The sequence below is a fragment of the Phragmites australis genome, chromosome 1 (genome assembly GCF_958298935.1).
Source record: "Phragmites australis chromosome 1, lpPhrAust1.1, whole genome shotgun sequence".
Taxonomy (NCBI): Eukaryota; Viridiplantae; Streptophyta; class Magnoliopsida; order Poales; family Poaceae; genus Phragmites; species Phragmites australis.
In genome coordinates, this window is record NC_084921.1 from 40280269 (window position 1) to 40349286 (window position 69018).

Genomic DNA, 69018 nt, shown 5'->3' on the forward strand with positions numbered 1-69018 from the left:
GGCACTGCTTGGCCCAAGCGGTGCTCCGAACTGTCAGCTGTCGGAGGATTAACTCCTGTCGCAGGGATCCTAAGAGACCCATTTTTAGATATTCGACCGGGGGATGATCCTGAATAAGTTTGTCGGAGAAATAAATGGGAATGAATGCAACGGCCGGTGGTAGGGGTGATCGACCTAGTGCAAGGAGAAGTAAATGCACCAGAATTTAGACAGGTTCGGGCCGCACGGGGGCGTAATACCCTACTCCTGTATGGATGCTATAACTATCCTGAGGAAGTCTCTCAAGGATGTTGCTGGTTACAAGAATGTTGGCCTAACTAAGAGCTTGAAGCTCCTTGTTTTTCGGATGGAACTATGCTGTACCTTGCTCACAGTGTCTACTATCGCATGTGTTCTTCGTTCTTGGTGCTGTGTTTGGTCTTCTCCGAGAGAGCTCGAGTTCGTGTTCGAGTCCAAAGAGAGCCTCAGGAGGTCCTCTTGCTTTTGTGTTGCCGGCTATTTTAAGTACCTGCCGGCCGAGACATGCCCCGAACGGGAAGGAGGGGGCACAAGTTCCAAGACGCCATGACTGGAAAAGGCGTCATCATTTCTTCTGGGTGAAGTGACCGGGGGTGGAAAATGCGTCGCACGCCCGGTCATCTGTCACCATAAACGCCCTAGCAACGGGCGCCGCGGAGAGGGCCCACCGGGAAGCCGCAGAACAACCCGGCGTGCCCGCCCTGTCTTATTCCTCTGCCACAGCAGTGCGGCGGACGGAACACCTTGGTCTTGATGATGTTATCCCAAGACAAACCGGATGACATGGGACGGGACCCGTGCAATTAATAACCCACGCCTCTCTGCCAAAACATGGCAGGAACTGACGCTGTGGCTGGAGCAGTTGGAGGTGTCAGGCCACACACGCTCATTAAATGCGGCCTCGGACCTCTGATTGATTGACACCTCATCGAGAGGCCCCTCGGGGGCATCTCTGGGTCGTCGGGGCACCGAGTGCACGGGGTTACTGTTCACATCCCCGAGCACTCTCTCCCGAGCACGCCTATCCTTGCCTTCGGGGTACCGGGTGCTCGGGGGTACTTGTTCACCTCCCCGAGCACTCTCTCCCGAGCACTCTTGCACGAACCTTCGGGGAACCGAGTGCTCGGCGGCTGCCACGTGCAGCCTCGAGCACTCTCTCCCGAGCACTCTTGCACGAACCTTCGGGGAACCGAGTGCTCGGGGGCTGCCACGTGCAGCCCCGAGCACTCTTGTGCAGATCTTCGGGGAACCGAGCGCTCGGGAGCTGCTGCACGTAGCCCCGAGCACTCTCTCCCGGAACTTGGCTCTTTTGATCGTCGGGGGACTAGGGTGCTCGGGGGTGAGCGGACACGTCCCCGAGCACTTTATTCCCAGTACTTAGACTCCGTGGATCATCGGGGAACTGGGGTGCTCAAGAACCACTGACTATGGCCCCGAGCACTTTCTCCCAGGACTTGATCTTTTCTCATCCTACAGGAGGGACCTCACGGGATGGCGCCATGTGGCGGATGGCTGGTCTGGCCTCGGGATTTAGGGACCCCCGGTTCCTGATACACTGACACGTGCCCAAGCCTGCCTGGACCGCATGGCCACGCAACTTTTCCAAGCCGCAGCCCCGCCTGGCCGTCCTTCTTCGCGTCGTTGCTGAGCATCACGCCCTTGGCCGCTGTCTGTTCCTCGACCTCCACGCCGTCTGCGCCAAGCTGGACGCCGAACAGGTGCTTGACGGGAGCCGTCACATCTTCTCCTGGTTCAGCGTGACCCAGTAGCCTCCCCTGGAATCGCGCCTGACATTGTCGGGGTACCCCGGTAGGTTGGCCAGGAGCTCGTACTGCTCGGCCTGGGGCCCCTTGAGCCAGTACCTGAACGCCTGGCACGGCACAGTGTGCGCCACCACCACGTGCGTCCTGCTCCGCTGACCGTGACGCCGTCAGCACGCGCAACCCGAACGCCTTCACAACCTCCGAAATCCATCATGGCTTTCGCCACCGCTGTCGCTGCTCCACCTTGAGCAAATAACAGCCACTCCGATCTAGATTGACCTCGTTAATCAGACCGTGAGTCGAAGTCACCGCCTCGTCCACGACGTCTTCCAGTCGCACCGTCGCACCTGGCCGTCACGTCTGACCGACCCCTATCGAACAACAGCCACCAGCCACCATCAACTCGATCTCCACGTCTGGACGGATCCCCGTTGATGCAGCCCATCAGACGGTTCAAGCCGCCGCACTCGAAGTGTCCGAATCCGCCGACTAAATCGTCGATCGCCGCCATGTTCCTCCTTGAGTTGTCCTTCCCTAGACCCGTGCAAGCCTTGTGCAGTGTGGAACATATCCTCGTGCATTCCCTTGATCTTTCTTTATGGCTCTGGTACCACTTGTTAGGATTTTAGCAGAAGTATCATCAGGATCATCAAGCCAAGCACAAGATCAACACACAAGACACGATATTTTTTAACAAGATTCGGTCAAGTTGCCTACATCCTCGAGGCATGACTACAGGCGCTCCTCCCCAACTGTTTCAGTCTTTACCATTGGTTACAACGGTGGTGCCTTCTATTTAAAGATCCAGAATTAAAAGTTTGACTACAACTCTAATCATAATCCCACCCAATTACAACTTAAATCTATCTATAACCTACCATGTACACATAATCGACACATATTCCAACAATTTTCCCAACGATTTTTGCTGAATTGATTGGTTTGGCTAACCGCGCAGGCCGCATGAGCCCCGACAAGGTGTCGCTCCGTCGCCGGCACGGCCTGGCGCGACTGTGGGTCGCCGTGGAGGCGTTGGTGGCGGGAACCATCTGGCTCTGCTCCTCCTCCCTTGGCTTCACCCGCGCCTCCTACAGAGTCCAGGTGCGTTTACGTGCGCCTGCTACGTAGTGTGCAGCTTTCTGTTTTGGCATGTTGTTCGTTAAGCAATTAGGAAGCCCTTCACACAAATCTCAACTTAGAGCTTCATTGTAGAGTTTGGACGCTAGATCCTTGCTATGTTGTGTTCACATGGCTGCTGAAAGCTTTCACTAGTCGATCAATCGTAGCGTAGCGCAACCTGGGGCTATGGTGCAGATACATTGTGGGTTTGTTGAATGGCAGATGCCGTTTGCTTAGCACTATCATAATTTGTTGGGTGAAATCGGTGAGTTTGGTGAATGTAGTGTAATTGATGCATAGTTCTCTCTCACATGGGTTATATGTTAGGTGGATTAGAGATTTGATGCATATCTGATCTCGAAGAGCTAGTTCAAGGAAGTTTGCGTGTCCCTCGTGTTTCTGGTAGATAAGTCGCTTGTGCAATCAAGCAGGGCATGCAGACCTTTTAATTGATATTCAGAGCATGCAGACCTTTTAATTGATATTCAGAGCATGCGTACGGAAGGAGGGTAGGTGGTGAGCAGTGGTGGATCCAGCAATTTTGATGCATGAAATATAAGGTGTTGATTGGCTTATTTTTTCTAGAGGGTGATAGTACCATTGACTTGTAAAAAAATTTAGGGTTCAATTGAATCTCAATAAAGAATGAAGAATGTAGATCCACCACTTCTGATGAGCATATGGGAATGCAAGACATCTGCATCCTTAATCAAGTTTAAGTTAGCAAAAAGTGTGATTTTACCTGTCATGTTTGTTGCATATCTACATAGCTTCGGAATTTTATAGCATGTAGATTATACCGAATTAACTAATTTGCATTATCTTTTATCAAATTTTATACTCTTTTATCAAATTTGTGAAGTTAAAAATTTGAATGTCTACTTAAAAAAAAATTGTGGTCCGCCACTGGATACATGTTAGCCTCAATGTGATAGAGACCTACAGCACATACAACACGAAAGGGAAGGTCTGTAGAGCTCCCTCCTGCCGTTGTATAAGATAGTCCACTACTTCTTCCTGTCCTTTTTTGCTGTGAACTTCGCCAGATTCAAGGCAGAACACACGTTGATTTCTCCCAGACTCCTACATCCCATGATTTCACGTGACTGTACAACCCATGTGTTGACAGGGAACAATATCGAACTAATCTATTCAATTAAGGTTTAAGATAACCTACGCAATGGCAATCTATATACATCACAACCAGTTTTCTTCACTGACTCAGTTTATGATTCTTCGGTGTCTAACCGAGAAACCGACTGGTTACGAAGAGCCAATTTTGGAGTTTACATGATCATAAGAGTGAAAAAAAACCCTAGTTCGAAAGTTCAATTCAACCTTTCCATTGTCAATTTGCTACCACACATTCCCAACTCTTTACCCAACACGGCAACACATAACAAGCAAAACTTCAAGCCACTAAAGTGGTGGATAACTTGTTAGCAAATATTCCCAACTGTCGACCCTACACATGGCACTAAGCAGCTTGACTAAGTGAATCCTTTTACAAAAGTTCATAGGAACTCTAGTAGCTCCACGGCACTTGCAAGTCACGTATGGCCCTTGTAAAGGGTTACAAGGGCCAGAATGGGCCTTCAAATTTGATACAGGCAAAACAAGGTTGTAAAATATGGTTCAGTCTGATGCTTCTCCAACCTTTTTGATGGCATCCTCTATTGCAGGTACAGCATTGCGAAATGCTTCCCATTGCTCAACTGTCATACTTATTCCTGCTTTTAGGCGGAATGTTAGTAAAAAAATGAAGAATGTGCAATCAAAGATGACAGTGACACACTAATACATGGAATGAAACAAAAACAAAACACTACATAAAGCAAACCAATCACAAATCCAAAACATTGGGATAACTATCTACGTAATTCCAGTAAACCAGATAGAGATGATATAATAGACACCTGGCAAGCTCTGAGTTTCTTTCAAACATATTATGCATGCAGTGTCCAATGGAAATATATAAAAACTGAAACAGTACAAGATGTCTGAACTTCCGAAAGTTTGAGCACAGCATATCATAGCATGGTTGTTAATCCTGATATATCAACATGTTAGGAACATGAGGAATAACTCATGTGAAACAATGACAAGGACTAGCAACTGATTGATAATTGGTCGCTCTTGAATAGAAAATAGCATACGTGTTTGGATGGATACAACAACAACAAAGCCTTTTAGTCCCAAACAAGTTGGAGTAGGCTAGAGATGAAATCCAACAAGGTCCAACAAAGAAGGATGAAAAAAAAGTTACAGTAAATATAGTAATAGTAATAAAGGTAAAAGGAGACCGATAGCCTAAGTCATGGTTCTGGCACGTGAATTGCTAACTTTCACATACTCTTATCCATAGATAGTTCTTTGGGAATATTCCTTTCCTTTTAAGTCTCTCTTTATAGACTCCTCCATTTGGTCTACCCCTTCCTCTCTTTATATTATCGGCGCGCCCTAGTATTCCACTATGCATCGATACCTCTAGAAGCCTCCAACAGATATGTCCAAACCATCTCCCGTTATTGGACAAGCTTTTCTTCAATTGGTGCCACCCCTACCCTATCATGTATATCATCATTTCGATCCTGATCCTTGTATGACCACAAATCCAATAATCCATCCAACATACACATCTCTACTATATCTAACTATCGGAAAACTCGCTTTTTAGTAGGCCAGCTTTTTGTACCATACGACATCACAAGTCAAATCGTCGTCCTCTAGAGCTTACCTTTTAGCTTTTGTGGCACCCTCCTGCCACAGAGGATGCCAGAAGCTTGGCACCATTTCATTCACTCGGCTTTGATTCTATCACTAACATCTTCATTGATATCATCATTCCTCAGTAGCATCAATTTTGGGTTTCATCTCCATAAGAGTGGCTAGGTTTTTACGTTGGCTCGCTAAGCCTATCACAACCCTCCTCCTTTACACGTTTGAATGGATACTAATCAAAATTCAAAAATCAAGTTGCAACATGAGAATGTGAACGAGGAGAGAACTGCCCACTGGTTCGTGAACCAAAGATTATTTTTCCGAGGATGTGTGAACCAAATATTATAGTACAGCTGAATAAGGTGGATAGATACTTTCAGAGACCAGTTAGCATGCTGGAAGACTAGAATTTTCACTTCATCAACACCCTAACAATGCTTTAAGATAATCACACTGCACTCATTCAACTAGTCCTTAGTTAAAACCTGAGACCAGCATTTTCTTGCAGATCAACTACTTTCAGCTAGATGCCAGAGGAAGGGAAATAACAAAGAACTACTGTAACAATGTAATAATTTGGCTAAAAACTTAAAAAATGCATGAAATCGACCTTAAGATAGATAAGAATTCTCTTAGAAATAAGAAAGTGGGGTACTGGCAGAGCCTAGCAAGCACTCCATATCAATAATGCATAAAAAAGATCATACAACAAAATCTAGACATTGCAGACACAGCAGAAGAGAAGGCACCGTAATCATAATCAAGCCGTGACAAATGGGAGAATCGAACAGTGGCATTGACATAGTTTCTATAACATAAATCAAGATTATGTAAGAACTTATGGCCACAGGTAAATGACAAATAGGGATGGTGGCTTTGACCAAGAATGCTACTAGCAAATATCAATACACACCATCTGAGAAACTTGTACAAAAATTAGAGACTACATAAATTGGAAGAGCACTCTTCATGTAAAGATGTTGTATACCACAATTCATGTATTATTATTTTTTTTGAAATGACACACACTCCCAATTATCATCCCTTTGTTTTTGCAGAAATTATCCCAAGTTGGTACTGCAATACGGACTGTAGCTCAGAGATTGCAAGTCACACGTGCAAGATTCAACCTAGGCAGGAATACAAACACACGCAGATATATGATCAAAAGAAAAACAGATAAGAAGGAAAAGTTACCTCACATAATTTTCAGTTCTGACAAAATTTAGTGGTGCGGATTTCAGGCTACTGAGACATTATTTAGTATAAAAGGCTAAACAAGATCTAAACGATATTCCAGACTGTAGGAAGCTTGCCATGCCTGGTAAGTTTGTTAGGAACGTGAACACATTCAGGTTCATTTGAGCTGAGTGCATCAAATTTAGCATTCGAGCAGTAAATCAAGGTTGCAGCTCAAGGAAGAAGGAAGACATGGTGACCTTTGGAGGTGGGCATCTCTTTGCCGTCCTTTAAGTAGAACTCGCGGATCGACACCAGCGTCCGGCCCTTGAACTCCGACAGCGTCACCCTCCTCTTGGTCGACAGCTACATGCGGAAACCACATCACGCCACAAAACCCTAGCACCCGGATCGATCGAACGAAGTGCGAAAGAGGGAAAAATCCGAGCGTTTGAGGCACGGATGGAAGAACTCACGCGGCATAGGATAAGGTCGCCGAGGTCGTCGTACTCCCTCTTCCGGTCACCCTTCTCCTCCTCCTCCTCCTCTTCATCCTCCTCTTCCTCCTCCTCCTGTTTGTCCTTCCCCTCCTCGCCGGCGCCGTCCTGCTGCTGCTCCTCCTCCTCGTAGGGGAGGGAGCGGAGGTAGCTCTCTACGACGCCGCGGACGAAGAGCTTGCGGTCGGGGACGGAGAGATCGATGCCGAGGCGGTCCGCGGCCGCGGCGCGGACCTTGTACTCCGTGACAGACTCCATGTCGGAGCCCCGGAGGATCTCCAGAACCGTCTCCTCCACCTTCTTCTTCGTCTTCACGTCCATGCCGACGCCGCGCTGCCGCCACCGCTAAACTGACGCCGAAGCTTCGGCTTCCTTCGCCGGAGTTCGCTTAGTTTCTCTCCCAGTCCAGCTCGGGATTCCCCATAAAACGCCTAACCAAATCGTGGATGTAATTGTTGAAACACTGCTGCCACCGAGCGTAATCAGTAATTTCATAAGTAATGGTAAAAGAAATATATAATATAGAAAAAGACTATCTATTCTCTGTTAATATCTCTTTACAATAAAAAAAAACTATTATGTATATATAATGTCAATTTTTTAAAAAAATATAATTAAATTTTTGAACAGATTGAGATGGATCTATATTTGATTACGATACTTAGGTTTTCTAATACTCCCCTTACGCATTTCTCGCGAAATACATATATCTCATCAAAACTCACAAAAATCTAGTGAAAAAATTAGAAGAAATAGTACATAGCTTATGATATGGTCACACGAATTGTCTTATTAAAAACTTTAACATAAGAAATTTAAGAAAAACTCATATAAGAGAAAAGAAGTACAAATCACCTAAAAATAATTTATATAATATTCATGATTAACTTTGGATACTTATCTTCATGATTAACTTTGGATACTTAATTTTTTTGACTAAGATTTAATGTTTTATATCGGTATTATTTGAAAATTCTTCATCTGAAATGTGAAACTTTTTAAGTCTCATCATCCTAATACCACGAACACATCTGTCAAAACTAGATGTGAGGAGAGACTTAGTGAATAAATCTGCAAGATTTTCACATAACTTGGTATGTATTACCTTTATTTCATTCATCTTATGTAATTCATGAGCATAAAAGAATTTGAGGTTGATATGCTACGTTAAGTTACTTTTCACATATCCCGATTGCACTTGTGTCACATATGCAGTATTATCTTCTAGGTAATGGTAGGGTGTTAATAGTGTTCAAACTACATGACTGCCGGATATAATTGATCACTCTTCTAAGCCATGCACATTCCCATACGGCTTCATATAAAGCTATTATTTTCGAGTGGTTCATTAAAGTAGATACAAGACTTTGCTTTGACGATTTCTAGAAAATTGCAGTTTCACCACATAGAAAAACATACCCAATCTGTGGTTTTGCTGAATACGGGTTTAACAGGTACCCAACATCTGTGTATCAACAAGACTTAGGTCCTGATTCTTTCTGTAGAACAGTCCCAGATCTTTGCTACCTTGCAAGTAGCGCAGAATATTCTTCAAGCCCTTCCAATGCCTTTTACTGGGCTATGCACTGTATCGTGCAAGTAGGTTTACTACAAACGCTATGTCTGGCCTAATGCAATTAGCCAGATACATCAACGCACCTATTGCACTTAAGTATAGGATTTTCAGTCCCAATACTTCATCCCCCTCTTCTCTAGGTCTAGGATCTTGATCTGCTTACAATGATCTTCCAACCATAAGGGTTTTAGTGGGAAATGATTTTTCAAAATCAAACCGCTCTAACACCTTCTGAGTGTAGTTTGATTAATGTACAAAGATTTAATCCGCCACATGCTCTAGCTTTAAACCCAAGCAAAACTTGGTTTTACCCAAATCTTTTATTTTGAATTCAGATTTCAAGTATGAACTTGCTTCTTCTATTTTTTTTCTTCTATACCGATGGTATTCGGATCATCTACATATACAGATATTATACAAAATCCATTATGAGACCTTATAAATATACAGGGATAATCTGTGCTATTTATGTAGCCTCGTTTTCTAAGAAATTTACTCAAATGATTGTACCACATTCTACCTAGCTATTTCAACCCATACAGCGACTTCTTCAACTGTACGCTATAAATGTATCTATCTCCTCTATCCTGATTCGGAAATGATATTCCTCCAGGTACCTTCATATAAATATCCAAATCTAGGCTTCCATAAAGATATGCAGTCACAATATTCATCAATTTTATTTGCAACTCTAGGTTGACGCCATTAGGATTAAATATCTAAAGGCCACATATCACCGGGAAATAGGTTTCTTCATAATTAACACCTGGTCGTTGAGTGAAACCTTGTGACACTAATCGTGCTTTGTACCACACAATTTCATTCCTTTCATTTCTCTTACGAACAAAAACTCATTTGTATCCTACTAGCTTGATGTGGGGAGGTGTACGGCATACTGGTCCAAAAATCTCTCTTTTGTTCAGGGACAATAGTAAGCTGCTATTGCCTTCTGTCAGTGTTCTCAATCTAACCTCATTCTACATTCTGTGGGCGATGCAGGCTCAGGGTCATGATCTATAACTATAGCAATTTTGTTTGTGAAGTATGTGTCAACTATTGTGGTTGTTCTATTCCAGGATTCTCCTGAATTCACATAGTTTGTTGATATTTCATTATTAGCTACACTTTCAAGTGCTTCTTCATCTTGCTCTTCATAATTTCTTATTGTTGGAGTAAGGACCTTTAGTTTACCAGCGTCAACTAGTTTCTTCCTACGTGAGAAGATTCAAATCTGGTATGCCTACTTCCTGAGGTTCCATACCGTCGCTAGATCTCAACTGGCTCCCCTTCTTCATCCTTTGGAGCACTCTTGTGATCGGTTGTGGTAAGCTCTCATTTTCCACTTTCGCCATATGTCTTCGGCTATTTGGGACTTGAGAAACCGAATTTCTTATCCTTTCATTGTTTTTCAAAACTCCTAGGACAAGATAAGGGATACCTTCCTTTAGTACTTCCACCCTCTCCAGTGCATTGCGTGCAGGCACATGTAACTTAGTTACGCTCTTTAAATCAAAAAATGATCGGACAGATTGTTTGCTAATTTCTGCAAATCGATGCCTTTTGTACTTCATCATTTCCTTCATTAGTGTGAGGATCATGTCCTGCAATTCCTTCAGCCAGCCATATAATTTCCCAATATTTTTCATCCAAGGGTATATTTCCTCCTCCTAATGACGGAAAATTATTTTCATCAAAAATACAGTCAACAAAGCGGACCGTATACAGATTTCTAATTGTTGGTTCTAAATATCGGATTATAGATGTCTTCTCATAACCGACATATATTCTAACTTTCCGCAAAGGTCCCATAACGGTTTGTTATGGCAGCGGTATTGGCACATGAACCATACATCCAAATTTGCGTAAATGAAAAATCTTCGGAATTACCTCTGCACTAGTTGCATAGGTGAATAAATATTGTAAGATGATGGTCTATAATTAATGAGGGTTGCCACATGTAAGACTGCATATCGCTAATATGAAGCAGGCAAATTACAGTGCTGCAACAATGGTCTAGCAATGAATTTTATTCTCTTTATCAGTGCTTCGGCTACTCTATTTTGAGTGTGGACATCCGGTACAGAATGTTCAACTTTAATTCCCATACCAATGCAATAATCATCGAACGCTTTAGAAGTAAATTCTCCAGCATTGTCCATTCTAATGGACTTCACTCAATGATCCGAAAAATTATTCCTGATTTGTATAATCCGCGAGATCAACTTTGCAGAGACGTGGTTGTAGGTAGATAATAGACATACATGCGATCACTTCGAGGATACGTCTATTAATACCATAAAGTATCAAAATAAGCAAAAAGTGGCTAAATAGGACCACAAATATCCCCTTAGATTCGGTCCAGGAATATAGGGATTTTTTCTTGTACCTTCAAGGTAAATGGTCTTATTATTTATTTCCCGGCAGCACATGCAAAGCATGCAAAATCTTCATAATTCAGAAAATTCTTCACATTTATGTCATGACCTTGTGAGTTAGTAATTATATTCCTCATCATTCTAAGACTAAGGTGATCTAATCTATCATGTCATAGGGAGAATAATTCTGCACTACGAAACACAATCTTCAATGTAGTGAACACTTCAGGTGCTCTAATGCAAGTGTAAGACAAGCCACTGCTTATGGAGGGAAGTTTTTCCAATATTCTCACTTCACTATCACGCTTAGTGATGTATACGTACTCCCTATCATCTTCTTCACTAGTTTTTACATGTAAATCGTTAGGCGAATATCTTTAAAACTTAAGAGATTTTTTATAGATTCAGGGTACAACAATGCTTCTTTAATGTGCAAAGTAGTTCCTATAGGTAGTATGAATGTGGCTCTTCCAGAATTTACTATGCATTTATCACTACCAGTGATAGTCATTACTTTTTCAAAGTTATTTCTAATAGACTAAAAATACATCTTTTCTCTTAAGATGGTATTTGTGGTTCCACTATCCATAATACACACGTCCTCCATGCAGGTGCCACACATATTCTATAAGTAAAGCATTCAATCATTTACATGCGAGAAAGTAGCAACAAGACTAAATGCTTTATTAGCTATCAAAAAATTGTTTGCAACTAAGATTACTCTTCTAGAGCTTACATTTATTCACTCAAACCTTCTAAATTCAGTAACTAAGTAAATGGCTAATTACTCTAATTCTAGATAGAGTTTGTGAAATATCTGTCCACTTCATCTTCAATGGCTTTCTTTTCCGCTTCATCCATTATGGCATTATCTATGACAGTAGAGGAGGGCAAAGTAGAGGCATCCGCATCTTTCATTGGGATGTCTTTCACTGCTAGTGTGGGAGCGTTATCAACTTCCATGTGAGATGCTTCCCTTTCAATTATTGTTGCTTTATCCACTTCCATCCCCACTGCAATAGTGAGGTGTGCTTCTGGCTGCTCCTTCTTCTTCTTCCTGTATGCTTCCACAATATGCTTTGGTGCTTTGCAGATTCGGGACCAATGACCCCAAACAACACACTTATAGCATGTCTGATTCTACTCACCATACGGCTTGACTTCTTTCTTTGTCTTGCCATTATCATTGTCAGGTTTGACTTTGTCTGTTACCACTTTCTTTCCTCCCTTCCCCCACTTCTTATTGCGGTTCTTGAGCGCTTTGAAAGAGCTGCGATTGACTTCTAGGCTACTGCTCTTCCCTTGCGGCTAGGATAAGAAGTTCTTATTTATGACTTCGTCATGAACTTCATGGAGTTGCAACACATCAATCAATTCAGAATACTTCTTATAATTCGATTGACGGTGATTGCATGCGAATTCTGCCGCATTCGGGTGGAAAGTGGAGAGAGTCTTCTTAATTTTCTCAACTTCTGTGATCTATTTCCCACAGAGACACAGTAGTGTGCAAATGCGGTGCAGCACAGAGTTATACTATCTGACATGCTTGAAGTCACAAAAATAGAACCGGGCCCATTCTTGCTCTGCAAGAGGCTTGATGGTGCACTTAAGGCGCTCAAAACACTATTGCGGTGTGTCCCATAGTGCCTTAACTCTGGTCATTGCCATGTACTTATCCTTCAAAGTTAGAGAGAGATGGTGGCGGAGAAAATAAAGTGCCTGATCATTTTCATCCTCCGTGGGAACCATTGCACTACTTGTTCCCAGGCCAATTGCAGCATGGAGTCTTTTCGCTAACAATACAACTTGGGCATCTGATGCCCAAGTGAGATAGTTGCGACCATCAGCACTTAGCTCAGTGAACTCATTATTCGTGATGCCAGCCATCTACATATTTAATAACACAAGCATTACTACTAGTAAAGTTGCATCATGTTGCTAAATTGGATTGCTGCAAACTTTTTGATATTTTCTATACTATTATATAAATATTACTGTCATTTAAACGCATAACAGACAATTTAAACAGTAACAATAATATATAAATAAAATATTGCATAATTACTAAAAACATATGCAAAATTTAAATTCTAGAGGTACTTTTCTGCAAGAAAAGGTATTCTCAGGGTTTTCTGCAAAGTCTATGGGTTTATACGCAAAATTCTAGGATTTGCGTAATTTCCAGAAACCATAGGGTCTAATTTGCAAAAACAGAGCCTTTGGATAATTTTCAGAACAACCAGGAGCCTAAATGTAAAAGATAGAGATTGCGCTCAATTAAAAGAGAGTCTAGGGGGCTAAACATAAAATTTCTAATTTCCCTTTTTTCTTTTGGTTTTCACCTTATTGGGCTGACCACTTATCCTTTGGGCCGGCCCGACCCAACTGGCCCGCCCACCTGCTATAGATTTGGGGGTGGCTAGAGTTTCCAAACCCTAGCCGCCACTCAGTCTAGCGGCCGGCGGCACTCAATGCCCATGCGGAGCGGCACCTGCATGGCTACGGGGGCCTATGGTGTCCGGTGCCGGTCGGACTCCAGGTGGAGGCACGGTGCTCCGACGAGGCAATAGCGGCACGCGACGCGGTGGCGCACGCTTTGGGTAGCAGGGCGATGGTCGGAGTGAAGGCGAGCGACAGTGCTGGCGGCGGCAGCTTCCAGCCAGGGGAATGCAGGTGTAGTGCGGCGTCGCTTCGGGCGCCGGGTGGGAGTGTGGCTAGTGTAACGCTGTGCCGGTGAGGCGTGCTTCGGGCGACGCGGTGGCGTGGTCGGGCGCACGACAACGCGTGCTCAGTGCGGCGCCTGCAGTCATCTTGGGTGCAACGGCACCGCTTCGGGCGGCGTGAGCATGACGGTGACCGGGACGAGCGCGCGACCGGTAGTGGCCCGATGACGGCTCGACTTCGGGTGGATGCGCGGCCCTATAGGGGCTGCAGCGGGAGGCGGCCCGACAGTTTTGCATTAGGTGCACATTGAGCTGCATGCGGCCGGAGTGGCACATGCGGCGGCGTCCTTATGTTCTTATCTCTTCTTTTGATTTCTTCTTGATCTCCTAGCGACGGCCTTCGAGCCACCGCATAACGTGCAGGGGGACGTCCGCCGGATTCCAGCTGGCGGTGAGATGGTAGCTGCGGGCCCCACCAGTCGTGTTCACGCCGACGATGCAATGTCGTATATGCTACTGTTCTAGTATTGTTCATGTTATGATGCTACTATTCATGCGTACAGGCTATACGATTCATAGATCTATGTAGTCGCAAATATAGTAGCATCGCAAAAACAATACCGGATGATCTCGTACCATTCAATCCTTGCGAGCGAGATGATATGATTCCCAAGCTTGTCTCCAGCCAGAGTCTCATGCTGATAACGTGTTGAAAAACTGCTGCTACCAAGCTTAGTCTAGTGATTCCACGAGAGAACGATTATAAAAGATAGACACAATTTAGGGGAAAGATTGTCTGTTCTTTATTAATCTCTATTTATAATGAGGGGTGATGCCCCCATATATATAGTGCCAAAAACCCCTAAGAAGAAGGGCATATATTCAAGACAAAAGAATTCCATAGAATCGAATATTTGAAGAGATCGAGACAGGCTCATATTCAGTTGTGAAACTCTAGTTTCCTAACAGTAATAAATTATGATTTGTCACTGAAAAGATGGTCGATATTATTAGTATCAATATTTTAAAATATGACATTGTATGAGTTAATAACGGTAAACTAGAATAGTAAATAGATGAAGTTAGATGATGGAAAAAATAGTGATTTATCGTTGAATTTTTTTTAAGAAATAAATGTAGTAGCGGTTTTTGAACTTATTGTATCTTATCATCCAGGTCCACAATATCTAAAAATGGATTTCTATACCATTAATGTTGTCTCTTTGTGTTATTTGGGTCCAATACGAGGGCTAAGAGTGTCTGCACTCACTCCGAAGACTCAATTAAATCCTTGAATTATAAATAAGATGGGAGCTAAGAATGTAAGCCCCACACCGAAGTAAAAAAAAAACCTTCGAGAATAAAAAGTCGAAGTGTTGCTTGACTTTATTAAATCAAGACAACCCACCTCTCGACTTAACGGGGGCTAAGGGAGGCTACCCTCGCTTCGAAGTCTTCGGATCATAAATAAGATGGGAGATAAAAGTGCTGGCCCTATAGCGAAGTCAAGGCAGACATTCAAAAAAGAAAAGTCAAAATATTGCTCATGGGCAATAAACTTTCTTATTACTCGCCCTCGCGAGGCAGTGTACCCGTGCAGAAAGCGTTAAGAACGTTGAAATGATTACTCTCTAATTGCATGTGTTGAAGCTTACTTTTCGAAAACATGCAGCATAACAATGCATCAAAGTAATTATCCTTCGGATAGGCACCCCGAAGTGATACTCAGCCTCGTATCAAAGGCAACTCAACTTTCGACATAAAAGGTGATGGTTGAGTTTTGCTAAAACTCAAAATAAAGGCATCGCACCTTCGGCATCGAAAAAAGAACACCTTTATGCCAAACCCAAGTGGGTGCTATATAATTTGATAAAAGTGAAGGTGAAACCACTAACCAAGTGGCAAATTAGTAATGTACAATATGAAATAAAAGGTCCCTACGACCCAAAAGTTGGGGAGGGGGCATTTTTCGATCAACGCTTCACGCATGTTGCTGCCGAAGGTCCCTACGGTTATATGTTGGGGATCAAAGGTACGAAGGAAAAGTGCAACAAAGAACAAAAAAATATTCTGCAAGTTCTTCGAAGTTAAGATGTACAATGTCTTTATACATTTGACTCTGACCAAGTTGAAAAGCAATACCCCACCTCACAAAAAAAGGTTTTGTTGTGTCCAGCGGAGACCCGACGTAACTATCTGAAGAAGTATCTGGAGAAGACTCAGGCTGAACACTATCAACTTCGGCAAATGCTACTCCATGTGAAGGCTGAGGTTGTTGTCGGTAACAAAAGTGCTAGAGCGAAGTAGTGTCATACAATTCATCAATCAACTCAGGTTTCGGTTTGAGAAGCCCCATTAGAGGGACAATGTCTCCGCGTTGTATCCTATGAACTTCTCTCTCGACCCTTTGGACTCTAAGTCTGAAGGGTGAAACGACTCCCAAAACGCTTTAGAATCAACATTCCTTGCGTAATAGGTCATGGCTTTCGCTCACTAGTACTTATTAAATTGTATGTCAGGGTGAAGGCGGCAGAAGGAATACCAACAAGCCCATGGCATAAAAAAGTTATCCCGCATTATGGTTAAGGGGAGCACATCTTCTGTTACCTGCATGGAGTTCGAAGGGAGGACCTACGCAGGAAACAAAGACTGTCAAAATATTTAGTAAGAAATTAATCATACATTACAAAGACTTTGTATTAACATCGAATGTTTCAAATCCAAAAGTATGCAGTAACCCCTCACTCACACCTGCTCTAGACCTACATTTTGTGCTTCATTAACCGCTTGTGAAGGGCCAGAGGTTCCTGTGATGGCCGAAGCATTCTTGGTCTTTGTAGGGAACTGTCTAGATAGTATTCTAGTTAATCATTAGGAAGATTATTTTCTATAATTAAGCCTACACTGACAGAAGATAAAATTACCAACTGGTTTGTGAACAAGATTAGTGCAGCTGAATATGGCGGGAAGATACTTTTGCAGATCAGTTAGCATGTGCTGGAATGGCTTCAAATTTGCATTTCACCAACCCAAATTTAGGCAGGTAGACAAACAGAGTTGATTCAGTGGCAGTAAACTGAACCGATTGTTGCATTAAGATGGTCACACGGACCTGACACCCTTCCGACAGAGATAGGTTTAAAAATAAAAAATATTACGTTCCAATACTCTTAAAATTGAAAATACTATAAAAATAGTCATAAAAAAATTATGTGGTGTAGAAGATTTTATTATCTAGCTCCCTAAAATTTCAGCTCAAACAATTACCTATGCAACAAGAGAAAAAAAAGACAAGATTCTCTACACTTGTCTTTTTTTTCTTATTGTAGAAATTATATTTTTGTTTGAATTTTTTTAGCCAGATGATAGTATTCTCCACACACGAAAAATCAGAATTTTTTTATGACTATTTAGATAGTGTTTTGAATTTTGAAGTATTAGAACATAATTTTTTTTTTGCCATTCCAACGGGCGTCACGAGACTATATTTGCAATTTTTATTTAAAAAATAAAAAATTCTGTGGGTGTGAGTCTTGGGCCCATATAGGCTAAGAACCTTCCGATCGTTGTGTTAGGCCATCCGATCGTTTTCTTGGGCCTTTGGGCTGATCTGATTAATGATGATTGATTACTTGTTGTAATTTGCAGTTGTCAGCTGAAGGTGCAGAACCGAAAATGTTGCTGTCTACATAATTTTTTGTCTGCCACTAGTGTCTATAGTTGGCAACATTAATGCTTTTTATGATCAAGTTTTGTGGGTACTGTACTGCTATATGTCCACGTGATGAATAGCTGTTATGTCTTGTAGGTAAGACGTCTGCCATGCATAAAAATTGCATGACGTACGCTGTATATGCAGACCTTGAATCCTTGATTGACCCTAAAGCAGGATTCTATTTATCTGGGACCTCGGCTTGAGACGGAAACCTAATTAAGCTTGATGTTCAAACAAAGAGTAGACAACTTTAAAGTTCAGTCTTACCCATGCATAGATATGTTCAATCCTACCCATGCAGAAAGATGTAAGCCTAGCAAATGTTGCTTCTCTATTTCTCTTCTTAGGTTAGCTTCAACAGATTCTTTTCGAGGACTAAAATCTCATCGTGAAAGGATTTTCGTTCCCTTCAACGCTCCAATAGTTTTCCTTCACGATTCCCTTTACAATAGGATTCATATGATCATTCCCTTCAGAACGGGATTCTCTCTTCTTTCCTTTCACGATTCCCCTCGAAGGGAAACTGTTGAAGATAAGAGAAAATAAAAAAAATAGAAATAAGGAAGGGAATCGAGAAGGGAACGAAATGAAGAGAATATAGTTGAGGATGGTCTTATGGTTGAGAGGCTTGTTTAGATAGGTTGAGTTTTTGGAGCTTTTGACTAGTTGAGAAATTAATTGTGACTGTTGAATTTTGATTATTGATTTTTATAATAATTTTTTAGCTTATCAGTATATCCAAAAAGCTAGAAAAGACTAACAAAACCCGTTTCTCGGCTTTTAATTCATTTTAGTTATAACCACTTTCTCAACTTAAAAAACTAAAAAAACAAAAACCAACCATTCAAATAGCTTCTAATTAAAAAAACTATAAAAATCTATTAGACCCGTATGGTTCCATCTTTTGTTTCCACCTGTACAGTGCATCGACTAATCAACTGGAGTAAGAGTAGCGTATGGTAAACACATGGCACGTCCCATCCGAAAAATTAAGCTGTCGCAGATGTGAGAAGCTCTAGTGCTCTACACGTCTGCACGGAGAAACTAGACGTTCCACCGGCTGAAGAGCTAGCACTACTATTTCGGTGAGCCGGACGCGAAGACGGACCTCCAAACCGCACGGCGACTCACCGGCACGGTCCACGATCAATCCTGCTACTCCCTCGCCAGCATGCGGAATTCCCAACTCTTCCGTTCCTCTTGCCACCACTAGCAATGAAAACGAAAACGATAAATCCTACTAGTTTTCAAAGTCTTCCGCCAGAAGCAGCTGTAAACGATATTTCGATGAAACGGAAACAAAAATAATAAAAGTTTATGGAAACAATTTTAGATCTTCCAATCATTTCTAACTTTTTCTATTTTTATGAAAATTGCCAGTTCTCTACAACTCACATATGTCAATTGTCAACACACAAGGGCCTAGATGCAAGTGGGCAAGCTCAACTGCTAGTTTATATTTCACACTTCGTCAATCTTATATCAGCCGTCTCGATCGACAGTCATGATCTAAGGCTTAATTGTTTTGTGTTGCTTTTTGGACTTATGGTGCAGGCAGAACTATCTCTTAGTGACTTAGAAGACATGTTATTTAATCTATGGAAAACCTATGATGTCATGATTGTTGACTATTTTGTTAGCTGCCTGTGATGATGCATATATTACACTGTCAAGCTGCTAGTATTTTTTTTAGCTATGTTAGTACTATATTTATAATAGGAAGTTTATCTCCTACAGTTCGGTACTTTCATATTTGAATTATCGATTCTCAATTAATACCAGTATGCTTCTGTTCTGATAACATTATTTATAGTTTTCTTGTATTATCAACACCATATTCGTTTACATTATTATTGTCGACTTTATTTCTAAGAGAAAATATGAAACTGAAAGTGATTTAAGTATTTTTCAATCATTTTTGTACCGTTTTCATCCCTAACCATCACAACACAGGGATGCATTGAACAACTTATGTGTGTCACCTAGGTAGTGTTTGGTTCGTGGGATGGGGTGGGACAGAGCGGATCCATTCTGTTTTTGAGCTGTTTGGTTGAAGTTCAGTGGGATGGAATGGTTCTGAATCAGAGAATATTCTTCAAAGATTCGGGACGGATCCGTTCCAGAAAAAAGACTGAACGCAGCCATCCCACTTGGGACGAGTCACTGACGGTGGGCCCGAAATCTAAAATGGAGTCGTTCCATCCCACCCACCAAACAAACATCTGATTCCGGACCATCCCATCCCATCTCTAAAAATATGAATGGAATCATCCCATCCCACCTCGCTCTTCAACCAAACACTACCCTAAAGATCCCCGCCAAGCCATGTTTCGACCGAAGCGTCATGCCCTACATGCCGAGCACCTCCAATCTGTCACGCAGGGCCAAGCCGTCCGGTCAAGGTCAATCAAGGGTACATTTGGACTCCTTGACGCCGTTTATCTTGCCTGGCTGGACAAGAAATTAGAACTTTAGTTGTCTATTATGGCTGCTTCGGTGCCTATGTTATTCAAAAGAGTAAATTTTATAAAACTACAGATTTAAATAATAGTTTTATAAAATTACAGATTTAATATCAATTTTATCATAAAACTACAAATCTTTGGCAAAATTATCGTAAAACTATAGATTTAAGCAACAATTTTATAAAACTACAGATTTAGCGCAGATTTTATCGCAAAACTACATATTTTAGAGGAGTTATTCCCAGCCCATTAACATAGCGATAAGACCCTACTTGCAATCTCGTAGTAGCTGTCAGCTTATGAAATAGACCGTTAGAGAGCTTATAAAACTACAAATAATTTGACAAAATTACCGCAAACCATAAAATTACATATTTAAGCAATTGTTTCATAAAACTACAAATTTTACGCCGATTTTATCATAAAACTATATATTCTATCATAGACCTGTTAAATTGATGAATGAGTCTCGCTTGCAGTCACATAAACTTTCAGACGGTTCATTCTATAAGCTGACAGCTGCTGTGAGTCTACAAGCGGGCTCGATCGTCATGGTAATAGAGCTAAGAACAACTCCTTTAGAATCTGTAGTTTCACGATAAATTCGACGTTAAATCTGTAGTTTTATAAAATTATTGCTTAAATATATAGTTTTATAATAATTTTATCAAATTATTTACAGTTTTACGATAAAATTAACTTTATAATAATTTTATTAAAATATCTATAATTTTACGAAATCTACTCTTCACAATTTACTTTGGCCAGCGCCCGGCGAGCCAACCAAACACGCGCAAGTTACCGCGGGCGTTGAGCGGAAAGCGGCGAGCAAGGCGCCGCTGAGCCTCTCTGCACGGAACCCACCCCTTGCCACGAAAAAACGCTTCCTTTTCTTGCCAAAAGGTCTCCTCTCCTTCCTTCCCCTTGTTCGATTGCCCTTGGCGGCAGGCGGCAGCGTGCATCTGAGTTTTTCCCTCCTTCCTATCCACCGCGGCAACACAACAGAGACCCCGTCTGTTGGTAAGGAGTAGGTACTAGGTAGCGCGCGCCAGTGGGGAGGGGCGAAGAGGGGCAAGGCGGAGGAGGCGGAAGCGGAGATGCACAAGAGCAAGGGGAAGCTCTCCGGCGTCCTGCACAAGGGCTTCAAGCCCGACAAGTGGTCCGTCCAGACTCGAGATCGTTTTGAGTTTTTTTTGCTTTCCCTGCGGAGGCAGGCGGAGGAGGAGGAGGAGGAAAATTTGACATCTGTTTGTTTGTTTCGGTGCTTTCGCAGCAAGACGTCGCTGCGGATGGCGGTGGCGCGGATCAAGCTGCTGCGGAACCGCAAGGAGGTGCAGGTGCGCCAGATGCGCCGCGACCTCGCGCAGCTGCTCGATGCCAACCAGGACCAGACCGCGCGCATCAGGGTACGTGCCCCCTCGTCGCCGCTTCCGTCGCCTGGCTGTCCGGGCGGCGCCGTCCCCTTCCCAGGGGTTCATCTCATCTCATTATCACACATCGGTTTGAGTTGACTCGATGTGCCGTCAGCGCGTGATAGTATAGTTCACCTAGAGTTGACCTCACTACTCTAGATGTTTATACGAGGACATGTTTTAATTGACCATAATTTGTGACGGGGATTACAAATGGTCAAGCCTTTCTAGTTTGTGACGGGGATTACAAATGGTCAAGCCTTTCTAGACAAGCCATGGTTTGTGATTGTTTGATATGCAGACACTTTCGTTCATTGTGAGCTACGATGACTCTGTAGAATTGGGACTTGTTCCATGACATGTAGGCATGTAGCATTGGTTGTTCCTCACATCGCACAATAGGCTTTCCTTGTGCTAGTTGAGTCATATCCGTGCTGTTTGAGTTTAGTTTCTGCGCCGTTCATCCGGAGCAGTAATTGTGTGAGAATGTCGTACTTGTGCTTGTGAACTTTTTCGAATATTGTGTTGCTCCATTCAGACTCTAATGTTCCGTGGGAGCGTGGGATCCTCTTCTGATATGTGCGTGATTTTGTTGTTTGGTTGATATAGAACAAATAATCGGCTGATTGTACTAGTGTCTTCGCAGTTCGGATGAAATTCACACTCACAACAGTCGTAATGTGCCTTAATTGTACTACGTCACCAAGAGGCTCATTAATTTTTATTGGCTCCTCTTTTTTCCCTCCCACAGGTTGAACATGTTATAAGGGAAGAGAAGTTCATGCAAGCATATGATTTAATTGAAGTATACTGTGAACTTATAGTGGCACGTCTTTCCATTATCGACTCACAGAAGTAAGCTAACCTTTTCATTCTTGTATGTAAGCCTTTACTTGTAGATCCATGTCTTTAGCTGATGTCAGAAATCATTTCATTATATCTGAGGTTACAGAAACACATTATGTTAGGTGGAAGACTATCACTTACATCTCATACTAGAATTCTAGATGACTTCTTTAGTTGATATGATAGGAATTATTTATTGTTCATTATCAGCAAATAACAGTTTCTTGAATAATATTCCTTATCAGCCAACCATGATTTAGCTGGCTTTTCCACACATTTAAAAACCCTTCTTATGTGTTTCATTTACCTGAAATTTAGGCCCTGCCCAATTGATCTGAAGGAGGCAATAGCCAGTGTTATATTTGCGTCAATGAGGTGTGCAGATGTCACAGAACTAGTGGATGTCAGGAAGCATTTCACAAGCAAGTATGGAAAAGAGTTTGCTGCTGCAGCACTTGAAGTGCGACCAGACAGTGGTGTAAACCGTCTGGTAAATTTTGCTACTTCTAGAAGTTTTAAATTTTACGTAAGAATTTCCTTATCTCCTTTGTCTGCCAAAGGAATGCACGTTACTGATGTTAATTTAGACAGTTTATATACAATTATACTGGATACAGGTAATCGAAAAGCTGTCAGCAGGAGCACCTGATGTACAGACCAAAATCAAAACCTTAAGCTCAATTGCTGAGGAGCACAACATCAAATGGGAGCCAAAAGCATTAGAGGAGAAATTGCAGAAGCCAAATGAAGATCTTTTGGTAAATAATTGGTTTAGAGTGTTTTCACTTTTTTGTCCTGACTGAATATTGTGACTCTAACCTGATTGGTTATTTATTTGTTAGCATGGCTCCGCAACATATTATGGAGGAGGGTCATCTGCTTCTAGCATGTCAACACCACAACCTACATATTCTGCTGTTAGTGTGGCAACTGTGGACTCAGCCACTCCCCGTGTGCCAACGGGACCATATTCACCTGCAGAGGTCTCAGCAAATAACGCTTTCTCACAAGAAAACATAAGGGGTTCCAATGCTCCAGTGCCTCCTAGCTCCCAACTTGGTGCATCTACTTACTCTTCAACACAAATTCCTGGTTCTAACAATTTATCACATGGAAATCCTGGAGGTCCAAGTGTTTCTAGACCTTACTCTCAATATGATGCATTGGACCCAGGTACAGAATGATTGTATTGTTTGATATCTGCCAGTTTTTATTGCTATTCTGTTCACATTCCCATTGACTAATTCAATTTTTCTTCTTAGACACAGTGTCCAGGAACGAAGAGATCAATCGGCCTAGGGAAAGAAAACCTTCGGTGAGCGGTGCAAACTGGAACGTGGAATTCAAGGATGCAACATCTGCTGCACAGGCAGCAGCGGAGTCTGCAGAGATGGCAAGCATTGCTGCTAGAGCTGCCGCTCAACTTGCTAGTCGTGGAAACTATTCTGGAGAGCAAAACACTGGAGGTTTTGAGTCAGCTGCATACACTCACGAAAATACACTGAGGAAGCAACCAACTGAGCAATTAGTGAAGGATGATAAGAGGAGTTTTAATGACCATGGTTCAGGTATTAATGATCCAAGGGTGATCTCAAGTAATGCAAAAAAACATTTTGGAGGAGCAGAAACAAGCTGTGCTGATAGTCAGAATATGTCAACAGCTTACACCCCAGCTCAAGACAGCCACTCTTATAGTCCTGAAAATCATGCGTATGTTTATGAAATGCCAACAGAACCACCTCGTGCTCATTCACCCGAGCGTCCACATTTCGATGATTTATATGAGAGAGAAAGCAATATTGGAAGACGCCGCAAGATGCTCCACTCTTATAGTCCTGAAGTTCATCTATTTGATTTTTCCGGGGAGAAGTTGCAAGATGCTGCACTTGGTGGGCGCAATGTCAAGGATGAGGAGACCATGCAAGCTAGCTCTGATCAAGAAGGCACAAATGACTACTATGGCAACTTTAGTTCTTCACATGGTACGTTTACCCATGGCAGCAGTAATATTCGGGACAACCAGAATGCTAAAACTCAAGATAATTATTCATCCGTTCTTTTTGATCAATATGATTCTGATGTTGAACAAGAAAATTTGTTTGATACTTTCTCAACCGCAGATTGGAGTCAACAGTGGAGAAGTGAATCTCCAACTAACCAGAGAACTTCAATGCAATTTTCCAGAACAGAAACACAACCATCTGATAACTCAGAAGCAAACAGAAGGGATATTCCTTCACCTCATTCTTATGATAAGTTGCCTCCTACTTTTGATTCAGATGATGGCAGCTCTGATAAGGAAATAACCACAACCACGCATGCAGAGTCTTTAAGGTCACATTCAAGAGGATCTACTTTTTCTAGCTTGGGCAAAGAAGCTAATAGAATATCTGGAAAGTTTGGCCCTGATGTTAACGAAAGTATTGAAGATTATGAATCTAGATCCAGGAAGGTGTACGGGGCAGCACCTGGTCGTAATGTATCATACAAGGAGCAACGCAGTAGTGGACCTGGTGGTTCACCTGGATTCGGTTATTCAGGAGCACAGGCACAGAGGAATTTGAACCGTGTACAAAGCAGAGATTCTGATCTTTCAGATGAAGAAACAGAGCCAGATAAATTGCAAGGTGCATCCTCAGCAGGAGCAAATGAGAATCAGTCGATGCCTTTCAGCATGCAAACTTCAGCAACATCTGATGATAAGGACAAAGGTGATCTTGGCCTGAACTTTGGAAGGTTAACTCCTGGACTAAGAAACAAACCCAGGCAACCTCCACCATACACCAAAAACTCCAGGGAGAGCCTGCTGCCAAGGCAGTCCTTGCATAAGGCTTCTGCCAGCATTGAAGAATCAGATGATTCCAAAGAGAATATTACTTCATCCAGACAGACCAGAAATGCCCCAACAAGCTCACGCTCAACCAGGGCTTCTATAGGTGGAACTTACAATGGTGAACTTCATGACAGGAATCAAAGTGTTGGAACAAGCAGGGAAGCAAGATCAACCGCACCAAGAAATTCCTTTGATTCAGATGGTACTGGGAAGTTAGCTGAAGAATCTGGTAATACAAGTCCTATCACAACTAAGAGTTCTGAACGTGCGAATTCCAGTCAAGGACTTTATAATGAGAAACCAGGTATGGGAGCTCACAGAGAAATGAGATCAAGAATGGCCAGGAATTACTTTGATTCAGATGCCAGTGAGGAAGAACCAGAACAACAACAGACTCTGCAATCAAAGCGGTCTGGAGAGCAGATACAATCATGCAGGACTCGGGAGGTAACATCAGACACAAAGATAGATGGTCGTGTCCGTACTGGAGCACAATATGCTGATGAAACTGAAAGCATGCCAAAGGATACAAAAGTCACTCAAGTACGGAATTCAAGTACTGAACGAAGGAGGGATGCACCTGTATACTCCAGGGTTGCAGTACAACGATCTTCACCTGAAACTGAGCACGTTGAATCTCTGATGGCTAGAGGGAAGTCACAAGAAGCTGAACTGGATAAAAGTTCTGTTCCAGAAAATGAGGGGAACACAGAAACCTCAGCAAAAACTCCAAAAGAAAGCACCCCAAGAACTGCCCCAGCACATGTTCACCCCAAGCTTCCAACAGACTATGATTCGTTTGCTGCACATTTTTTGTCTCTTCGAACCAACCGCCGCTAGGTTTGCACATACATACAGCTTGAAGTTTCACATAAATTACGTCATGTTTACAATAGACCATGTTACGATCTAGAAATTGAGTTGAGATCTGTACAGTATAGCAACAGAGATGTTATTCCGGATTCCGTTGCGATGCCTTTTTTTGAGCTTACTATTCTTTTGTTCTCTTTTGGCCCCCTATATTCATCTGATTTTTATACTGTGAAGACTTCCCTGTTAGTGTAACTAATAAGCACTGTATAGAACTTCCCGGGGTTCTTTCATTTCATTTCATTCCATTGTGACTGAAGCCGAACCATGTTTGGTACGTTCATGCTATGCATGAATTTTGGAAGATATTGTTCCGTGCATTCTCTACCTTGGTCTATTGTCGACTCATGTAAACCGATATTGCAAAAAAAATGCTGTATTGAGACGGCATACATTTTGAAGAAGTCTTGCTTGGGAGTCTGGGACTTGAATTTTTCCTTAAAATTCAGATTTTTGCTCTTAGATGAACTCCTAATCGCCAACTAATGCTGCCGCTGACGGTTAAGAAACTTGGTATCACTGAGATGCTTAAGTTTTTGAAATAATAATTCTGGAGAATTGTTTTGGTTGATAATAGTACATGGATGTGATCCCGAAACTTTCATCCTTGTCTTAAGCTTTTTCATGCTCGTTTAGATGAATTGTTGCCAAAGAAATTTCGATGGATTTGTACTATTTATATGTTCACTATAACATTTCACGCTCCAAAGAAAAGCAGGATCGTAATCTAGAAAAAACATCGTCATCGTAACCTATTATGTACGCAGGGAAAATAAAATAAAATAAAAGGGCTCTATAGATCAAGATGGGGCCAAAAAATAGTAGTAAAAATGCAATGCAACTCGGCCCACTTTGGCCCACAAAAGCAGCCCGCCGAACCTAGGGTTTATGAGCGCCGCAACACTATAAAATGGAGCCTCCAAAGCCCGCCGCACCGCAGCCACTGCCACCCGAGCGAAGCAGGTCGGCGGCGCGTCACTCCAATCTCCGGTGAGAAGATACCTTCCCTTCTCGCGTCAACGTTGTTACATGAATCGATCTGTGTTAACCTAGGCGGGCTTCCTTACTCCGCATAAATTGACCTGTTCGAACTCAGCGAATGCTTGATTTGCCCATACTCCATTTGTGATCCGAGCCTTGTTCGCTTCCGTTCTAGAGATTGTTTGGTGAGTTAGGTGTTCGTAGTTGTGTTCGCATCATCCCTGTGGTACCCGTAGAATCGCTGGTGCATACAGTTTCCAGGTCACTAGATTGCTCGGTTGGCTTATTTGTGCATTTTAACTCCACTAAATCCAATCCGGTCGAAGTAGATCATGTGCAGCAGCCATCTTGCAAGTAATATGTTCCGTGCTGCCATCATTAGTCTCATAGCTCTCAGCCGTAGCGAAATTGCTAGTGTGTTTGCGATTTCTATGTTTATCATTTAGGTGTTCATGTTTAGCTGATGGGTCACATGTTGTGGGGCTGGATTGGTTCTTTAGGTAAGTAGAAATGGCGACGGTTCCGGATTCTCTGATCTGGGAGATCGTGAAGAACAACAACTCCTTCTTGGTCAAGCAGTTCGGCAACGGCAATGCTAAGGTTCAGTTCAGCAAGGAGCCCAACAACCTCTACAATGTCCACTCCTACAAGCACTCTGGTCAGTGTTTGTAGCCTAGCCTGTTTGGTTGAATTCTTGATGGCATACGTCTTCTGTGGCACTGATTTCTGGGATTGGTTTCTTTACAGGAATTGCAAACAAGAAGACTGTGACAGTGCAATCGGCAGGTGGCAAGGATATGGCGGTGGTCCTCTCGACTACCAAGACAAAGAAGCAGAACAAGCCTGCAAGCCTCCACCACAAATCTGTCATGCGCAAGGAGTTCCGCAAGATGGCCAAGGCTGTCAAGAACCAGGTATTGTCACTGAACAACCACATGGTGCTTAAATTTTTATGTTGTTTGTTCTCCTTTGATGGTTGTTCCAGTGGAAAATGATCTGGTTGGAAACTTTAAATGCCCTGGATATAGATGATTTTGTAAATAGCTATGGCACAGCCGTTACAAAATTGATGTGATGAGCCTTAACATGTAAGAAGATCCATTCACCTGTTTGGGTCGTCAGTGAATACACTTGTTACGCTTGCCTTCTGAGGCTTTGAACAGAGTTTGTTTTGCATTATCATTATAGCCCTCTCAGCCTATTTTCTGCACATGCTTGTTATCATGAGCTTGTAATTTTTGGAGCACATTTAGATATATTTTTAAACCATTTTGGTTCTAATACGTACTTGTCAACTTCTAAAAATGTATGGTAGCATGTGAGTATCATTCCTGGGGACTGCTTGCTGTTGTGGTTCTCATATACAGTTGCTGTGGTGAAGTCTTAACATGTAAGAAGATCCACTCATAAAGGTTGGATCTTCAATGAGATATACCTGTTATGCCTTGCTTCTGAGCTACTTTGCATATTCGTCCGTTTTATTTACAAGTCATTAGTTGGAAGCATTTGTGCATTTGCATAAACGCTTCCCTCCAAAACATGTTTATTGCCTTTACCAATTTCTTGTTTGACCAAGTTATCGGCATCAGTTTCGTTGTTGGTGATGATTTTGCTTCTTGTTTAAACAGGTCGGTGACAACTACTACAGACCTGATCTTACCAAGCCAGCTCTTGCAAGGCTGAGCGCAGTGTACCGCAGCCTCCAGGTTGCCAAGTCTGGTGTCAAGAAGAAGAACAGGCAGCCAAACTGAAGACACAAGGGTCAATGAGCCTGTTTTCTGGATGATTGTCGGTGTCTATGTTTCCGTCCATCTAGATTTGTTACGAAAGTATGTGACTGAAGATGAATGATGTGCTCACTTGAGGCTGCTACGAATTTTCCTGGTAGGTTCCACCTATGTATCCATGACATATTATAAAGCCTCTGAAAATCATTTTCGTAATGCTTTTGGGTATTTCTGCTGTTGACTTCCGAGCTTCTATTTGAAACTGTCGTGCTTCGTGTGTCTTGGATGCAAGTTTGACATATATTCTGTAAGTTAATTTGGTCTGGGACGCCAAGTTAACAAATTCTACCAATACTGCTGAACCCCGTGAGTGGAAAATTCGAAGCCTCCAAATTGAGTTTGTCTCCTGATTATGCCGTGAATATTCCTCTTATATGTGTCATGTGATACATGTTCAAGCATCGGGTTGCTTTTTTTAAGTGTAGCGTTTAGAAAGACGTTGCTATCAGCTTATAATCAAAATCGGAATGTCAAATTTAGACTAAGACCTTATAATTTTGAAGCCTTAGGACTACAATGCTATTACGCCAGTGTGCTATACTGCTATTGCCTTTGCGTGCACAAGAAATTGCGAAATCTGGTACGCGCTGCTGAAAAATCGATGGCTTGGAAGCGAAACCTTGGAGCATCTTGGAAGGAACATGGATCGTAACTCACTCGTACCAGACGTGCGGGACACCAACTTCTTCCCACGGTTTAAAAACCGAATTCAAACTGTCTAACCCATGATTTCACCAGCAAGACGGTACTCTGAAACATGTCGGTCGGCAAGACGGCGGCCGAGGCAACGGAGGACGGCGGCAGCACCGCCGGCCGGCAGCCGAAGCCGTCGTCCCGCAGCGCCCGCTTGGAGCGCCTCTTGTCCGGGCTGGGCGCCGGTACGCTCGTGGACGCTGAGCCCGACAAGGTGAAGGACGAGATCCGGCGATGGGCCAAGAAGGTGGCGGCCCTGGTGCGCCAGCTCAGCTTCGGCACCTGGCCGGAGAAGAGCGACGTCTCGTCGGAGCACCATGATGCATGCGATGATGGATCCGCGTACTGAGCATCTAAACTGAAGCTAATTTTCACAGGCAGCAACCACAACTCCGACATGGTGGCAATACACAAAGTTCGTCGATTTCCTTCATTTAATTTATTCAATTATTCAAGGCCAAACTGGGCAATACAGGCTGTTGTATGTGCATTAGAGCTTTGCTCCGTTTGTCAAACATAACAAAATTTGGCTGCAAAGGTCATGCATGTGAATAATAATAAACAGCAGCTGGCATATTCTCCTGGAAACTGATTGTTTCACAAATAAGGACTTTGCACACACCTTCAGTTCGTTTGTGTTCTTTTTGTCAACTACGATGATATTCTACTCTTCGAAATCACCCACAGCACATTACATGGTGAAGCATGTCCGATTTTCAATTCAACTCAACAGATCAGTAAAATCGAAGGACAAAAACACACACACACACATCCATACACTGATGGACAGCATGCTCTTCGCATTTGCCTGTACGTTAGGTAGCGATATCTACACTTACAGTTAGCAGCATTAAGAATTATATCCCTACAATTTGTGGAGCTTTGTACAATACAGATCTCGTTCTACCTAAGCTACAAAACAAGCGTTGCCTTCTAAACTGTACCTGATGTTTCTCAATCCAATTTTGCGTCCAATTTAGAAATACTCCTCAAAAGTTGTTTGGAGCAGACATTTTGTGCCTGAGCTACATATCGCACACGATTTGCTTTCACCCAAGCAGGCTCCTAATTGACAAAAGAAAATCGAGAAACCACACATGGGTGCTTCAGTTATAAAGAAATCAGTAAAACTGTACAGAAGAAGCAGAAAAATATAGAAAATCACCTCTGGCACAAAGTGTGAGAAACCAAACTTGATTAAGAGGAGAGCATGCTCCATTATGAGGATTGCTGCAAGTCCTGGCTCAATCCTCCAGTTGCCCTCCTCGTCGTATAGACAAACAAGAAGCAAGCAGTTGGTGCATATTGCCATCACAACCAAGAACTGAAAATAAACTTCACAGTGAACATCAAGGCATGCATGTATACCCACTAGGAGTCGAATTAAAAGATCAACTGCTAGCAAACCTGGAATATGTTCAACCATGCTCCAATCGTTGCTGCAGCACGGGGCATAGGTCGTTTCAACATGACTAACAACTTTAATGCATCTGCTCTTATTTCAGTAACATTGTTCTGTAGTGAAAATAGTTCAAAAGCTTAATAGACATAAATCAAAGCAAGAATGACACAGAGAGGGAGGGCGACTACAAACATCAAAGCAATTTTGTGATAGAGATCACATACCAGAGCTGCAAAACAAAAAATCAACGGAAATGCACAGGCAAACATCATGATCATCCCAAACTGTAGAGTTAGCTCAAGAAAGTCTGTAATGGATTCAATACTGTAAGCACAAATGCCGTTCTTTTTTTTTAACAGATTGCACTATGAGTGAAAGATTAGCAAAAGTGGTATATGCAAATCACATCCAAAGAAGACCACCAAAAGAACTGAAAAGATAAACATTTACCATCAAATAAACCATCTTCAAGTTCTTCTCCAATGCTTGCAGTATAAGAGGGTTTTAAATATTCTTTCTCCACTCTTGTTGATAACCGGACTGACTTTCCTGCTGGCGATTCTTTCTCATGTTTTTTCTTGCTACAAGATGAGAGCGAATTCATATATCCATCTATTGGTCTGGGAATAAGAACAATAAGACATAGGGCTTGTGCAAAACTTACTGAACAGCTATGTACTTTTTATAGCTGTACTTGAGGTAAGGTATGGAATTCTCGATCACATTTTCCAATACCTGAAAATATTAAATATATCATCAGTTGGAGTCTATGGAACCATCATATCCAACAGTAAAACAGCTACGGTGCAGACATGCCTGAGACACAATGAGACGCTGGATAAGGACTTGCCGGAGGGCCAGTATATCACGATACAGAGAAGCATGGTAAAATAACCCAATATATGACTGCATAAAGTAAAGGCCAAAGACCTGCATTTCAACAATGAGTGAGAAGCCCAACTTAAAGAACAAATACTTTTTTCTATTTATAGTATTTACCTTATAAACTAAACTAGCAGAACTAGACTCTTCTCCTTGGTTGTTTTCATACTTTATTAAAGCGACAGACACCTTGCCACCAATTCTGGTGTAATATTGAATTGCAACAAGATATACCGCGGTCAATAAATACCTGTATGAGGGAACATCAATCAGAACAATATATTTCAGGTTTTAATGACAACCAGATGACAAAATAATGAGGGAAACTGACATGAATAATAAGGGAAGAAAAGCTAGCTGGCAAGTCAGTTGCCCAGTTCTATGATAATTGTACCAAAGATCATATTGACATACTTACTTCACCACCTCAGTCTCTGTAATCTCATATAGATGAGCATAGGCCAACTCAAATGGCAGCTGAAGACAAATGATAGCCAACACAATGATAGTGTTGTTCCTAATTCTAAGGAGGACGCCAAACCACTCATTCCTTTGTAACTTTCTTTTCTCAGCAGACACCTCACCAATCTTTTTTTCCTCAACATTCAGAGAACCGCTCAAGGTGTCAAGTTCATTGCCCAAATTTTTGCATTCAGAGAATGAATAATTAATACCCCATCTGTTGGAGGCCATCGTAAAAATGTCAGGGAATAGTTGTGAACAAGGAATTAATCAGCCCGAAATATACAGATCGGATATAAATCGCATGTCCTACCTAGAAAGAAGCGCTGAATTCTTCCGTTTCCAAAATTGCAAAAAGAAGACAGCCCAAGAAATAACAAAGATAAAGAAAGCAGGAAGAACCAACCACTGCAATGGTCTGAATTCAAATTGCAGAAGAGGAAAGTAGAAGTTAGAACAGACAGCTGACAGTATAGTTTTATTAACAAATTTTCCAATAGAGGCATGGTAAGTAAAATGCATACCCAAAATCTATAAGTTGAGTCGCCAGTCCAAAAACGGCTGGGAAGAACAGCCAACGTGTATACATTCCTAGGAAAGCAAAGTATGTTGCAATCTGCAGTTCCAAATGGAGTTTTTTCAAAGTAAAAGGTAGAAAATTTAATTAATATTGCTTCAGACAGAATGGCACATATAAATTAAATATGGTTGGTGTAAGCTGTGCCGAACACAATTTTACCTTTGTCCCAAAGTAAGAGTAAATCTCATCGATAGGTTGCCATGTGAAGTCAAGCCAGTTCAGCGCCCAATTTCTCAGGAGTTGCTTCCTTTTAATTTCATCTGCGACGAATTTGTTAGCTGGCTAACGCTAATAATTTGACAAATATGAGTACAAGCAGAGTTTAGATTAGCGTACCGTGCAAAGGGAATACAAGCTTTACAACTCCTTCATCTTCCAGCCTGGTCAATAATGACTCATTTTGAATCCAATGAAACTCTTTTTCATCAAATTTTAGAGTTACTTGAGAATTTGTCTTGTTCACCTGCATAACTCAATTCCTACTTACTATCAGTCTAGGAATATAGAACAATAGGCGATAAATCACTAGGCATAACTACAATGCATTGCAATCTGAACAACAGCAGCTATACGTGACGACAAATTTGCACTTACGATGCCATATATCAAGTAGCGGAAGCAGCAATACCGCTCTCGCCAGCTGAACAGGGACCCATCTGGCTGCCTGACGAATGCTGCGACCTGGTCCCATTCAAACTGCAGCTCCATTCCTGAACCACAAATTAACAGCGCACATCAGCACATCACCCACCCCCCAACCACATTTCAAATGCTCCTAGGGGGAATAGTTCAGTTACCGATGTAAGTTAGCTTCTTCATCTGCATCTCAGCAGCAGCTCTCCCCAGGGTCCCCATTGGCGCAGCCAGCTAATTCAAACAGCAAGCCACAAGCATTAGAACTTCAATAGCAAAGCAGCACGCCTTCCAGTTAAATTCCAGAGCGAGGTAGATCCTAGGGCTTGCAATCTTCTGAATCGCCTCCTCCGCTCAAACTCAGGGCACCACCACAAACCGATTTGAAACAACACAAGCACCGGCCACGGACCTTGATGAACTCGGCGGGGACGCCGCGGACGCGGTCGACGAGCAGCCCGGCTCCCTCCAGCTCCCGCACCAGCCGCGCCACGCAGTCCTCGGCGCCGGCGCCCGCCGCGGCGGAGCGGGAGAGCTTGGGCACAACGATGCCCACCTCGAACCCCGTGGCCTCCTCCACAGACCCCTCTCCTCCTCCTCCTCCTCCCCCTCCCCCCATCCCCGCCTACACCGGGATCAGATTCAGACGCAGGCGACGGCGGATACAAGGAAGTGGATCAGCATCGCATGGGCGGAAAGGGGAATGCGGGGAGCGAAGAGTAAAACAAAAGGAAAACGAGAATTTTTTGTTTTTTTTTTTGGCCTTTGGGAATGGCGGAGAGAGGAGAGGATGCGAGCGCAGGCGAGGAGGATTAGGAGGGCCGGTGTCTGCGTTAATTCGACTTGAAAATTCAATTTAATTAACCGGCTGATTAGTTGGTGTCTTAACTGTCTCTGAGCAGGCAGGCAGAGCTTGGGGGCCTAATTAATGATTAGGGTGGAATTCAAAATGGTGGGGCAAATAATTTCGGGGACGAGGCGAGCAAGGGGCAAGCGTCTCTAGGGTTGTTTGGTTCTTCCCCCAAACGAGTCAACCTAAAAGTGGGTGATGTTAAAACTAGGATTATATTAAAGTTTGGTCATATTAAATAGTATTTATTTTGAGATAAAGCTAAAAGTTTGGCTAACTAAAAATTAGGCTGCTATTTTAGATGTCAATCGAATATCTAACTATATGGTATATACGTATAAGAAGTATATCATAAACAGATAAGATATATCATACATCTGATGAATAATTTTGAATATTACAAAACCAAACCTGTGGAACATAGTATACTTGGAGACCACGGAAGTCTATACTAGGAACGTCTAGAATGGTTGCCCAACCCGAAAACGACTAGTATTCAAGTTGGATCCATCTACTTTGTTGTAGTAGACAAGATGAAGAATTTACTATTAACTACAGCTGGATAGGAGATAGCATATCAGCTCTATATAAAGTGAAGATCCAAACTCCTGGGGGAAGGGGCATCTGCAACTTGACATAAGCACAAATACCATAGGAGATACTTAGCAACATCATCCTTAGTTTAGCTTGGATACAATCTATTCCCAGGTCTACACACATTGTTTGTAATCGAGAAAATACATACGCATCATCATTAATATAGGACGTGGAGTATTATCCTAACCAGGGACCCAAACCTGTCTAAATCGCATGTCTTTATTCATGTTTAATCCTTGATTTCAAAGGTACCCTAGTCAATTATGGATGTATTGTTAGTAACTAATCTTCGACAGTTGGCGCGCCAGTTAGGAGATTTCTTCTGTTTTTCAAGATTAATCATGTCTCGAGTTCACATCCGCGTTGATTTCTTTGACGATGGTTTCTACAACCACTTCGAGTCGGCGGAAGCCATCTACTCATCGCCTCCTGCCGAATCTGAGATCCTCTTAGGAGCTATGGTTTTCCACTGGGACAATCAAGGTGGACTGATCCATACTGGTATTCTCAAGTCCAGCCCATTAAACGCATACCGTGAGGTGGGATATCTCAACTGGGATCCTAAGGAGCCTAACATTCTCCAGTGCATAGACATCGATAGCGAGGACGGGGATAGGAGAGTGGCAACGATAACTCGGTCAACAGCTAGAGAAACCGAACATATCGATTCGTGTTCATAGCTCGAGGAGTCGGAACCCCGTCCGATGACCCAATGGTGGTAGATCAAAACGCCGCAAAGAACAATGGCGTTGGAATTCTCATGGACCCAGCAGCGGCAGCCATCGCCCACGATACCAGTGTTGTCGGAAATATACCGCTAGGAATGTCTATGACTGGTACCTAGTTAGCTCCTAATACTACTAATCATTGACAGACCGTAGGAGATCAGGTGCCCTCTGGTATTCAACGATGACTTCAGTGGATACCCCTCCACCAACACCGATCTCGAGATCGAGGAATGTATACTCTCAGGACAACTATCACGAGGCTTCATCGACTCAACTGCAGCAAGCCTCGGTAATGGTGTCTTCAGTACTCCAAAGGCTAACGTTTAGGGCGCTCATTTGATTTTAAGATCTTTCCCCGAGTTGGACCCAGTGAATCCTTTAACCTTGATGCTCAATTAAGTGAAGACTTTACTTGATGTGGCTCAGATCCAAGCTGCTCGAGTAAACAACCCTGACAGTTCTAGACATCTGAGTCGACAAGGCGTCAGTTCGAGGAGCCACAACGTGGACATCCTCAAGTCAAGGAATCGCAGATGGGAAGCTCGGGCGATCGGGATCGAGCGTAGTCCTACAGGCCAGGCTATAACTGCCCTATTCATAGACGCAGGAACCAGAAAAATTTGAGAAATCGCATCACTCACAATCAGCATGATCTATAGAGAGTGATAGACAACCGTTGCAAGGAACACCATGAAGACGACCAACGCTATAATGAGCGCCAATCTCTAGGATGAGACGATCGACGCAACTCCTCTGTCTGAAGGAACAGGCTTGAAAGTCCTACTCCTCCACCTCTTGAAGAGTTTGATGGGTTACGAAGCCTTCACACCTGAGCTCTGGTCAATGCGGTGGCCCAAGAAGTTCAAAGCCGGTCCTATCCAAAAATACGACAAAAAGTTCAATCCCAATGAGTGGTTGCAGATATATACCACTATTATTCAAGCGGCGGGAGGTGACAACAAGGTGATGGTCAACTATCTGCTGATCGCGCTAGATAGGGTAGCACGATCTTGGTTGTTGAACTTGCTTCCTAACTTGATCCTATTGTAGGCTGAGCTAAAGGTTTAGTTCATCGCCGACTTCTAGGGTATGTTCAAGTGCCCAGCAATGGAGAACGATCTTCATCAGTTGAACCAAGGCAAAGATGAGTCTTTTTGAGACTTCATCCGGAGGTTCAATGATAAGCGCAACACGATCCCGGACATCTCCGATGAGTCGGTCATCATCACCTTCGAGCGAGGCGTCAAGGACACAGATTTGGTCGGCAAGTTAGCCACTAGAAAGATCTAAATGGTTAAAGAGCTCTTCTAGTTGGCCGACAAGTCTGCAAAGCATGTTGAAGCTCAGGCACATGCCCAAAACCCTTAGTCTGGCAAGGACAATCCCGAGTCCTCGAAAAATTGGGGGGGGGGGGGGGGGAGAATAAACCTAATGACAAGCGTAAAGATCCAAACACGACTGTCGATCGATAGGAGCAAGTCACGTAACACTGAGGATAACAAAGGCCTGAGCTGAGGTGGTGAAAAGTGGTGTCCCGTCCATCAGACCCAAGCATTTGAACTTGAGCTCTTTCCAAAGATCATGCTCCTCCAAGGAAAGCTGTCACCTTTCCAGCGCGAGGTCGAGCCTGTAGACCACCTCTTTGGCTATTGCAAGTTGAAGGCGGACACAGCCAACAAATTTCTGACTCCACCACTTGAGCCCCAAGGCGCGGAACACATCAGTCGTCAAATGGACAATGCCAGGCGTTGCGGATCACATCCAAGTATCCAGGAAGCTGAGGCCAGAATGACTCGAAATGAAATCAATTTTTTTTTATGGTGGAGTTCACATTAGTCTGGAGGAGGATGGGAGCGTGGTCAGAGCAGTCTGAGGAAAGACTTCGTAGCTGGTGATCCGAAAAGAAGCTCTCCCAATCGACGCAAACAAAAACGCGGTCAATGCACTCAAGAGTAGGGTGAACATGGTGGTTGCTCCACGTATACAACCTTCCATGCAAGTGAAATTCCTTAAGCTCTAGATCATCAAAGAAAACGGCGAAAGCGACCCATCAACCTACGATGCAAGGCGCCTTTGTTCTTGTCTTGCGCCTTGTAAATCATGTTAAAATCACCACACAACAACCATGGTCCAATGCACCCTTGCCTCACGTCTCGCAGCTCTTCCAGGAAGGTGACCCTGTCCATTTCTCTATGAGGACTGTATACCGTAGTCAACCACCATGGCGAGCCACCCGGTAAGGCAACCTTGATAGTGAGGGAGTACTCCTTGAGCGTGATATTGGAAACCGCCCAGATATCAGTGCGCCAAGCAATTAGGATACCCCTGCGAGTATTCACAGCAAGCACGAACCAATACTGGAAAGCAGCACCTAACATACCCAACATCAAATTGTTGTCAATTACAGAGAATTTGGTTTCTTGAAGGCATAGCAAGGAAATGCGTTCTTGCTCCACGGTTTCTCACATCGCATCACGACGCGCCCGTGCATTGAGACCACAGACGTTCCAGCATAAAACATTTCAGAATCCATGAACACGAGAAGCAACCGAAGATTGGATGCAGCGTGCCACTCAAGCGGCCGTGGCCGACGACAAAGGTGCCTGGGCAACCGCAGGATATGCTTTGGGGAAAAGCTCCCTAAGGCCAACTCCAACGGAGCCAGCAAACGGCCGCTGTATTATTGTGCTAGCAATTTTGCTGCTCGGACAGCCCGCAATGCGCTCCAGCGGAGCCTGTTTCAGGTGCTACAGTGATGCGGGCGTTCATCACTGTAGCACGTGGGAACGGAAACTTTGCCGATCGTCCGGAGGAGCGGCATCATTGTGGCGAGTGGATGACGGTGGGTCCAGAGAAAGGAGGAGAGTAATAGAATGTAGGAAATTAGGTAGCTATTGGAGATGAAAAAAAATAGAAGATGCTGTAATAGTGTTAAAGGATGTTGTAATAATGTTATAGAGAATGAATTTATACAGTATTTGTTGGAGCTAACCTAATGGTTGCCCGCTGTGAGGCAGATAAAAGTGCCTCAAACGTGCGCTCGTATTCGACAAACACCGCAGCGTTGGGCCGGCCGTGAGTTCGAAGTGATCCCGAGGCTTTGCATCAGCACATTTTGCGCTTGAGTGACCGGGTTGGAAACACATTTCGCTGTGCCGCCACACACTTGCTATGACGAGGCAGTGTCACGGGCTCATCAGGGCGCGAAACGGCCGAGCGTGGGCACCTCTTCGACGGAGGAGTAGACAGAACTGGCCACTGGGAAGGAGCCCGAACCACATCAATAAAATCAACAACAGCCAACTCAACCGCCGGATCATTGGTGACCACTTGGAAAGGTAGCAGCGACCGCGCATCCCTCCCCTCCCCCCCCCCCAAATGGCATTGCTCATCTGAAGAAGAGGTCCGATTAAGCATGTGCAAATCCGGGGGAGGAGAAACGCCAGGCTCCTGAGCTGATGGCCGAAGGATAGCAGCAGGCGCCAAAGCCCACGCTGAAACATCCTCGTCTGGAGGCGAAGAGGTCGCGGAGACACCTGCAAGGTCCATAGGGGCATCGACCAGATCCGGTCCATTAACATTGCGGCCCAGCCCAAGGGGCAGATTAGCAGACGGGTCTGTTGCCGTGACGGGGAACAGGATCCCCTCCACCGTGTTGTCTGGGATCACGGGCTTCGTCAAGCATTGGGTTCCACAACCGAGGGCACTGCACAGGTGAAGCATGAGGCAGGCTGAAAGTGCATCTAGCCCCTATGTGTGGTTTTGGTAATTAATGACAATACATATGGACTAACAATGTTGTTGAGATTGTTAGTAGGTTATTCAATAGGAGAAGCCTAGGTGAAGAGACATGCATGAACTCTAGGTGAATGGAAAGATTGAAAGTACATCGAGATGAACGAGCTCTAGGTGATGCTCGGATGTGATGCATGGAGGAGAAATATGCATCTAAATAAAGGAGCTCTTGGTGATGCTCATAAGAAGAAGAAGCTCAATAAGATTAGCAATAAGCTTGAAGGCTAAGTTACTTGTGGAGATCAAGTAACTAAAGGTATGACTCATCAATAGAGTTTTATGGACTAACCCGTGTGCTATGTGTTTAATAATGAGTGTGGTTAGGTTCTATATGAAGATTGACAATATGCATGAAGGCTAATAAGTTACTTGTGGAGATCAAGTAACTTAAGGTATAAATGTTGTCATTTAGGTTTTATGGACTAACCCATGTACTTTGTGCTTGAGAGTGAGTTGAGGTTAGGATCCATAAAAAGGCATAAGTTGAATTGAAATCATATATGCCAAGAGTGAAGAACAAGAGTGGACTCCATATATGAAAAAGTGAATTCATTGAAGATGTCGAATACAAAGTGGTTTTCTATGGCAAGACGGTGAAGGGCAAGCAAGACTCGGCTGCGATGGACCATCCGTGGTGAAGGGCAAGCAAATGGCTTGGCGCCGAAGGACCAAGGCGGTGGTGAAGAGCGAGTGAAGGCTTTGCGCCGATGGACCGTGCGAGGCTATGGGAAGCTATGGATGATTCACATCAATCATATGAAGAATCAAGAAGAGATGGAGTGAAGAATATATGGAAGTTGGTAACCCTCAAGGTTTGAAAGAAAAGAAGCGGTACTTGAAAGTTTTCAAATGCTCAAAGTGGTTCAAACGAGTTTTGTCTTTGAATTTGAGTATAGGTATGCCGCACTATTAAGAGGGATGCAACGTGAGCTAATTGTCGTGTCTCAGTGCTCAAGAGTTCCCAACCAAACCCAAAGTGAGAGTTTGTTGTTAAGAGTCCGGAGCGGAAAGTGCGGAAGTGTCCAAAATAGGTTTTGGAGTGTTCCTAATTTGATCCTATATCTTTTAGGTCATGAATTCAGTTGGGATGTGTAGCTCTCTGAATAAGCTTTCCATAGAGTCCAAAATCGTCGAAATCGGACTCCGGGATCAAAAGTTATCGCCGTTTTTCGGAGGTCAGCTGTGCTGTACTCGGAGACTCCGGTGAAGACCGGATTCTCCGGTACCTGGAAAGGCCGGAGACTCCGGTGTAGTCCGGATACTCCGGTGAAGTCCGGATACTCCGGTACCTGGAGTGGCCGGAGACTCCGGGAAGTCTCCGGGGGTGTTTTCTGGGTTAAGTGTCGACCGGAGACTCCGGTGTAGGCCGGATACTCCGGTAAAAGTCCAGAAAAGAGCGTAACGGCTAGTTCTGACACATTCTGTGACCGTTCTGACGCCGTATTTGGATTTAGGGCCGGATACTCCGGTGTTCACCGGATACTCCGGTCAGTTCTGACAAAAACAGTAACGGCTAGTTGTTTGGAGTGGGCTATTTATACCCCACTCACCCCATCCTTTGGGGCTGCTGCAAGGGCACGAAAAGAACATCCTCTAGAGCCAAAAGAACTCCCTCCCACTCCATTCTAGTGTGTGATTTGAGAAGAAAAGTGAGTTGGGTTGAGAGATTGGAAGATTGAGTGCAAGTGAGCTAAATCCATTCTTGAGCACTTGAGTTCTTGACAAGAAGTTCTCGAAGCGTTTGTTACTCTTGGAGGTGAAGCCTCCTAGCCGGCTAGGTGTCGCCGGTGAGCTCCCGTGCTTGTGGTGAGCCGCGGGAAAGTTTGTGAAGGGCTCGATTTCGCCTCCGCAAGGGAAGAAATCAAGAGTGGATCGAGGAAAGCGGTTGAAAGAGACCCGGCTCGTTGGAGCTTCCTCAACGGAGACGTAGGATTCACGGTGGTGAATCCGAACTTCGGGAAACAAATCTTTGTGTCTCCTCTCTTGTTTCCTTTCATTTATGTTCTTGCTCAAATCTTTGTGCATATTGCTCGATCTACTTGTTTGTGTGTATTTGAGTGTAGGTTCTTCGTGGATCTACTTGGAATCATCTCCGGGAACACACGACATCACTTGGTTTGAGCTAAAACTCTCTACACATCCATTTCATTCAGTTTCGGGCTCTGTTCTGTACAGAACCCGGAGAATCCGGCCTTTACCGGAGTTTCCGGACCTGTACACACCGGAGTATCCGGACTACACCGGAGTCTCCGGTGAACAGTAATTCCAGGCATATGAACAGTATTTTCAGCCTTTTTCAATTTAAGTTTTATTGCATATCTCTTACTAGAATTGAGTAATTTTTGTCACCTTAGGATTGTAATTTCCACACTTATTTAGGGTGATTGTGCACTAGTTGAGCCTAGCATATTTAGGTTTTTCTCTTGTGAAAAACTCGTTAGTTTATATTCCGCTGCAAGTTTAGGCCAACGGTAGAAAGGGTTGAATTTTTGTAAAAACGCCTATTCACCCCCCCTCTAGGCGACATCATTGTCCTTTCAATTGGTATCAGAGCCAAGTCTCTCTTTTCGGGCTTTACCGCCTAGAGAGTAAAGATGTCGACTAGTGGATTAGTGCACGTAGAGCCACTCCTTTTAGATGGTTCTAATTATTTTGATTGGAGTACTCGCATGCTTAATATTTTTAGGGCCATGGGTCCTCAAATAGAGCGAGTTGTAGATGTGAGCATTTCTCCTCCTAATGATAAACTCATATCACCCGAAGAGGAAGAGAAATGCATACATCTTAATGCTCAAGCTACTAATGCCTTATTTGATGATTTGAGCATAGATGTTATTGAATCGATCTTGCCGCTTGAGGACGCTCATCTCATTTGGACTACTCTTAAAGAAAGATATGACAAGCCCAAATGTGATGAAGAAGAACTTCTTCCAAAGATGTCATTTGTGGAATGCTCTACTTCATCATCACACCATGAAGAGCACCAAATGATTTTCTCTTTTATCCAAGAGGATGTCACTCCGTCATCCACTTCATCAACATTTAATAATGAGCAAGGTAATGAAATGGTGAGTGTGATAAGTGAGTGCCCAATCTCTCATTTGGACTTTAACAACACTTGCAATGAAATTTTCATATCTAGTAATGTTGTTAAACCTTGTATATCATCTATTGCTAAAATTCCTATTTATCATGATGATATAATTCTTGGTCCTCATAGCGATGCATCTATTTCCACTAGTACTTGTGAGATTAACTTTTTGAAGGAAATAGAAGTCTATGAGAGACAAAGCCTAGGTGGAGAAGCATCCACCTCTTCAAGATGCTCATCCCTTTACATCGATTCTCCATTATGCCTTATGGCAAAAGGTAAAAAGAGAGCGGTAAGTAAGGTTAATAATGCTAATGCTAGTTCTAGTGCTAGTGATAGTGATGGGCTTGGATTTGATCTTTTGAGCAAAAAGAATATGCCTAGAATGATCAAGCTCTTGCGTATAATAGAAGGCCATGAGGAAAGCCTCGAGAGGCAAGAGGAATTCCTCATTGAGAAAATAGAAGAGCTTAAGACCTTAAATGTGAAATATGAAAAACTTCAAGAATCCTATAGTTCTTTATCTAATCTTTATGGGGATCTTAAAGTTAAGCATATTTCTTTGATTGATAAATTAGATGCTATGCCTCTAGTGGATTTAGAAAAATCATGTCCTAATTGCAATGTTTTATCTAAGGACAAATCCACTATTTCTCCTATTGATAGTGCTTGTGCTACTAACTCTAATTCTTATGTAGCATCTTTGGAGAAAGAAAATATTGAGCTAAAGGCTCAAGTTGAAAAGCTTACTAGCAAGCATGTGGCTTTGCAAGAAAGTCATGATGAGCTTGTGTGCTCTCATAAAAATCTTGTGGACTCACACGCCATGCTAGAAATAGCTCATGAGGTAATTATCACAACGGTAAAATCCTATAAACCTCATGTGGACATTAGCACACATTCTTTGTATAATATCGATTTAACATGTGCTAGTTCTAGCAATTCATTTAATGACAATTCTATATCCAATGATGAATTGCCTACTAATCTTTGTTGCTCTAAAGCTAATATTTTTTCTAGTATTGCTTGTAATATTAATAGCAAAGGGAAAAGTGAGAAGCACAAAGATAATGGACTTGAAGCAAAATCCAATAAGAAGATAGCTCATATCAAGTGCTTCAAGTGCTCAAGCATGGGACACTATGCCTCTATGTGTTCCAACAAGGTTGATGACAATACCACACTTCCAAAGAAGAAAACAAGAAGAAGCAAGAGGAAGTGTTATGGATGCAATGAGAAGGGACATGAAATTGCATCATGCCTCTACATGAAGAATGAAGGTCTTATGTCATCAAGGAAGAGGCTCACCGGCAAGGAAGCAAGCAAGAAGCAAGATGAGAAGGCATCTTGCAAGGATAAGCACCGCATTTGCTACATTTGCCGGGCCAAGGGACATATTGGTAAAAATTGTCCTATTGGTAACATTCCTAAGCCTAACTCTTCAATTGATAATGATTTATCGCTTAGGAAGGCTAAAAATGGTACTTATGTTGCTAAGGTGATTAGTTCATCTCATGCTAATGCAAAAACCATTTGGGTGCCTAAATCTTTCATGACTAACCTTAAAGGACCCAACATGGTTTGGGTACCACAAAGTGCTTAATTTGCTAAATAGGTACTTGGAGATGTATTGAAGACTTGGCTTACTTGAGAAGAACTATATTGAATATCTCATCTCAAGACTCTTTCAAATTGGGCTTTCTCATGATATTTGGAAAGAAGTGCCAAGAGTGTGAATTATTGCTTTATTTCTATCTTCAATGACATCTCGGTGATGGATACTTTGTGATGGCTATGGAAGATGAACTTAATTTATATGATTTCATGGTTGTAAGTTTATTCTTAGCACAAGTATTTCCATTGTAAATTCATTTTGTACCTTAACTCAAAATATAGGGTAAACTCCTCTAGATTCTTGAATGAACCAAGTGCATATTGCAAGCAATTCAAATACTTGGATGCACATATATACGGGGAGCTCATCCTATGTTTTGTGCTTTGAGACTAATATTTTTTCAAGTAAAATTTGTGTTTAGTCTCTTGGTAAAATAGAGGGCATTGGAGACTTGGCTAATTATTTGAAGATTTATCTAATTGACTAAAGAGTCAAGTTTTGTGGAATTATGTTTATTATTGCACAATGTCACTCTATGGAGGTAACTCTCTATCACAATGCCTTAAATTCATATTCTTGTTCATTGTGTTAGATTTATTGTTCTACACTTTTTCTGGAAGTTTCTAGCTCTCTGCATGTGTAGGTTATGTATCTATGCTTGTTTAGAGCTTATGCCTATGCTAGCATGTGTAGACTTTAGTGCAATCTTGCCTTGCTTACTCGTTTCATATTTATACATGTCTTGATTGCTTGCTAAGTGTGCTATGAATTTGTTTCTAGTGCATCTAGCTTTTCCTGCCAACTAGTATGTGTGAGTCATATAACTAGTATGTGTAGGATGCATTGCACTTTCATGTGTTGATAGTGGTTTTGGAGCCTTATTTGATCTTACTCGTCTTATTGAATTCTATTTGGCTCTCTTTTAGAGATATTAATGGATTATCACATTATGGGGGAGTATTATGCTTTATGCATCTTAAATACCCATAATTTGTGAACATTTGAGCAATACCATTTAGAATTGATATTATTGTTTATCTAGCATCTATGTGGTATGTCAAGCTCATATAAAGCTCATTTTTGCAAGAATCCATTAATTGATCCGCTTTTGGTTTAAATTGAAACTTGAGATTCGTGGTATTTATCTAGTGACCTTTTCAATCTCAAGATTTTTAATTTGAATCATTTCTCATTCGGATCATATCAATAATTGTTTTCATTGTCCGGAGTCTCCGGTGTTCACCGGACACTCCGGTAGTTGGTGTTTTTAGTCCGGAGTCTCCGAGGTAGACTCCGGTAGAGAGCCTCGGCTAAGCATTTATTTTTTGTTGAAAAAGACCGGAGTCTCCGGTGTTCACCGGATACTCCGGTAGGAGAAAATATTTTTTCCGGAGTCTCCGAGAGAGACTCCGCCAGAGAGCCTCGGTTAATATTTATTCTTTTGATAAAAAGGACCGGAGTCTCCGGTGTTCACCGGATACTCCGGTATCTGGAGAACTCGGATAGTCCGGCAAAGATTCCGAGTCTTTTCTGTGTAGCGACTGAGTGCCACCCGGAGTCTCCGGTGTTCACCGGATACTCCGGGTCAGTTCAACAGAACTGTATCAACTATTATTTTTATTTGTGTTTTCTTATAATAGTTGACTTTGTGAGGAATGTGTTTGAAGCATGTGTTTAATTTCTAAAATCCTTCCTTCATGCTTCTTTAAAAAAAAAGTTGATCCATGCCTTGTTGCAATTACCGACTTGTGATATCTCCATATACCATTGTCTTCTACAATTGGTAATAATACAAATGGTAATCCTTGTTGATCATCTTTGTTTCAATTCTTGTTTCCAAGTGACTTCCTTCTATGTGAAAGATTTTATTTAACTCCTATGTTAGGAATATTGGTTTCTTCAGAGAAACTTTCCTCTTGGAGTTTATAGAAGCTTGTTATCTCAATTCTTTTATCATCTTCTATATACTTGCTTGAGATAAGTTTTTGAGCATGAATGCAATTCTATTCTTTATATGCTCAAATCTTACTTAGTTCACTTGTTGAACTTTGAGAGCGATCATTTGTTAATCTTTTTATCTTAGATGTAATTTGGACAACCTTTTGATATTTGTCTTTTATTTGGTATTTTCAAGTCTCATATGCTATTTTTGTCCAAATTATATCTTCATTGGATCTTGAAAGTGACGAGCATGCTTGTTTGACTTAAATGTTAAAATCTATAACATGTTTGCTTTCTTTAATTCTACATTTAGAGTAAGCCTCTCTCAAGTGTTTTTATTGTCTAAAAGGTGCATAGAGCTTTCATTTGATTTCAATTGGTATATACCTTCATTCGGTATATATTTTCAATCGGTATGTATCTATTGGTATGAACTTCAATTGTTATCATTTCCATACAAATATGCACATATCTATGAGAGAGCATGCTCTTTGTGATGAGTTCACTAACCTCTTCGGATCCAATGAGTTTGGGGATCAAATTGTACTTGAATGAGTTTTTAGGTACAATGAAGATGCATTGGATGCTTGGATTAATCATAATGAAGGTCCTTTCAAGTAGAAGCTCATTTCAATTGAAATTCATGAAGATGATTTTGTCCTTTCAATTGGATTTTTCATGAAGAAGGTCTTTATCTTTCAAGTGGTATCTACAAAGAAAACCATCTCCTTCAATTTCAATTGGAATCAAGAGAAGGACCATATCAAAGTGAGCAATTCAATATCATTCCAAGTAATTTGTTCTTGATTTATGCATTTCATTTCAAAGATTCCATCTTGTGTAGATTACATCATATCATGAAAATGTCTTGCAAAAATGTGTTTTTCTTGCAAGTGCTTAAAACCTCTTTATTGCAAATATGAACAATTTGAAGTAGCAAATTTTTGTGGGAACTCTATAATCATGTTTATGATTCATCCAATCCTAAATATGTAAAAGATTTCATATCAAATGCTTGAGTTGCTTCTATATGCAATATTGATGAAAATTGCAAAATCTTTGGCTTGAGGTTTTTAAGTCCGCTTTAAATTGCTCTTTTGGACATATATGCTCGTGTGATGTTGATACTTTGTGATAAACGAGAAATTCATTATATTGTCAACAATTTTGCTATGTTCAACTTAGAGCCTAATCCATTGCATTTGTGTTTGGATATTTATTTCGGACTCATGCTTGATTTGCCTTCAATTGAATTAGTTTCAATTGGAATTGGTATCTCTTTCAATTGTTTCAATTGGTATGATTTGAATTTTCAATTGATATCTCTTATAGGTATTCAATTGATATCCTTTGGAATTTTAATTGGCATCTTTTTCAATTGGTATCTCTTGTAGGTATCTAATTGATATCTTTTGAAGTATTAATTGGTATTTCCTTTTGAAATCTCTTTTGGCATCTACTTGAACCCCTTTGACCTATTGTATAGCTTGTTCTCCTCACATAGCTCGTAATTGGATAAGTGTATTCGGTTTTAACTCAAATTCTGAGAAATACACATATTATGAGGAGTTTACACTATACATGGTCATGCACTAGCTTTCGATGATTCCCTCTTGTGGGATAGGGCTAATGGTGTTTTGGAGAAAAATTTCTCTTTTAGCAAGTCATACTTAATTCTTACCAATTTGATGTCAATTGGGGGAGAATTCGTTTCGATGATTCCATTTTGGCATTGATGTCAATTGGGGGAGAATTTGGACTAGATGTTATATTTTGTAAGAGGGCTTTGCTTATGAAGGATAATTTGCTTATATGGGGAAGATGTCAATTATGGGAGAATTTGAATGATTGCCTTTGAAAGGTTTGCTTTGCATGAGCATATTCATCTTCATACATACTTTGTCATGCTTGCTTGATATGTATAAAGAAAACTCCATCCAAAATTTGAGATAGACAATATATGCAATGATATTCAAAATTCATTCACACATGCATAGATTGTGGGGGAGTTTATTATATACATATGTTGGTTTTTACTAACATCAAAACCTTTGTGGTGTTTAATGCTAGTAAAACTAGTTTTGGCAATCTCAAATATCTTTGTGATATTTGATATTTTCAAAACTTGTTCTTTGTATACATGCATCTTCGGATTATATGTATACTTAGAACTTTAAATTTTGTCAAATATAATCATCTAGTGAGATTGTCATCAATTACCAAAATGGGGGAGATTGAAAGTGCATCTAGCCCCTATGTGTGGTTTTGGTAATTAATGACAATACATATGGACTAACAATGTTGTTGAGATTGTTAGTAGGTTATTCAATAGGAGAAGCCTAGGTGAAGAGACATGCATGAACTCTAGGTGAATGGAAAGATTGAAAGTACATCGAGATGAACGAGCTCTAGGTGATGCTCGGATGTGATGCATGGAGGAGAAATATGCATCTAAATAAAGGAGCTCTTGGTGATGCTCATAAGAAGAAGAAGCTCAATAAGATTAGCAATAAGCTTGAAGGCTAAGTTACTTGTGGAGATCAAGTAACTAAAGGTATGACTCATCAATAGAGTTTTATGGACTAACCCGTGTGCTATGTGTTTAATAATGAGTGTGGTTAGGTTCTATATGAAGATTGACAATATGCATGAAGGCTAATAAGTTACTTGTGGAGATCAAGTAACTTAAGGTATAAATGTTGTCATTTAGGTTTTATGGACTAACCCATGTACTTTGTGCTTGAGAGTGAGTTGAGGTTAGGATCCATAAAAAGGCATAAGTTGAATTGAAATCATATATGCCAAGAGTGAAGAACAAGAGTGGACTCCATATATGAAAAAGTGAATTCATTGAAGATGTCGAATACAAAGTGGTTTTCTATGGCAAGACGGTGAAGGGCAAGCAAGACTCGGCTGCGATGGACCATCCGTGGTGAAGGGCAAGCAAATGGCTTGGCGCCGAAGGACCAAGGCGGTGGTGAAGAGCGAGTGAAGGCTTTGCGCCGATGGACCGTGCGAGGCTATGGGAAGCTATGGATGATTCACATCAATCATATGAAGAATCAAGAAGAGATGGAGTGAAGAATATATGGAAGTTGGTAACCCTCAAGGTTTGAAAGAAAAGAAGCGGTACTTGAAAGTTTTCAAATGCTCAAAGTGGTTCAAACGAGTTTTGTCTTTGAATTTGAGTATAGGTATGCCGCACTATTAAGAGGGATGCAACGTGAGCTAATTGTCGTGTCTCAGTGCTCAAGAGTTCCCAACCAAACCCAAAGTGAGAGTTTGTTGTTAAGAGTCCGGAGCGGAAAGTGCGGAAGTGTCCAAAATAGGTTTTGGAGTGTTCCTAATTTGATCCTATATCTTTTAGGTCATGAATTCAGTTGGGATGTGTAGCTCTCTGAATAAGCTTTCCATAGAGTCCAAAATCGTCGAAATCGGACTCCGGGATCAAAAGTTATCGCCGTTTTTCGGAGGTCAGCTGTGCTGTACTCGGAGACTCCGGTGAAGACCGGATTCTCCGGTACCTGGAAAGGCCGGAGACTCCGGTGTAGTCCGGATACTCCGGTGAAGTCCGGATACTCCGGTACCTGGAGTGGCCGGAGACTCCGGGAAGTCTCCGGGGGTGTTTTCTGGGTTAAGTGTCGACCGGAGACTCCGGTGTAGGCCGGATACTCCGGTAAAAGTCCAGAAAAGAGCGTAACGGCTAGTTCTGACACATTCTGTGACCGTTCTGACGCCGTATTTGGATTTAGGGCCGGATACTCCGGTGTTCACCGGATACTCCGGTCAGTTCTGACAAAAACAGTAACGGCTAGTTGTTTGGAGTGGGCTATTTATACCCCACTCACCCCATCCTTTGGGGCTGCTGCAAGGGCACGAAAAGAACATCCTCTAGAGCCAAAAGAACTCCCTCCCACTCCATTCTAGTGTGTGATTTGAGAAGAAAAGTGAGTTGGGTTGAGAGATTGGAAGATTGAGTGCAAGTGAGCTAAATCCATTCTTGAGCACTTGAGTTCTTGACAAGAAGTTCTCGAAGCGTTTGTTACTCTTGGAGGTGAAGCCTCCTAGCCGGCTAGGTGTCGCCGGTGAGCTCCCGTGCTTGTGGTGAGCCGCGGGAAAGTTTGTGAAGGGCTCGATTTCGCCTCCGCAAGGGAAGAAATCAAGAGTGGATCGAGGAAAGCGGTTGAAAGAGACCCGGCTCGTTGGAGCTTCCTCAACGGAGACGTAGGATTCACGGTGGTGAATCCGAACTTCGGGAAACAAATCTTTGTGTCTCCTCTCTTGTTTCCTTTCATTTATGTTCTTGCTCAAATCTTTGTGCATATTGCTCGATCTACTTGTTTGTGTGTATTTGAGTGTAGGTTCTTCGTGGATCTACTTGGAATCATCTCCGGGAACACACGACATCACTTGGTTTGAGCTAAAACTCTCTACACATCCATTTCATTCAGTTTCGGGCTCTGTTCTGTACAGAACCCGGAGAATCCGGCCTTTACCGGAGTTTCCGGACCTGTACACACCGGAGTATCCGGACTACACCGGAGTCTCCGGTGAACAGTAATTCCAGGCATATGAACAGTATTTTCAGCCTTTTTCAATTTAAGTTTTATTGCATATCTCTTACTAGAATTGAGTAATTTTTGTCACCTTAGGATTGTAATTTCCACACTTATTTAGGGTGATTGTGCACTAGTTGAGCCTAGCATATTTAGGTTTTTCTCTTGTGAAAAACTCGTTAGTTTATATTCCGCTGCAAGTTTAGGCCAACGGTAGAAAGGGTTGAATTTTTGTAAAAACGCCTATTCACCCCCCCTCTAGGCGACATCATTGTCCTTTCACAGGCCAAACTCAACTGACAAGGCAACACGCCGCTCACGGGCGGAGCAGCGCGCCGCAGTCAACGATCATAGGGTCAAAAGTAACCGGAGAATGCGTCGAGACCGCGACGGGGGGGGGGGTGGCCTGAATCCTGCAGCGGAGCAGCCAAAGAGCCCAACCTTTTTGCTTTTGCAGGTGGTCGATGCCCCAGCTGACGCGATGTGGGCCCCACCCTAGTCAAACTACCAAACCGCAAAGGACCCACGAGGGAGCCGACGAGCCACCGAGGAGGAACATGACTGCGGACCTCAACAGTGCCGGTGAGAAGGCAGCCTGCGATGAGCCGCCCTGAGAAGGCAACACGGCGTCGACGGAGGCACCACCAGTAGAACTGCCATCCCGGTCCTGCGACGACCCCAGAAGCCAAGTGCGCTTCGGCTAAGGCTTGGAATGGCCACACGAATCGAAGCCAGGGTATTCATCTTCGTCACTATCCCAGTTATCTGGAGGAGTTTCGACGGAGGAGGAATCCGTTGGCCGGCGCCAATCATGAACTTTGTTGATGCAGATGTTGACATTGTAGCGGAGGCACAATTGCTTGAATTGGATTATCTCCTTTCGACGCAGAAACAAACCCTGTTCGACATACTCTTAGACGGGCTCCGGTACGAGGAGGGACACCTCCGTCGGAATAAGGTCCGGATCGATGCACCAAGCGACCACACAAAAATGGTTCAAATCTTCCTTAGCAACGGTCCCCAGCGTCGGCTGCAGGTTGCAACATGAGGCGCCCAAAATCCGTTCCGCCGTGGCCAGGTTCCAAGCATGAGCAGGAACCCCCTTGATCTCAATCAGGACGCGGAAGAGCATCATATCAGCCGCCGCCATCGACTGCCTCTGCCACGGCTTGAACCTCACTTGGAATGGCGACCCGGCCGGCAAAGCGGAGCAAAGCACAAGGTTCCGCGCCGCCGGGTCATCGAAAACAACAAGGAAATCCTCCAGGCATCCACGGTGAACCAAGAAGGCGCCATCGTCGACGCCATAGCCGTTCACCAGAAGCGACCGAATCTGATCAGGGTTCACAGAGGGCCTTGTGCCAACCACAAGCACGGTCAGAGCGAGCGACAACCTGATCTCCTCAAAAACCAAATCCTCCGACCAAGGGATAGTGCAAAACACATGCCGTGGCCGGCGATCAAGGGTGCCATGCACAGACGCGGAGGAAGACGGCGCGGACCCGAGATGGGACGGCAGATGGGGCAACTCAGCCGCACAGATGTAGGGGGGCGAGAAGGTCTTCCCTGTGGATTGGAACGCAGCCGACAACGTAGGAGACAGCACCGGAGACACGTCCGGGGAGGCATGCCCAGGTGAAGGAGGGGCATGGCGAGCTTGCAGGGGAACCCGTGACAACGGTGGAAGATGCGTCCTCTGGTGAAAGCTTGGGCCCGGGGAAGTCATCCAAGGAGAACAAGGGCGCTTGCAATGGCGCGCCTAATGGCCTTCCTATCTGCATCTCAAACAACACGATGGGTTACGACATTCCGCTGCAACGTGATCAGTGCTGAAGCAATTGAAGCACCGCCTGACTAAGTCAGCCGGCATAGGCCTGGACGATGGAGGCGGTGGGCGAGGCTTCCTGGACCACCGCCGACGTCTGTTCACGACCAGTTGCCAACCTTCGGCATCGGGTGCCAAGCGACGCGCGCCTATGCCCTAACTGACGCCCCGCGAGAGCAACAAGAAGCGACGAAAGCCTACCGAACTGCAAAGCTTGCGGTGGCGGGGCTGCACGACCAGGACCGCACGCCAGAGCCACATGGCAGCGACCCGCAGCCGAGGCGCCTTCCTGAGCAGAAGAGCAGCCTTTCGTCTCAGCAAGGGACGAAGGAGACTTGGAGAGCAGTGCTGCGTCGGTTGGCGGAGGTGGAGGTGGTTCGGAGGCCAAGGAGGAGGTGGAGGAAGGGCTGAAAAGCAACCAGCTTGGCAGCTCCGTGCCGGACCTGAAGGGAGTGGCGTGGGGATTGAGGGTGGACGACCTGGGCGGAGAGGCCGACGGCGGTGATGGGGGAGGCTATGAGAACGGCGAGGTTGGGAAAGGCTCACACATCCTCGTCTACTTCGTAAACACTATGGAGCCCGTACTACACTCTCGGCAAAGTGATTTGCTCTTATCCTGCTATGGGAATTACACTGTAAGTAAAGTGACCTGCTCTTGTCTTGTGAATTGTGAATGCTTCGGGCTTCCACTTGTAGCACCACTCGAACGGCTTCCTGTTCTGATGCTTGCTGCGACGTCGTCCCCTGCGGCTGCCGCGCCGCTGCCGTAGACGAAGGACCGGTACGCCGCGATCCCGCGCTCCTGGACCACGTCGCGGAGCGTCTCTGGCCGCAGCGCCGCAACATGCAGGCCCACGGCGTCGAGGTGCCAGCCGCTCCGCCCGGTGAACCCGACGACCACGCCGCCCTCCGTCGGGTACGAGAACGGCACGCCCTCCGCGTCTGCGTCCGCGTCCCCGAACGGCCCCTGCACTGTCCCCCGTCTCGTCGCTAAAGTCAGAGACCGGATCACCGGCGACGACCCACCGTGCGCTGCGCGGTAGCAGCCGCTGATGCCGGTCACGAAGTCGTACGGGAAGTCCAGCTCGATCTGCGCGTCAATTAGCGGGATGTCATGCGCCGTTCTAGGTAGGAAACTGCAATGCCGATGAGAAGCTCGCACGTGTGGTGTGGGTCGTGTACCTTTCTCGGAGCGGTTGCGCCCCGTCCCGCCGCCGTGCTTCTGGCCGAGGACCGGGAGGCCGTTCCTGTCGACGTACCCCACCTGCATGGACTCCAGGAACCGAGCGTACGTGGCGGTGATGCTCCGGACGCCGCGGTGCGAGCCGTCGTCCGTCCCACGGGCTCCCGCCGCGGCCTCCCCATGGCCCGACCTTGATCACCTTGGTCGACGCGACCATCCTTCGCCGATGAGCAGGTTGCTGGGAGAAAAGAACACATCGTACATTTTGTTCATAATGTGCAAGTGTCCCAAATATCATCAACCCGTACGTGCTTGCTTCCATGGTGAAAGTGTGCTGCTATACAGAAGTTAAAGTGTGCAGCAATACAGGGCAGAATTACCTTCTTCGGAGAATAATTTGCCCAAAAAACTTGGATCGGGGAGCTCTACCAAACAGGTGCATAAACATAACGTAGTGTACTGGTACAAGACTTGCTTATATACTAAAGTCTAGAACTGAACTGCTGGGTACAAGGGCAAGTGGTGGGGGAATTGGATGCCCTAGTACCTCAATCAGGTCGAGCATAAATGCTTATCTTATTACTGTATTTGTTTTTCACATGAGACGGCCTGAAACTTGACGTCTCCTGATCAGGCGATAGCTGAAGATTATGATCGTACGTTATATTACATGATAAATTGATGAGCTTGTCTGGAACTGGCGAATACGATACCGAGTGAATGGTTCTGGACTTGTGGCATATTAGTTGGGGAGAATCACATGATTGGCGTAGCTGTATACCTGTACTTTTGTTGGTTCTAAAATGTTTCCAGTCTGAACGTATGATGATGGGTGATCTCATTCGTTCGTAAACAATCTGAATTTTTAGTAACAGATTCTTCGTCGACGTGTCCAATGCGCAGTGTGGATAAATGATGGTCTGAAGCAGAATCATAACTCCTCATTTTTATGTATTCCAAACTACTAAAAAACCAACACTCTTGGAGAATATTTGTTAGCTTCTGGTAATATGCAGAATGACAAGCACTTGCAGCAGAGGACCACAAGAAGATTCCAACTAGAAATCCAACAGAGGATGAACAATAATGTAGAAATCCACACCATACGGCCCACCAAAACCAAACTAATACAATCGTGACACAATGATGGACGATCTTTTACTGAAAATTCAGATAGTTTACAGCAACCAGGCAGCAGGTCAAGAACCAAAGCGTTTCCATCTTCCTGGCCCTGGGCATGAATCAACACGCTCATTCTCAGTAGCAGACTAGCTATGGCCTATGTCATGTGTTGCTTCACCACTGGTAGTTCGTCATGGCAACGGTGGCTTCAAGTAAATCTCTGCAGTGACAGCTCGTGACGTGAGATTCCCTATTCTCGAGTGCACCGGCCTCTTATTTTAGGATTGACTGACTGACTGATGGTTGAACTGCTCCCATCATTCATCACCTTACCCGATGATCGACATCCGATTTGCGCTGTCAAGAGGCTAAATTTTCCACTACGCTGGGACATTACACCACATATCCACTGTTAGTTGGGGCCCTGCGCTTCTCTGTAAGATTCTTGAAGTGGTTCAAATCTCCCATTGATCCTACTTGATTAGTGGTTCAGACAACTGCTTATCTTTGTTCCCAAGCCAGTTAACCTGTTGTTGCAAGCTTGGCTTTCCTCCGTAGACCGTAGGGATGAAACCAATACCTCACCTCGTGAGAGATGAGGCTGCCTTGTCCCATGAGTTCAGAAAAAGAAAAACTACTGTTCCATAAATTTATTGGTCTATGGCCTTCAGCTGAGCTCAAAAATCATATCGGTACCATCAACGCCTCGACTAGTTTCTGAAAGGCGGGCTAGCGATTAGCCAAGATACAAGTACGGCAATGACAGCCACAATCCATGAGAGCTTCGCCGAACTGTTGTCTCTGTCCACGGCTCTGGCGATGGTGGTCGGAAGGAAAACGATGGAATCGAACACGACGACGCCATGAGAGCGAGGCCCACTGGACGTCCATCATTGGGGAACGCTTTGGCGAGGCGGCATGTGGTGCGCGCGGTCCACTCGGCCGCCTTTCCGCTGGCTCCCCTGGTTTTCGAATCAAAGTTCAGATCGTCTGGACCAACCCTGGCAAAATGACTCTGGGAACTAGCAAAGTAACCAAGTTTCCTCGCGAAGTTCTCGGTGCACTCTTTCACGTACGTGATACACGGAACACCTGCATCTGAACTTGTTCGTCAGCCTGCAGTCCTGTACTGGTGAACTGTGTCTGTGTCAAATGCAGTAGCGCAACTAACAAGCAGAGAGCAGTACTCTGCAGCTACACATATCAACTCTCATGCACGAACATTGAACACGCAGCCAGGCCATGCAGGGGCCTACCAGCCATTGATCATGAGCTGTTTCGGGGAGGCAGGCAGGCCAGACTGTAAAGGTGGTGGTTCCAGCCTCTGGGTTCTTCAGCTATAAATACCAGGCGCCGTTCATCTCTCTAACACGCACCAGCTCTCCAGTTCTCGGCTTCTTGCTTTCTACCGCGCACAGATCAAACCTGCAACGCGCACAGGCAGCGTCTGTAGGCGTTTCTCGTAGCATCATGGCCTCCAAGATCCTCCGCTCCGTCGTCATCGCCGCCGTCGCCGTGTCCTCCCTCGCCGGGGTGGCGATGGCCGCCGACGAGCCCGCGCCGAGCCCGACGTCCGGTGCTGCTGCCGTCTCCTCCTCGCTGGTCGCCGCCGTCCTCTGCCCCGCCGTGGCGCTCCTCTTCGGCAGCCTGCGCCACTGAGCTGAGGTCACTGCGTGCCCCGGAGGTTACAAGACTGGATTTGTCGCCTAGGCAGTGCTGTTCTTTGCCTCGCACTTTCCGCATGTACTTGGCACCTTTCTTCTTCTGTTAGTGTGTTGTGTTCTCCACCACCTTGTGCAATCCATCTATTTGTATCTATTCAGAATTCAGACCGTTTTATTTCATAATTTTATTATTTGATCTGTTACGGCTCCCATGTGAAATTAGTCTGTAGTTTCACTTTGTTTCATTTCCATGATCTGTTAGGAACTGTGGATTTACTGAACAATCGGATATTTCTTCTTTTGAAGTAGTTGGTTCATTTTTCTTCATCTTCTCATTCACCTTGGTTTTCTTGTCTGGAAGGCTGGAACCATGGGACACGCACAGGCACAGTTCATTCTGTAGGTATTTGGATCTAAGGGCATCCGTAGCAGCACCGAAATCCAGTGCTACAGTGCAACAGTGAAGTAATAGAAGACTGGAAATAAAGTAGCTGTCGGAGGAGATAGAAAAAATAGAAGATATTGTAATAACGTTAGTAAATACTGTAATAGCGTTATAGTGGATGAATTTTTAGAATATTTGTTAGAGATGACCTAACAGAGAGAAAGTGTTTTGCTTTCTTGTTCTGTGCTCTGTAAAACTTATGCTCTTTTACTAATATATCAATTCACTAAGGGGTGGGGGGGGGGGCTCCTGTTGGATAAGAAAACGGAAGTGGGTTGAATTTTTTTCTTGGGCAAGAGCATAAAAAGAAAGGATATAAATATCATGTGTAATAAAAATAGAAATAGTATTTGTTTAAAAATCTTCAAATTCAGTATGCGAATTTTGCTTTGCTTCCTTTTGTCCCATGAATATATCGACATTTTTTTGGTGATTTAATTGCAACCTCGACCCATTTGCAGCTAGAACTTGCTTTTATATCCCTTCATCTTTTGCTTTCTAAAAATTCAGCATTTGGCACTACAATTATTGTTTTTTTAAAGAAGGCAGGAGAGCTGCTAAGAGGGAAGGACGACTACAATTTGAGTTACATGACAGGAAAAGAAAAAAGAAAACCGAAAATTACAAAGATACATGGAAGGGCCTAAAACATTCAGCTATTTCCTTGTTCACCCTCTTCACTCTGTTATTTGATAGGCTCTAATGTCATCGCCAATCAAACTGGCAACCTGGAGGAAGGATTTCTCCTTAGCGTTGAATTCGCCGGTTCCTTTCTTTCCAAGACGTTTACCCTTGTTCTGTTTTGGACCGCTACAATGGAGCCCGAAGACCCAGTCCTGTAATGAATCTGCAGAGTTAGTCATATGATGCTGGGTCAGGTGAAAAGCATTAGCACCACGATGCCAAACAGCCTCAATCAGTGACTGGACCGAGAGGGTAGTTCAGTGAGTGTGAGACTACCTTAAGATTTGATCTAAATTTGATTTAGAATGTGATCTAGACATGGTTCATTAAAAAAAACGAAAAAAAGAAAAATCTAATCGGTGCTTACCCAACGCTCCGGCACTCTCGTCGTGGGATTCACCGGGCCCGCGGGACGCCGCGCGGCGCTGCAGGTACCACATGGCAAGGTTCGCGTGCACCGCGGCGCCGTACGGGAGCGCGGCGTCGTCGACGAAGAAGTGCGGCGAGTGCGCGTCGTGCACGGCCCCGACCGTCTCGTTCCGCGTCCCGACGAAGTAGAAGTGGGAGGACGGGACGGCCTCGGCGAAGGCCGCGAAGTCCTCGCTCCCCATGCACGGCTCCACCGCGCCACGGACGCCGGCCGCGCCGACCGTCTCCGCGGCGACGGCCACGAAGTGCTCGTGCAACGCGGCGGTGTTGACGGTAGGCGGAAGCAGCGGGCTCCCCCCGGCGCTGAAGTCCACCGACGCCGCGCACCGGTGCACCGCGGACTGCGCCACGATCACCTCCTCGATCCGCCGCTTCAGCCGCATGAAGCCCTCGCTCGAGAAGCACCGGAACGTGCCGCCGATCGTGACGGAGTCCGGGATCACGTTGAACGCGCTGCCGCCTCGAAGCCTCGTCACGGTGACCACCTGCACCCGTGAGGGAAAAAAACAATCGTCTCAGAGACGCCATTGCCATGACCATGAGAAGGGAGCAAGAGAGCTTGCAATGTTGTAATCGTCCGTACGTACCTGGGAGTCAAACGGGTCGGCCTCCCGCGAGACGAGGTTCTGCAGGCTGAGGACGACGCTGGAGGCGGCCACGACGGGGTCGACGGTGTTGTGGGGGCCAGCCGCGTGGCCGCCCACCCCGGTGATTACCGCCTCGAAGAACCCGCAGCCGGCCAGCAGCGGGCCGGCCCTGGAGCCCACCACGCCGGTGGGGAGCATCACGGTGACGTGGAACCCGAAGATGGCCTCGACGTTGTCCACGGCGCCGGCCTCCACCAACTTCTTGGCGCCAATGCCCACCTCCTCGCCCGGCTGGAAAAGAAGGACCACCGTGCCCTGCAAAAGAACATGGTTAATTTTGGCTACCTCAATTTCTTGCTTTTATTGCACGCAGTGAAAATGCAGCGACAACAAAATGACAGAACTTTTGTCCCAATGACACGGTCTCATTGTCAGTACTAATTTGCTGACGATCTCACAATTTTTTAAGTAAATCCATAAAATGACTTGCACGTACTATAAGAACAAGGTTCTAGCGTATGGACGCCCTCCGCCCCCTGTTGATTCGTCGGAGAAAAAGGTTGTAGCACACGATGGTAACACTTACACTGCTCCATCAAACGAGATAATCCTCTCAAATCGAAGTCAGTTAGGCGTGCACTACCTCTAGCGTTCAAGAAAAAAAACAAAAAAAAACATTGCACTAGCAATCCCAAACACCCATTGGTCTCCAAAAGAGTTCGACATCCGCAAGAAAATGGAAGGAAGCAGCCAAGAAAATAGAAGGAAGCACGAGGCTGTTTTTTTTCTCAGTCGACGGATCTCGGCTGTTAGATCTTATCGCCACATTTTTCATTTTTTTCTTCCTCTAGACACCTGCATCGGTTTATTTTCTCCCTCTCTAGCATCACAGAGGACCTCCCTCCCCCGTCTGCATCCTCCTCTCGCTAACAAATTCATTTTTAAGCTCCCTCACTACCAGCACCACACACACCGTCCACGTGTAACCCACAGTGCTATCACTGTCACCTCATTACACCTTCACATCTCTGTTCATTGCCGATCCAACCGCTACCCAGGACATCCCTCTAAGCCTGGAGATCTCCGAAACCTGAATCGTAACATCTTCCCTACAGAACTGCTATACAATAACTAGCTATTTATTATTGTCTGCACCTTCACACCTATGCTCATTGCTAGTCCAACCACTACCTAGGCCATCCTCTAAGCCTGAAGATCTCTGAACTCTAAATCATAAACTCTTCCTCACAGAACTGCTATACACCATCTAGCTATTTATTATTGTGATTGCAGTAAATTTTTGTGCCATCAGATTTGCTCTGTGATTTGAGCTTTTCTTTGAGCTATTTAGTTGTTATGAATGTTGTGGGCCGCATATTGGGCGGCATGTAGTTCTGGTTTACTGGCTACAAAACAAGCTCAGGCCTCTTTTTATTTATATATTTTTTATTTTCGAAATTAGAAAAATGTACACTCATTTTGAAAATTCACAAAAATATGTGCATGTCGCCCGTTCAATGGGCAACACATACTTATCGCCAGTTGAGCGGACGATATGTTTAAAACATATAAAAAATGTAGCGTTCCAACGCATTCAAAATTCAAAACACTATCAAAATACTCATGACAAATTCTAAAAATAAATTGTGGTATAGAGGATATTATCATATACCTCTAAAAAAATTCATACAAAAATATGACCTGTAAGATGAGAAACAAAAATACACATTTTAGGGATGCTGAAATTTGTCTTTTTTGTTTCTCATTGTACAAGTAATTGTTTGGGTTGAAATTTTTGTGCAGCTCTACATTATATCATCCTCTACACCATAAACATTTTTCAGATTTTTTATAATTATTTGATAGTGTTTTAAATTTTAAGAGTATTTTTAAACTTATTGTCCGGTGGATGGGCGATAAGTTTAAAAATAAAAATACTCGTTATAATGCTCTTAAAATTTAAGACACTATCAAAATATTCATGAAGAATTCTGAAAAAAAATTATGGTATAACGCTCTATAAAATTTCAACTCAAACAATTACTTATACAATGAGAAACAAAAAGGCAAATTTCAGCATCTGCGAAATTATTATTATTTTCTCATGTTACAAGTCATATTTTTGTCTATTTTTAGAGCTAGATAATAGCATCCTCTACGCCACAACTTTGTTTTAGAAATTTTCATGCTGATTATGATAGTGTTTTCGTGTTCAACTCTGACTCTCTGAGAAAAAAAAAATGATACAGGAATGAGTTATATCCGCTTGTATCTAACCTGATTACACCAATAGCTCGCATAGTTGTAGATCAGGTGTTTTCACCCTTGCTCACTCTGGGACTCAAACCTGGGTCGCAAAGCAGTGCACTTTGCTATTGGCTGAAAATTTTGACTGCGGTCCAAAAGAAAAAGTAGCTGAATATTAGATAGACAATCCCCTTCCCCAACCTTAACCATGCCGGCGTGCTATACAAGGCGTGGAAAATAAAAGCTTCCCTATTGTTCTCAGGCGACTGCACAATAGGATGCGTGGAAGTAAAAGCTTCCCTATTGTTTCATCCACGGATGGCAGACATTCATTGACCAACACTGGCTCCGTGGGACACAGGCATTGCTGACAAGGACGTCTGACGTGTCTCATTGAAAATCTTAGTTGTTGCAATGAGGGAAAAAATTCTATTTGATGTGCACGTTTTAGCAGAGAAATCAAACATTGCAACATGTGCGTGCTCTGTCAATCCATAAAATAGCCAGCCCATTTTAAATCAGTAGTGGCAGTTCAATCCGTGGATTGTCCATTTTAAATTTATCTGTCCTTTTACTTTACAATTAGGAAATTAAAAGGCGTGTCTAAACAATTACCACTTGTCTAAAGTCTAAACAGTGACGGGACAAAGCAAATCTAAGCGCTAAATTACCTTCCATTTGAAAAAAAAGGAAGACAGAACAAAGAAGTATGTTGAGGGTAATTGGCAGGTTCATCTCGCTTCAAAAGGTAACACACAGATTTGAGAAATCTAGCGGGAAAACGACGCCATAACAAACGGTCTCTCATGCTCACGGTTTTCTCAATGAAACCTGCATACATAATTATGTGCGAAATGCACAACCACACAATATGCCCAATCCAGTAAACTGTGACTGGACGAATGAACACACAACCACACAAGACGCACGTTGCAAGAGGATGACTAGGAGAGAAATAAATATTATTAGATGCCGTTTGAAGGATGCGCAGAAAACAGTGTGAGGGTGAAGGGGGGTCAAGGATGCGCGGAAAGCAATGTGACGATGAAGGGGTCAGGGGAGGATTCACGGGGCTGAGGCTCTAGCCTCTCACTGTTTCGTAGCTAATGAAAGCCCTCTCGAGTCTGTTCACATTTTTTTTTTTCCTCATGGACAAGGAAGAAAAAGAAAAAGAGCAAGAAGAGGAAGAAAAAGAATGAGAGAGAGATAGATGAGCCATGGTTTCTCTGCATCCGTCACTGGGGAATGGAGAAGAAGAAGACGAAGTTACAACCAACCTGCAGCTCATGGTGGTGCTCGTGGAGGATCCTGGCGGCGCCGAGCAGCATTGCGGTGTGCGCGTCGTGGCCGCAGGCGTGCATCTTCCTGGCCTCCTTGCTCTTGTGCTCCCACTCTACCTCCTCCTAATTTATCAGAAAAAATTATTAGAAGGATGCGGCTCTCGGAGCGACGGAATCAAATCAACTTGCTGAGGTTAAACATGCACTCTAACTCCACTAGATGCGACCTGCTTCTTCTTTGGCTGAACTTTACACAGCTGTAGTTTTCTTCTTCTCCCAAAGTGTAAATTCCCAGAACTCAAAATGTTAGCTTTCTTGACTTTGCACTTTACACGACGAAAGACACTTGGGACTGTACACATGACTCTCCATTGTTCGATTTCTGTAGCAGCGTAGCCATGCTACCCGAGGCTTCCAGAACACCAAGTGCCGCTTTCTAATGAAGCCTAGTACCCTTTTTTTAGGGAATTGGCTGGAGCGCTTCCCTTCGTTAAGAAAGATTATAGAAATTCATCGTCCAATTGTTCAACGGAAAATTAATTATGAGATGAAACCTCAGCTACGCATCTTCATTTCGCACCACAAGGTTCGAAATCAAATCCCAAAACGAACACAAAAACAGTTTCAAGAAGCCCAAAACACAATAGCCTCGCAAAAATCCGGTAGCGTCGGCGGTCCGCACGCACGTACCTGCAGCGGGAGCGCGTCCATGTCGGCGCGCAGCGCGACGAACGGCGGGCCCCCGGTGCCGACGGCCGCGACGACGCCGGTGCCGGCGACCGGGTACCTGTACGCGACGCCCGTCGCGTCGAGCTCCCTCCTGACCAGCGCGCTCGTCTCGTGCTCCTGGAACGCCAGCTCGGGCCGCTCGTGGATGGCCCCCCTGACGCCGGCCATCCACGCCGCGAACTCCGGCCGCTGCGCCCGCCGCAGCACGTCGTTGTCGGCGCCGGACCCTCCCACCGCCGAGGAACCCATCCACATGGCCACGACGAGCGGGACAAGCGGGAGGAGGCGCCGCGACGGCGTAAGCGGCGCTGGCGCGGCCATGGTCAGCTTAACTTTCACGACAGGGCGCGGTCAGGACAACGCCGCGCGCGCGTGGTGGTTTATATACACACGTGTGTGCGCGCGCGCGCGACGCATGAGTTGTGTTTCTTCTTGCCTTCCTTCTCGGGCGCCGTGGGATGGGGGGTGGACGTCGCGCCGGCGCACGTAGCGCGACGTGGGATCCAGAGCACGAGGAGGAAGAGTCCGTGGCGTGGTGTGGGCGTGGCAGGAGTCATTGCGGCCTGACGGGTCACGACTCACGAGCCGTCCACTCGTGTCCACATACATCTAAACACATCTTACTTTAGACCTACAATTTATACACATGTCTACTAAAATGATTCATAAAATCTCCAGCTTTGGCACATCACGTTTTTATTATAATCCACATGCGTTCAAGGTTATTCAGAAAAATCCTATTTACAGAAGCAAGTCCCAATACGAGACTAAAAGTCGAACTCCCGACCGGTCGATTCGTCCACCGGTGAAACAACCAACTCGCTTCGCCACTCGTGTCTAGCCTTGTCCTCGTGGCTGGTGCAACGTTCGAGGGAGCCGTCGGATCAGCCTCGAGATTCAGATTGGACGGTTCAAACTGAATCTTGCAGCACGCGCGGAACTACAGGCGGCACTAGAAAAGGGTCACGGCCTTAACGCGCCTGCTGACACTCGTTGATTTGTGGTTCCGGTATTGATCACTTGCCCGGTACTGACCACCGAATGCATGCCTTCCAATGCAGATGGGCTTCGTCCACATCGCTTCCATTAGTATCAGTGGTCACATTTATATCAGCAATATGCTTCACCCCTAAGCAAATCATCAACTGAAGAAACATGTGCACTGTTCTCAGTAACCTGTCCTTTGTGAGCTAACGAGTTTCTCGATCATCTTGATTCACAGTATCTATCAAATTAGGTATCTGAACAGGAGAGGATATTGCAGTTTTTGTCACCGAAAGATTTATGGCTCCGGTAGGTTGTTCTCCAACAAGAAGATTCAAGACCTACGAGATGTAACACATCTTATTAGCTATTGCATATCGATGACCGCCAATGGAACAAGCTTTCAGCAAGAAAAAATGTTACAAAATTTAAAAAACAGAAACTATGCAGTGTTAATAGTAATTTCAGGGAAATACAAGATAAGTTACTTTCTTTTGTCTTCGATGAATGGACAAACGGCATATGCAGAAGTTTCTTTTAAGGCCTTCTCTCTGAGAGAAACCTGTGGCAGCTCGCCCCATTTAACAACAGAAGTGTTGTTCTCAATGAATTATGATGCGATAATAGAATAAGGATCGGTATCCTGCTTCCTTACAATGGCTTCCAACAAACAAAATAACCTTAACACGAACCTGAGAAGTAAACAAATATATTGAAGATTTGACGAAAATCTAATGAACTATTGGAAAAGCTTAGTAAAAATGCTTCGGTTAACTAAAAACGTACAGGCATATGACTTAACCAAGTAAATGGAAGCTGTGGAATAATACTGTTCGGGAAATATTCAAACAAAGTGAACAAACATCAAATAATGAACATATTCAGTATAGTTAACCCTTGAAAACTATTTGATACAACAAAGTTGGCCTATACTGGCAGGAAGGCAAACAAACCATATAATTCCACTCACAAATTTAAGGTTTGCTGCTGGCTGCCTAACAATAATATCAGCACTAAGCTGCCAGCCTATTGGATACATGCGCTTAAAACATGTCGTGAACTGCAATAACAGACATGCTCGCACAAACGTCCAAGTTTTCATGCAAATAGCTCCAGCATCTACATATTTTGTACTGCTGTTCAATAATAAATTTTGTAATAATATAGCAGATTTGCGCAGTATAACATCATGGATATGCACAGTATATCATCAACGATTGCAATAGCATAGTTGATAACAAGAATATTACCGCAAAGAAGGCATTACTGCCATTACACCATCGGCAGCCGCAAACCAGTCTTAATGACGGGCATCACAATGACTCCCAGCCTTCCTGTTGCCTTGTTGGCATCACAATGTTTCCAATCTGTAAGCACATGTATGAACTTGTCTACGCAGTAGCATAGTTAAGGATGAAGTCTCTGCAACATACCAGTTCGACCACTTTGAAGACGGCCTTGTCGTACCTGGCCTTGGCCTCTTCCGCGAGCGCCTACGAGGCATCGATTTCCATCTAGTCAGCATTCAGCAGTGCTACAGGAGGATGGCGATGAGCTTTGGCTGTACGAGAGAAAGGGGGATGAAAAGGTAGCACAGTAGGGACCTTGGCGAAGCCCTCGGAGGTGTTGGTCTGTGTGCTGAAGAAGACGGTGACCATCTCTGCCTGCCGTCGTCGGGGTCCGGCTCGGCCCGGTGGTGCTTCGCTGCAAGAGGCACCTGGGCGGCGGCGGCTGCGCGGAGCGGCGGATGAGCAGGGTAACGCTGTAGCCGACGAGCACGGCGAGGGAGGTGGTGAGCAGGAAGAGGAGATGGCGGTTCTCCGCGAGCGAGGACCCGTCGAGGTCCCGACCGGTGAGCAGCGCCGCGAGGAGCAGTCGCGTAGCCGCCCTCCTCCCCGCCGGTGGAGGTGGAGCTGAGCCGCGGGGTAGCGAGCGGCGACCCTGGCGGCGGCGGGGGCGGGGGCGGCTGCTGCTCCTGCTTGCGGGAGTCGGCTATGAACTCGGGCGGCGCAGCAAGCACGGGAAGCTCACAATTTGTGCGGGACGGTTGCAGCGACGAGAGAATTCCCAAGCCTTCCAGGACATCGCGAGAGACGAGGACGCAAGGGGAGTCAGCAGCACATCGCCGACCGAGCCCAATCCGACGGTCTACGACTTCTTGCCGACGTGGCTCAACCGGTGATGACCTGTACGCCGCGTTTTAGTATTACTAGCACATACCCGTGCGACTGCACATATTATAAATGTAGCTTACAGCTGAATTGTAGATATTTATATTAATAATGGTTGTATGCTAAAATATATTAGTTATTTATATTTAAATATTAGAATGTAAAATATAAATGTAATTTTTGTTTATAATATTGGAATCATGTTTATTATTTGTGAATATATCTAGTTTATAATTTTCATTTTATGTGTTATGTAAATTGATTTTTATTTGTTTCTTGGTTTTTTGAAATTATTATAATTTTTATTGCCGCCACTGTATCTCATACTATTTTTTGAAATACATTATAAATTCTTTGATATTATTTTATGTGATAATCCATAATATGTTTGCGTTCTGTTATTTTAATTTTGTAATGTTTGATTACACGCATATTTAATTGGTATATTTTAATTAATTTAGAAAAGTGTGTTGATTGCTAACGTAACTAAGTTAGAGTTTATTAATGTAATCTTGTTGGACAAAGGGTATCTTTAAAAAAAGTAAGGAAAGACGAGACAAGAAGTAGTATTGGGGCTGGATTCTATGATTTGTTTTTTAATCTTCTATGTTGTTTCGTCTGGTTGTTGATCCATAATTACAGTTAGTCAATCAATCAATTCAACGGTTGGATATTTTACTTTTTTTTAAAATTTTAGGATTTTTCTAGGATTAACGTGGAGGCACCAAAATGAGCCTTCAATTAGTAAATATAAGATAAGATACTAGTCTGATTGGCGCGTCTACACCGCGTTTGTTTTTATTTTGCTGTATAGAGCACGACGAAAGAAGACTAAAAAAATTAAGTTTACAAATTTTGTATATTTCAATATTTATTTATAAAATTATTAATGTTGAACACATTAAATTAATTATAGAGAAAATAATAGTACTTTTATGCACCTACATAGTTTTAACGTGTAGGTGAAAGTAATACTTACCTAAAAAAATTGTTTCATATTTTTTTTGAGTTTTAGATATTTTTCTTTGCATTTTAGATTTTTTAGCCGATTTATTAATGTAACTAATATTCATTTTTCTAGAATTTCTTGAAAAAGAAAATTATATATATGTGTATGTATATATATACGTATACATGTATATCTTTTACATATTTATGTACACATATATACATATATATATATAACTATACGTATATACACATATACATACACATAGCCGCTGCTACAGTAGCAGAGGCCCTGAGAGTGCGCCGGTTCCACCACCGTTAGAATATAATAATATTGATATTGATTATATATAAGATTCTTGCCGACGTGGCTCAATCGGTGATGACCTGTACCCCGCGCTTTAGTATTATATATAAGATAAGATAAGATCAGTTCATTCAATTTCCCACGTGATATAATGAAAAAATTAATATGATGCTTTTCATTTTTTTCTTTCCGGTAGCACTTAGCATTCGGTCTGGTAGGTCATATCCAAGTTGGCAATCACTAAATTTATCCAAGTGGTTAGAGATTTTTTTTCGAACACAAGAGAGTTACTACCATTTTATTAAATAAGAAGGAGCAAATAAGTACAACAAGAAACAGAAAGAAAAAAACCCCACCGAAAGAACAACTAAAAACACAAACTGAAAAAGAAACCTAAATTATCCAACAAACAGAGTCCGGAGGTCTTTAGCCCCAGTGGCGCACCACTGTGCTGCCTCATCTGCCACTGTCCCAGGAGCACATTAACATTCGGGGCCTCAGCTCGAGAAAATGAAACGACCATATGATAAACCATGTCTACCATGCTATAAGTTCCGTGTAAACCTCTTCGTCACAGGGAAGCTGACATTTTTAAGTTAACGTCAATAAAAATATTGATAAGAAAGTACTGAGCTCTAAACACCAACCAACTCACCCCAATGCTTTAGATGCATTTGTTTTTTCACAGACCAAAACCTTGAGATTCCAAGGAAATGTATGGAATATACTTCACCACCATCTCACGTTTAGAATCCATTACCACAAGGGCCATGACGTGGGCCTCATACATTTTCTCTTGGTAATTGCATAAGTCAACTCTCTAACTCAGAATCTTTGTTTCCGACATCATATTGAGTTTTATGCAACAAGTTAAAAGAAAACCTAAACAAAATGCTGAGGAAATGCAGCAATATACTTCAACAGAAAGGGCCAGAGCATTTACAAATAATCAGCAGATATCTTTTGCTCAAAACTGCAGCATAAGAGCAGTAAAGACCGTATATAGAAAGACCAGATCACTAGACACTACATCATCATCTGCAGCTAAGGGTCACTGCACACAGGATGTCCACTTCCTCGTTTTCCACGTGAACACATGTGCAAACAATAGCAGATCAGAACGTGATCTTCTCCATGGATTTGCACACTGGACCATCATATCGGCATCAATAATTCAGGACCATTTCTCTGCCAGTTCTTTCAGGGGACGTACTCTGGAGCCTGGAGCCCTGGACGCCTACAGTCGCGCGCATCTAACTTCCTGGCGTCATGTTGCGACTGCGTGTAACATGAGGAGTGTAGCCATTACTTGCATTGGGGTGTGAAGAAGGTACTGCAGCAGCCTCCTCGCTGTCAGACGATGCATCCATCAATTGATGTAATTAATCGCCAGAAAGGGAGAGCAACTTGATTTTTGCGTATGTACCGGCAATGAACAATTCGAGTATACGTAGGATATGTGAGTGCTGTCTTTTCCTGTTAGGTATCATGGTATTTGTAGTGTTTTTTTTTTTGTGGGGTTCAGTCGGCTTGGTTACTCTGAATCATTATCCATGTTTAGCATAGCTTTCAATCCCCTAGGACGCTGCAGCATAGAAAAGAATGCTAGTTAGGTCTTCCAAAAACGTGCTCAGGGTTTGTAGGGTGAAATCGGTACTGAAATGTGAATCCGCTGACCTTTTTCGAAACCTTCTTCTCTCGGACTTCATACCTTTCAAGAGTCAAATCACAGAGCCATGTACCCGGGCATACAAGCTGGCAGCAATAA

The 69018-nt window shown here is 43.7% G+C and overlaps 8 protein-coding genes and 2 non-coding genes across 16 annotated transcripts in view; 5 read left to right on the top strand and 5 right to left on the bottom strand.

The window, feature by feature from the left end:
- Window positions 1-4297: 4297 nt before the first annotated feature.
- Window positions 4298-7768, bottom strand: LOC133918858 (RNA polymerase II transcriptional coactivator KELP). Its single transcript, XM_062362947.1, has 3 exons — window positions 7277-7768; window positions 7061-7166; window positions 4298-4630 (listed from the first exon to the last, which is right to left on the bottom strand). The coding sequence occupies exons 1-3, from the start codon at window positions 7616-7618 to the stop codon at window positions 4536-4538; spliced, it is 543 nt and encodes a 180-aa protein (XP_062218931.1). The 5' UTR covers window positions 7619-7768; the 3' UTR covers window positions 4298-4535.
- A 13154-nt stretch (window positions 7769-20922) lies between these two features.
- Window positions 20923-26379, top strand: LOC133918867 (uncharacterized). Of its 4 annotated transcripts, XM_062362983.1 has the most exons (8): window positions 20923-21250; window positions 21365-21497; window positions 22255-22358; window positions 22668-22839; window positions 22937-23107; window positions 23192-23522; window positions 23612-24331; window positions 24470-26379. In XM_062362983.1, the coding sequence occupies exons 1-8, from the start codon at window positions 21189-21191 to the stop codon at window positions 26020-26022; spliced, it is 3246 nt and encodes a 1081-aa protein (XP_062218967.1). In that variant the 5' UTR covers window positions 20923-21188; the 3' UTR covers window positions 26023-26379. The 4 variants fall into 4 exon arrangements, with proteins under 4 accessions (XP_062218967.1, XP_062218943.1, XP_062218952.1 ...); XM_062362959.1 differs by having other exon boundaries at window positions 23612-26379; XM_062362968.1 differs by having other exon boundaries at window positions 23618-26379.
- Window positions 26380-26918: 539 nt separating this feature from the next.
- On the top strand, window positions 26919-28988 carry LOC133918897 (large ribosomal subunit protein eL28z-like). The gene is made up of 4 exons (XM_062363018.1): window positions 26919-27042; window positions 27534-27691; window positions 27781-27947; window positions 28662-28988. Exons 2-4 carry the CDS (start codon window positions 27544-27546, stop codon window positions 28782-28784), a joined length of 438 nt encoding a protein of 145 aa, XP_062219002.1. The 5' UTR covers window positions 26919-27042; window positions 27534-27543; the 3' UTR covers window positions 28785-28988.
- On the top strand, window positions 28100-28189 carry LOC133891269 (small nucleolar RNA R24). Its single transcript, XR_009904167.1, has one exon. It is a non-coding gene; the product is annotated as a small nucleolar RNA R24 (small nucleolar RNA).
- On the top strand, window positions 28400-28493 carry LOC133891264 (small nucleolar RNA R24). The gene has a single exon (XR_009904166.1). It is a non-coding gene; the product is annotated as a small nucleolar RNA R24 (small nucleolar RNA).
- Window positions 28989-29132: 144 nt separating the features above from the next.
- Window positions 29133-30132, top strand: LOC133918904 (uncharacterized). Its single transcript, XM_062363031.1, has one exon. It carries the CDS (start codon window positions 29578-29580, stop codon window positions 29860-29862), a length of 285 nt encoding a protein of 94 aa, XP_062219015.1. The 5' UTR covers window positions 29133-29577; the 3' UTR covers window positions 29863-30132.
- Window positions 30133-30263: 131 nt separating this feature from the next.
- Window positions 30264-34645, bottom strand: LOC133918890 (anoctamin-like protein Os01g0706700). Of its 2 annotated transcripts, XM_062362996.1 has the most exons (16): window positions 33885-34645; window positions 33637-33706; window positions 33434-33549; window positions 33176-33302; window positions 32999-33099; window positions 32784-32875; window positions 32573-32677; window positions 32216-32476; window positions 31915-32047; window positions 31732-31845; window positions 31580-31650; window positions 31366-31496; window positions 31140-31222; window positions 30921-31028; window positions 30679-30837; window positions 30264-30578 (listed from the first exon to the last, which is right to left on the bottom strand). In XM_062362996.1, exons 1-16 carry the CDS (start codon window positions 34089-34091, stop codon window positions 30468-30470), a joined length of 1989 nt encoding a protein of 662 aa, XP_062218980.1. In that variant the 5' UTR covers window positions 34092-34645; the 3' UTR covers window positions 30264-30467. The 2 variants fall into 2 exon arrangements, with proteins under 2 accessions (XP_062218980.1, XP_062218989.1); XM_062363005.1 differs by lacking the exons at window positions 33637-33706; window positions 33885-34645 and having other exon boundaries at window positions 33176-33318.
- Window positions 34646-52825: 18180 nt separating this feature from the next.
- On the bottom strand, window positions 52826-54129 carry LOC133889372 (mannose/glucose-specific lectin-like). The gene is made up of 3 exons (XM_062329912.1): window positions 54034-54129; window positions 53653-53891; window positions 52826-53560 (listed from the first exon to the last, which is right to left on the bottom strand). The coding sequence occupies exons 2-3, from the start codon at window positions 53833-53835 to the stop codon at window positions 53099-53101; spliced, it is 645 nt and encodes a 214-aa protein (XP_062185896.1). The 5' UTR covers window positions 53836-53891; window positions 54034-54129; the 3' UTR covers window positions 52826-53098.
- A 3209-nt stretch (window positions 54130-57338) lies between these two features.
- On the bottom strand, window positions 57339-63251 carry LOC133918911 (IAA-amino acid hydrolase ILR1-like 2). 2 transcript variants are annotated; one of them, XM_062363041.1, is made up of 5 exons: window positions 62802-63251; window positions 62109-62234; window positions 58585-58899; window positions 57936-58482; window positions 57339-57731 (listed from the first exon to the last, which is right to left on the bottom strand). In XM_062363041.1, the coding sequence occupies exons 1-5, from the start codon at window positions 63159-63161 to the stop codon at window positions 57562-57564; spliced, it is 1518 nt and encodes a 505-aa protein (XP_062219025.1). In that variant the 5' UTR covers window positions 63162-63251; the 3' UTR covers window positions 57339-57561. The 2 variants fall into 2 exon arrangements, with proteins under 2 accessions (XP_062219025.1, XP_062219033.1); XM_062363049.1 differs by having other exon boundaries at window positions 57557-57720; window positions 62802-63234.
- Window positions 63252-68062: 4811 nt separating this feature from the next.
- The window catches only part of LOC133918925 (uncharacterized), a 5148-nt gene continuing 4192 nt past the window's right edge, over window positions 68063-69018 (bottom strand). For both annotated transcript variants that reach the window (XM_062363061.1, XM_062363066.1), the window contains exons 3-4: window positions 68928-69005; window positions 68063-68835 (exon numbers count right to left, since the gene is read on the bottom strand). In XM_062363061.1, coding sequence (XP_062219045.1) covers window positions 68785-68835; window positions 68928-69005 — 129 coding nt within the window. In that variant the 3' untranslated portion in view covers window positions 68063-68784. The remainder of the gene's footprint in view (window positions 68836-68927; window positions 69006-69018) is intronic.

Bases quoted from the DNA above. Each gene is read 5' to 3' on its own strand.
- LOC133918897 (XM_062363018.1), top strand. From the start codon at position 27,544: ATGGCGACGGTTCCGGATTCTCTGATCTGGGAGATCGTGAAGAACAAC. The intron at 27,692-27,780 runs GTCAGTGTTTGT...GTTTCTTTACAG, and splicing joins CCACTCCTACAAGCACTCTG to GAATTGCAAACAAGAAGACT. The intron at 27,948-28,661 runs GTATTGTCACTG...TTGTTTAAACAG, and splicing joins CCAAGGCTGTCAAGAACCAG to GTCGGTGACAACTACTACAG.
- LOC133918890 (XM_062362996.1), bottom strand. From the start codon at position 34,091: ATGGGGGGAGGGGGAGGAGGAGGAGGAGGAGAGGGGTCTGTGGAGGAG. The intron at 33,100-33,175 runs GTACGCTAATCT...AATTCGTCGCAG, and splicing joins GCTTGTATTCCCTTTGCACG to ATGAAATTAAAAGGAAGCAA. The intron at 32,678-32,783 runs GTATGCATTTTA...ATTTGAATTCAG, and splicing joins ACTCAACTTATAGATTTTGG to ACCATTGCAGTGGTTGGTTC.
- LOC133918904 (XM_062363031.1), top strand. From the start codon at position 29,578: ATGTCGGTCGGCAAGACGGCGGCCGAGGCAACGGAGGACGGCGGCAGC.
- LOC133889372 (XM_062329912.1), bottom strand. From the start codon at position 53,835: ATGGGGAGGCCGCGGCGGGAGCCCGTGGGACGGACGACGGCTCGCACC. The intron at 53,561-53,652 runs GTACACGACCCA...ATTGACGCGCAG, and splicing joins GCGCAACCGCTCCGAGAAAG to ATCGAGCTGGACTTCCCGTA.
- LOC133918867 (XM_062362959.1), top strand. From the start codon at position 21,189: ATGCACAAGAGCAAGGGGAAGCTCTCCGGCGTCCTGCACAAGGGCTTC. The intron at 22,840-22,936 runs GTAAATTTTGCT...ATGTTAATTTAG, and splicing joins ACAGTGGTGTAAACCGTCTG to ACAGTTTATATACAATTATA. The intron at 23,523-23,611 runs GTACAGAATGAT...TTTTCTTCTTAG, and splicing joins ATATGATGCATTGGACCCAG to ACACAGTGTCCAGGAACGAA.
- LOC133918911 (XM_062363041.1), bottom strand. From the start codon at position 63,161: ATGGCCGCGCCAGCGCCGCTTACGCCGTCGCGGCGCCTCCTCCCGCTT. The intron at 58,900-62,108 runs GTTGGTTGTAAC...GTTCTTTTGCAG, and splicing joins AGCACCACCATGAGCTGCAG to GGCACGGTGGTCCTTCTTTT. The intron at 57,732-57,935 runs GTAAGCACCGAT...CTAACTCTGCAG, and splicing joins CGAGAGTGCCGGAGCGTTGG to ATTCATTACAGGACTGGGTC.
- LOC133918858 (XM_062362947.1), bottom strand. From the start codon at position 7,618: ATGGACGTGAAGACGAAGAAGAAGGTGGAGGAGACGGTTCTGGAGATC. The intron at 7,167-7,276 runs GTGAGTTCTTCC...TTCCGCATGTAG, and splicing joins GCGACCTTATCCTATGCCGC to CTGTCGACCAAGAGGAGGGT. The intron at 4,631-7,060 runs GTCACCATGTCT...GCCTAAAAGCAG, and splicing joins AGAGATGCCCACCTCCAAAG to GAATAAGTATGACAGTTGAG.